The sequence below is a fragment of the Homo sapiens genome, chromosome 5 (assembly GCF_000001405.40).
Source record: "Homo sapiens chromosome 5, GRCh38.p14 Primary Assembly".
NCBI lineage: Eukaryota > Metazoa > Chordata > Mammalia > Primates > Hominidae > Homo > Homo sapiens.
This window is the reverse complement of record NC_000005.10, coordinates 161,045,784-161,117,872: the sequence shown is the minus strand read 5'-3', so window position 1 is coordinate 161,117,872 and position 72,089 is coordinate 161,045,784. Positions and strand designations below refer to the sequence as shown.

The following is a 72,089-nucleotide window of genomic DNA, read 5'->3' as shown; positions in this document are numbered from 1 at the left end:
TCTGGTTTGAAATAACTGCTAGTAGTATAAAGAAAATAGTTACATACAGAGAAATTGGAGGCAGAAAGACCAAAGTACTCAAATTACCAGAAGTACTATCCGTAAAACCTGATATAAGTGGTTAGGACAGCCAAATTTGTATACAGAATCCTTCTGTTTGAATTCGGTAAATAATTGTTGAGAATATTCTCAAACTCAATGGTTACCTGTCCCCATCAAGCATGTACTCACTGGGGACAATAGGCATTGAACTAATATTTAAAAGTGTGTCACTGAGCATTATGAAAGTCAAGTGCACAGTACTTACAGCACAGTTAACAGAGTCCTAACCTAACCTATCCTTGAAACTCAATAAATGGTGTTTCAGCTAAGCCCTGAAAAATAATTTATCAGAATGGACTCAGTGAATCAGGGAATGGGGAAGTGAATGTCAGGCTATGGAAACAACAGGTGCAAAAAAACATGATGTGAAAAACAGCAAAAAAAAAGCATGTTGCTTTCAAAGAACTTGGAGTCCAGCATGACTAACATATAAGAGAAAGCATGGGTGAAGATGAAATCCAGCACAGCCTATGTCATGAAAGAGGCTGTAATCCTTACATCATGGTAGAGACATGACAGAGACTGCATTCTGTATTCATAAAGAAGTGAGAAATCACTGAAGGATTTTATGCAGGAGTAGAAAGTGATTCAATATAAATTAAATATTGGAATGGGATGGTAAGTGGAGTCCACCCAAACCACATGGCTAAGAGGACAGGAGCAGAGGTGTGCTAGCGTGTATTAAAAATGCTGTGCCCAGTCAGGGAGTGGTGGCTCATGCCTGTAATCCCAGCACATTGGGAGGTTAAGGTGGGAGGATAACCTGGGAGTTTGAGGCCAGCCTGGCCAACATGACGAAACCCCGTCTCTACTAAAAATACAAAAATTAGCTGGGTATGATGGCTGGTGCCTGTAATCCCAGCTATTCAGGAAGCTGAGGCAGGAGAATTGCTTGAAGCCAGGAGGCAGAGATTGCAATGAGCGGAGATCACGCCACTGCACTGCAGCCTGGGTGACAACAGTGAAACTCGTTCTCAAACAAACAAACAAAAAAACACTGCCCAGATTTTTTTTTAATTGTTAGGCAGGCTGTTAAAGATATCCATTTGCTGAATAAATGAATGAATAATGAGTTGGAAGGGGGAAGAGAAGGGATAGAGATCTTTTAGGAGGCTGTTATCTACCATAAGAGGAAGATGGTGGTTACTTGAATTTTGGAAGTACCAGTGGGGATGGAAAAAAGCAAACGAATAAACAAAAGAGAGTGGAACTATTTAGGAAAGAACTGGAGGGGACTTGATGATTGATTAAATAAAAGGAGGTGATGGAGAAGGAAGAGCCAAGGACAGTATTCATGTTGCTGACTTGGGAGAAGATACCTTCCATACAGACAAAGAATAAGAAAAAGTGTAGAGGGGATTTAAAAACACCATGCATAGTATATCATCAACCACTTTAATCCTGCTGGATTCGATTTTTCAGCCTGTCTTTCTTTCTTTCTTTATTTCTTTCTCTTTCAGTCTGTCTTGTCTTTTTTTTTTCTTTCTTTCCTTCTTTCTTTTCTTTCTTTCTTTCTTTCTCTTTTGGCCTTTCTTTTTCTTTCTTTCCTTCTTTCTTTTCTTTCTTTCTCTTTCTTTCTTTCTTTCCTTCCTTCCTTTCTTCCTTCCTTCGTTCGTTCCTTCCTTCCTCCTTCCTTCCCTCTCTCCCTCCTTCCCTCCTTCCTTCCTTCCATTTCCCTTCCTTCTTTTCCCTCCCTCCCTTCCTTCCTCCCTCTTTCCCTTATTTCCTTCCTTCCTTCCTTCTTTCTTTCCTTCCTTCTTTCCCTCCTTCCCTCCTTCCCTCCTTCCTTCCTTCCTCTTTCTCTCTTTCTTTCATTTCTTTCTTTTTGGAAAATGGGGTCTTGTTATCTTGCCAAGGCTGGAGTGCAGTGGCTATTCACTATTAACAGACGTGATCGTAGTGCACTGCAGCCTTGAATTCTTGGCCTCAAGAAATCCTCCTGGCTGCTGGGCATGGTGGCTTACGCCTATAATCCTAGCACTTTGGGAGGCTGAGGTGGGTGGATCACGTGAGGCCAGGAGTTTGAGACCAGCCTGCCCAACATAGTGAAACCCTGTCTCTACTAAAAACACAAAAATTAGCCAGGTGTGGTGGTGGGCACCTGTAGTCCCAGCTATTCAGGATGCTGGGGCAGGAGAATTGTTTGAACTGGGGAGGTGGAGTTTGCAGTGAGCCGAGATCACACCACTGCACTTCAGCCTGGGCGAAAGAGTGAGACTCAGTCTCAAAAAGAAAGAAAGAAAGTAATCCTCCTGCCTCAGCCTCCTGAGTAGATGGAATTACAGGCACACGTCATCACTCCCAGTTCTTGTGTCAGGAATTTTGAGATGACTAAGTCCAGCCCCATCATCTTATACATGAGGAATATATTTAAGTGATATTGGTGAGGTCTCATGGCTAATTAGTGATGAAACTGGAACTAAAGCCAGACTTCTTGAATACTATATACCTTAGTTCTTTCTTCTATACTCTTGCTTCTTAAAGTGTGGCCAGTAGGCCCAAATGCATTAGCATCAATGGGGATCTTACCGGAAATGCAGATCTAAGGCCCTCCCTCAGATCTCCTAAGTCTGCATCTGCATTTCAACACAATATCCAGGTGACTTGTACACATTAGGATTTAGTCTTACTGTGCCACATCACACATCCCTCTTTTGTATGTAGAAGTCCAAAGCTAAATCTACAAGAAATCATTCTTTATAGTCACAAGACAAATACATTTATTTTCCTTTTTCTTTATATAACCCAGCACCATAAATCTCAATTTTGTGTTCAACAAAAGGCCCATTCCTGGTCATGCCAGGGAGCTGCCTTTACTCTTGAAAAAGAAAGGTTAAAAATCTTAGCCATTTTTTATGTGACAGAAGATGTAATTAAATATAGCTATGATCTGAAAATACAATCAATCTGCTATTTATAATAGTTTAAATTATTCATATGGATAAAAACACAGGATAAAGATAACACAGTTGATTTCTTAGATGTTGATGGTTTTGTAACTCACCCTTGACACCAATTGAATTAATTCCAGACAGACTTCTTGTTCCCAATTATTTGTTGGAGGAAAGAACATGTTCTGTACTTTTCAAGGCTGTGGGCAATCCCCAAATTCTCAGTTCTGCACAACAAGCCTTCTGGATGTTTAAGTGCTTTTCACAGAAACTGGTTTGATTTGCATTTAGATCAAAAGTTGCAGATTTTCAGATGACTTTTTGGTTTGTTGTTTCTCCTAGGCAGGCAGGTGGAACAATCTTTTGTTATCTGTTCCTATATCCGGGCCCCCTGACAAAATGTTTCTTCCTTTTCTTTCTTATAATTGTCCTTTTTAAAAATTGAATTCAGACGTTTTTTTTCTAGTACTTCAGTCTCTTACTTGCTCAGAGGTCATATTTGCATCACAAAGGAAGCCTCTTAAAAGCATAGGATAGTCTTAACTGTCTTAGTTCTAGAAACTGGCACAATGTTATTTTGACTCTGCAAAGATTCTTGAAAACAAATGACTCAAAAAACCTGAACCAAAAAGGCTTAACCAATAAAGAGGGTTTATTAACTCATGGAACTTAAAAGTCCAGAAGATGTTCTGATTTTGGTGAAGACTTAATTCAGTGGTTCAAACCCACCAAGGCCCAGGTGTCTTCTCTTGGCAGCATAATGGGTTTAGTTGTTCCAGGCTCCATATCTTCATATCACACCATCAAGGGAAGAAAGAAAATCTTCTACTTGCTACCATGGAAGAAAGAGGAAAATCCTATTTCCAGGAGGCTGAATAGCTGCTTCTTAAAGGGCACTGTTAGCATCAGGGGTGGTAGTGAAGCCCATCCATGCCACCTAATTATGTGTGCCAAAGAGAATATGTGTATTAAAGAAAAAACTTTGAGTTTTGCCCAGAAGAAGAGCAGCAAACTAAAGATTTCCATTTGGTGAATAAATGAATGAACAAGAAATGTATATTAGCTTTAGAGACCTTAAAACCCAACCAAGTCTTAAACTTCAGTCTAGAAAATAGTAAACATTATTTTTTTGGATAATTTCCAAGAGGAAAGAGTAGTATCAAAAGCTTCTTGTCATTCAAAGAAAAGGTATTGACATATCCTTAAACCAATTTATCTCCTCTTGGTCTCTGTTTCCCTCTACATGAAGATCTTTTTTCTTCAAGTAGATAGTTAACCCTTTTTCTTCTGTTTTGATCACAATGTGACTGAATCCACATAATGTGACTGAAATTTTGCTGTTATTCTGAGATTTGAAGTTTGTTCAAACTCTCAGCTCCAATCTAACCTTAAATGTCATTTGGGCTGGGGGGCAGTGGCTCATGCCTGTAATTCCTGCACTTTGGGAGGCTGAGGCGGTGGATTACTTAAGGTCAGGAGTTGGAGACCAGCCTGGCAAACATGGCGAAACCCTGTCTCTACTAAAAATACAAAAATTAGCTGGGTGTGATGGCCGGCACCTGTAATCCCAGCTACTCCGGAGGCTGAGGCAGGAGAATTGCTTGAACCCAGGGAGGTGAGGTTGCAGTGAGCCGAGATCATGCCATTGTACTCCAGCCTGGGCGACAGAGAGAGACTCCATCTCAAAAAATAAAAAATTTAAAAAATGTCATTTGTTAGTTTCTCTTCTTCTCCTTCAAAGGTCAAAGGGTAAATCTCAAAAGAGCACTCTGCTTTGTGCTTCATTTGCCTCAGACTCTGTGCCATGGCTGAGCTTAGCATCCAGCTAGAATTCATCATCGGCTCCCATTCTGGTTGCGCATCCCTTTGGTCTGGTGGTGCATCAATTCCACAGAAATGAAAGGCACCATCTGTCAGACATCAATAATAGTGGTTTGTCAGCTTAGATCTGTGGTCCTTCCTCTCTACTACCATCTTTTTTTAAGTCAGAGACTGCTTAAAACATGCTGTCATTTACGGTGTTCAAAACAGCTTCTTGTTTAGTTGGAAAATACATCTTTCTTACCATTCTCATGAACTTGTGTATCACAACTTGTAGATGAAGCTGAGTCTTCTTAAATTATAGAGCAGAACTCAGGCTTGTTTTTTTCTTAAATTTTTTTCCTTCTAATTAGCTGCTGTTTCAGTGACAGATGTCAGTCAACCACAGTAAATATATTCTCAGCATGGATATAAATGACTTAAATATCCATATATGAAGTTTCATGCTCTGCTTCATTCTTGGACCCATCTCAGTGAGCTAACTATGAAAATTCAATTTTAAAAATTACTATGGCATAACTAAGACTGTGTTTGACATGACAGCACCAACACATTTTAGATATTTTCAGAGTTGTGGATTTGGTCATTTATTCCAAACCACATTCAATATTATGACAGGGAAAAGAAGACACAATCTACTAAGACAACCACAGTCGTATTTTCTTCACTCCTGGTTTAGCCTCCATATATTGAAATATAATTTTCTATGCTGTAAAAGAAAATTGTTAGCTTTACAAATATACTACAGAGTATTTTGTGGTCCTAAAAGCTTATCTTTGGAGATGAATTTGGGTTTGAATTTTACTTCTGCCACACACATGCTGTGAAGATACAGGCAAGTTGCCTAGTCTCTCTAACCTCAGTTTGCCTCAGAATTAAGTGAGCTAATGCAGGAAGAGCACTTGGTACAAACCTGAGATGTAGTAGGCACTCAATAAATGCTATTATTAACCGATAGGTTCTCAGACATTTATCTCAATCCCTTCCTAGAGTCAGTGTAGTTCATCTGTATGAGTAGGGGTAAGAAGGCGTAGAAATACTTGGAAAAATATTTGGTTATTGTAAAAGTTTTGAGAAAAGCACCTTTAGAGGAAAAAGTTCAAATTAATAACTTTTAAAATAGATCCACCTGAAAAATATCTGAAGTTATATATCACATCTATACCACTAGCCTAAACCAGCCATACGTATTTGTAAATAAAGACTGACTAGAACACAGCCACATCCATTCCATTCATTTACATTGTTATCCTTGATTACTTTCATGCTACAAAGGTAGAGTTGAGTAATTGCAATAGAGGCCACCTGACTTGCAAAGCCTAATACAGTTACAATCTGGACAGAAAAAGTATGTCAACTTCTGGGTTAGAGTATCACTTAAGATCATTATAAAGGGGTCTAGAAACATTCAATAGATTGTTGCAAATTACCTTCAAGATCAATTTCAACAATCTTTCGATACAGTAAAAATTCCACAATGTGATTTGTGGGAGATACAACCTAAGAGACAAAATAACATTTTGTTTAGATGTATAGCCATACATTATGACATTCAGAGTTCTCTGAAAGCAGAGCTGGAGACAAGCACTTATTTGAAGGTAGTTTATTTGGGAAGAGATATCAGGAAACAGCAGTGGGGAATTAGAAATAGGGTATGAGGAAAAGGATGTGTTATTGAGCTGATCACTGCTGTGAGCAACTAAGGCTCAATCCTGTAAAGACTCCCTGAAGAGCTGTGTAAAGTGCAACTAGAATGGCCACTGAGGGCTGGAAGAAGGAAGCATTTATCCACCAGCTTTGATCTTTCATTGGGTAAGCCTCCCTTGGGCTGTTAACTAGGTTAACACTTCTAGGTTTGTACATGCACCAGTGCCAACTGGATTTCCCTACATATCCCTCAACTCAGCCACATAAAGGTCCAGACTCAGAAACTGAGAGACCCAATACAGCGGTGGCGAGGTGAGTGAGGTGCTATCAGGCCACTACAACATGAAGCTAGTTACTAGCAGTGGCTGGAGTAGAAGGCAGGTTGAGAGGACCTGAGGCCGGGCACAGGAGGTGTCCAGTATAGTATCTGATGTTTACTGAGTGCTCTGGATGTGTAAATTCCTGGGTGGGAAATGCTTTTTCTTCCTTATCCAATTAACTCTGATATCAACATAATGAGCTGAACAAGTTTCTTAAACCACATTTGATGGTTTTTAACCACTTGTGGTCTTTAACCACATTTGACAGTTAAAGAAATCAGGGGAATTTAAGTTAGAGATACTAAATAACCATAATAGGAGTTGATATTTATTTCTGGAAATTTTATAATATGCTAGCTATATTTGGTAATTGCTTTACTTCAATTGACTCATTAATCCCCACAATAAACATTCCAGGTAGGTAAAATTGTTAACTGTATTATATGGATGAGTAGCCTGAGGGTTAGGAGAGGTTAAGCAACTTGACTAAAGATATATAGCTAGTAAATGGCAGAACATAGTTGAGACCCAGACTCAGGTCTCACTGGCCCCACAGTTCATGCACTTAAACATTTTGTGATATGCTTTTTAAAATTCTTAGAATTTCCTCTTGGCCTAATTAAGAATCTATGATTGAATACATTTTCCAATAGAATTTTTGAGAGCATTTGAATAATTCCTATACCATGTCTAAGCTGTACACTCAATCTAGTCCAGTCAATAAAAAGATTGAAAACCCCAACATGTTTATCATTTAATTGGTCATTTTAATCACTTATTATTGATTAGGTGACTAGAGAATAGTGTACATCTGAACTAAATTATAATAAATAAATACGCTGGAGTCTTCAACAACTCCTTGTGGGCTCTCAGGCTTTCATTACTTAGCTTCTAAGTGGTAGAAAGATGATTCATGTCTGTAAATAGTATTTAAAAACACAGTAATACATTGTAAAATGATTTCCATGGCATAGCACACTACATCTTCACATCTAATGACAGGCGAAAGGCAGTGTTGCAAGGTGAAAAATACATTACATCTCACAGCAGCCTGAGGCAATGAGAATAGTTCTGAAACTAGAGTCAGAAGTCATGAGTTCACAAGGCAAGTCCTTTAACCCCTCAAAGAAAGTTTATTGATTTTCAAAATGAGGTACGGTATACCAGCCAGACCACTGTAAAGGTTCAGATGAGATGATATACGTGAGAACACTCATTAAACTTTAAATACGATATAAATGTAACGGTTACCTTTGGTATCTTTGAATACAATCAGCAGATTTTTGCTCTCAAAACGAATAATCCTATATTATGTTAAGTGAAATAAGCCAGGCACCGAAAGACAAATATCACATGTTCTCACTCATATGTGGGAGCTAAAAAAGTTCACTAGAATAGAATGACAGACATCAGAGGCAGGGAAGAGTGTGCAGGTGGGGAGTAGATAGTGGTTGGTTAATGAATACAAACATACAGTGAGATAGAAGGAATAAGTTCTAATGTTTTGTAGCAGAGTAGGGTGATTTTTGCCAAAAATCCATACTCCTACTTTGATGTTGGCACTTCAAAGTTTACGGCAGAATTTTTTTTATGTATTGTGTATTTCAGAATAGTTAGAAGAGAGGACTTGAAATGTTCTGAATATATAAAAATGACAAATACTCAAGGCGACGGACACCTCAGATACCCTGATTTGATCATTACACACTCGATGCACGTAACAAAATATCACATGTACCCCATAAATATGTACAAATATTTGTATTAATTTTAAAAATAATGCAACTACAGTATACATTTTAGAGCTGAAAAGCATTGAAGTTTGAAAACTGCCAGGAAATCTGTCAAGATTCTGGATAATTGTGGTTACTACTTACAACCACAGTTATAAGTAGTGGGATACTAGTCAATAAACTTGGTGCTTGAGAATATTAGCGTTTTTTTCTTTTTCTTTTTTATTGTGGTAAAAACAAAACACAAAATCTACCATCTTAACCATTTTTTAGTGTACAGTTCAGTATAATACAAGTACATTCATGCTGTTGTAAATAGATGTCCAAAACACTTTCATCTTGCAAATCTGTATCTCTATACCCGTTAAACAGCAACTTCTTTCCCCTCCCTTTCCAGTCCCTGGTAACCACAATTTTTATTAATTGCTGACCATTACTCAATGCTTACCATGTGTCAGACATTTAGCTAAGCACTTCCTATTCTTTCTCATCTTATTGAGAAATCCACCTTCTACTAAATACTCAAAAATGTCATAAAATAATTTACTTACTCAGTTTTTTTTTCTGTACTTACAAAGTCATACAAAGTCGTAGGGATGATATTTTTCCTTCTATTTCTAGGTAAAATGTCCTGCTAAATGATTCTAGAATTTGAATCTTCTTCATTTGGATTTAGATTCATCAATGGCTGGTGTAAGTAGGAAAGTAAGTCAAAGCATATCTAGATAATTGGAATGCCCCGATCCTGCAAGAGAACCAATTGACAGGTGGAGTTGAAGTTCATTTACTTAAAAAAAGAAAACTCCTCTGGGAAGCTTAGACTTTCTTTGTCCCCGCCTTTGAAGTTTCAAAGGAAAAGTTTTTCCCTGCCAAAGCTCTAGGACAAATAAGAAATGACCTACCTGTTCTCCATCTCAGAGCACAAAAGCCTGCAGGGAAGTGGCATTGGTTAAAATGAACCCTATGTGATGTTGTTGCAGCAAAGTACATGCTGACTCTGACATTTCTCCTGATTCTTTTGTCAAGCTCTCCTTGTATATTCCTCAGTCTGTGATTTCATCCCTATTTTTTTTTTTTAATAGGGCCTTTCATAAGGTTCCTGGCCTACTTCATTCTGTATCCTAGTAGGTTTGGAATAGAGGCCTTGGGTGATACGTTCCTCCTGTTCAATCACAGGACTCAGTGCTGGTATGTTTCTAATGTCTTTACACAGACACACACAAGCACACAATAAGACGCAACTAGTGGCATGTAGATAGGCTCTGACTCATAGATGTGTTTTATTATTGTTATTTTGCTAAGAGCACTTAATATGAGATCTACCCTCTTAGCAAATTTTTAAGTGTACAATCCAGTATTGTTAACTATAGAGGCAATTTTTTATAGCAGATCTCCAGGAATTATTTATTTTGTTAACAGAAACCTTAGACTCATGATTAGCAACTCCCCATTTCCCTCCTCCCAGATGCTGGCAAACGAAATTCTACTCTCTGATTCAATGAGTTTAACTATTTTAGATACCTCCCATAAGTGCAATCAGGCAGTATGTATTCTTCTGTTGACTGCCTTGTTTCATTTAGCATGATGTCCTCAAGGTTCATTCATATTGTCACATATTCCTGGATTTCCTTCTTTTAGAACTATCTTATGATCCAGCAGTCCAGCTCCTGGGTATTTATTCCAAAGAACTGACATCAGGATCTCAAAGAGATGTTAGCACTTCAAAGTTTATGTCAGCACTATTCATGATAGTCAAGTGTGAAAACAACCTAAATAACCAACAACAGATGAATAAGTTTTTAAAATGGGACACACACAATGGAATATTAGTCAGCTTTAAAATAGATGTGTATGTGTTTTTTTTAATTGACAGAGTTTTGAGTTTTATTTTTTGTTTTTACTTTGAACTAACCTTACATTATTTAAAAAATTGAATATTTCACACACATAAAAATGAGATTTCTTCCTTCTCTTGGAAGATTGTTAGTTTGACACTACTAGTCTACATTCTAATATTGCATAGCCATGAGAGCTGGGAAAATGCTGCTGTTTTAGACTAGGTTGATGCTCTTTAATACACCACCATCCCCTCTGGTCCATTTTCTGTTACATTTCCTGGCTGGCTTCAGTAATATGAAAGCTTGTATCTTTTAGTTAATAATCCTGATTTTCACCCCCAGAAGGTATGTGTCCCTTTGTCTGAGACATCAGTCCCCCAAAAGAAAGCAAATAATATCTGATTGTCCCTTGCCAGTGGTGAAAGCTTTTTTTACATTACCTAGGCTGACTTTGTTTCTTTTGATTAAATATGAGAAACTAGAATATAAGTTTTACGAGGAGGAGAATTTGTTTGTTTCCTCCTGTATGTGTCATGCCTAAAATAGTGTCTACGTATAGCAGGTACTCAATACACATTTGTTGAATGACTAAATGAACTGAATTCACATGATATATGTATATAGGTCTTCCAAATTCTTAAGGTAGAAGAAGGTTATGCTACTCAGTTTTATTTGAAAACCATCCTAAATCTTTACTATTATTTTTTAAGGGACAGAGTCTTGCTCTGTTGCCCAGGCTGGAGTGGAGTGCAGAGGCACAGTCATAGCTCACTGTAATCTTGAACTCCTGGGCACAAGTGATTCTCCCACCCCAGCCTCCCAAGGTGCTGGGATTACAGGCACAAAGGACAATGCCCAATCTAAATCTTTACTTTCAGTTGTGAATGTGATCCTGTATCTTGGCCAAAGAATACAATAAAAGGTTTAGACCATTTGATTTCTATAGACAGAGAATTGATAGTTAAAGCATTGGGGAGTTAAAATGCTTAAGTTCAAGTTCCAGTTTACCACTTACAGCTCTCTGACCTTGGAGAGGTTCCATATGGTCCCAATATCTCTACCTATAAAATGGTATTTACCTCATGGAGTCATGAGATCATCTATGTAAAGCATTTAGAAGACTATTTAACATATAGTACATGCATGATTAATGCTAAATGTTAATATTGCCATACGTGGAAGCTCATTTAAAAATAGCTAAATCATTTTATCTGGAGCAAATAATTCATGTTAGGATGGTTGCTGGGGGAGATAGTGCTAGAGCTAAGCAGAGAGCTCTACTAATTTGGTATACTAGGCATCAATAGTTACACAATGGGCTGAAGCATGGGTTTAATTTCACCCCCATTGCCCACACACATATACGCACTGTGCACTAAAAAGGTTATTCTGGTAGTAGCAGAGGGTGAGCTGAATTAAAGGAAGGCCCTACCTACAGTCTCTTTTATGTACTGACAAATGTATATTCTAGGTTTTCTTTTGCTTGATTTTGTGTCATGCATATGGAAATTATTCTCACTTTCTTTAGTTTGAGAAGTTTGATTTACTTTTAAAAGGTTAATTAGTTCCAAAATTTGTAAATTAGGCAAAGCTAGGGGTTCTAACTCCCCTCCTCTGGGTCAGGACAATCTGCATCAGCACTTCTCAGAATAATGCACCAATCAAGGAAGGAAATTTCACCCACTCCCTTTGCTCTCTCTATGGTACTTAAGCCTTTCAAAATAACAGGCGCTTGTGACCAAGAGGTCATCTGGAAAACTATCTTGGGAGCTCTTCAAAGTCAGCTCTCTCAGCGTCTTTCTCGATGACTCAGTAAGCGGAGGAAGCAAAGAAGAACACATTGTTTTGAGGTTATTTTCAATTCCTGTTCCACTTGGACTTTCTTCATCCTTGGATGGAAAATTCAGTAAGGCTCAATTTTTTGGCTATTTCTCTGCAACTAATAAAAAGTATTTCCTAGAATGGAAAATTATTGAACTAAAGGCATCTTAGAGATTTTTTTCCAGCCAAATATCTAAAGGAAGGAAACGACTTAATAAATAGCATCCTGAAGAGTAATCTGCTTTTCTGAAGAAAAATGAGTTGATTCAATTTTATGTTCATATTCATTAGTTATTCATTCATGTATATATTTATTCATTCAACAAACATATACACACAAAATACACACACACACACACACACACACACAAACACACACCCCTGGCCCTACCTATATAGCTAAATGTTTATCAAGACAAACAATGCCCCAGTCAACAGGGGACATATATACAGCTCACCTTATATATGTCATATGCCAGCTCATGGCTGATGCATTTTGGAGGCTATAGAGAATAATGAACAGTTTGAATTCTGGAGCCAAACAGACCTGAAATAGAATCTCATACAAGCTATCTTGGGAAAATTACTAAATTTATTTAAGTAGCAACTACTTCATCAGTAAACTGGAAAAAGTAATAGTATTGATCTCATATATTATAGAAGGATTAAGTGAGAAAATGCATGTGCACGGTGATTACTGTCATGCCGGTGACATAATGAGTGGTCAATAAATGTTAGCTATTATGACAAAAGTGATGCAATTGTAAAGATACACTACTCATTGATTCTCACTTTTTCGGAATAGCTCATTCCAGTAATAGTCTATCCTTGCTCCATTTATCTATAGATCTTTTGAATGTATCTGTCTATGAACAAAAGGAAGAAGGAAAGAGAGGGAGAAAGAAAAAAGAGAGTAGAAAATAATACCCATGCTTTTGGAATAGGTAGAAAAGCAGTAGATACAATTTATAAACTTGAATTCATCAATATTATCAAGACACCATCAAAATGTGAGCTAAAATATTTAAAAGATTGATTGCTCTAAGAGTTTTCCATTTTTGGTTTGTGATAGGTGGTGATAATAATCAAATCAAAAAACTACATAACATTTAATCAATTAGGAATTAGTAATCATTAGAAGGATAAAAATTGTTTGGTTCCAAGTAATTTTTGTCATTCTCAAATTGTTGAGTCAGTGAAATGATTTTATTCTAATTCAAAAACTAAAGAGTCAAGAAGCACCAGTTAGAAAGAATGAATAAGACAGTATTTGATAGCACAACAGGGTGACTATAGTCAATAATAATTTAATTTTACATTTAAAAATAAGTAAAAGGGTATAAATGGATTGTGTGTAACACAAAGAATAAATGCTTGAGAGGATGGGTACCCCATTTTCCATGATGTGATTATTACACATTGCATGCCTGCATCAAAACATCTCATGTATCCCACAAATATATACACCTACTATGTACCCACAAAAATTAAAAATTAATAAAGAAGCAGTAGAGGCTGGGCGCGGTGGCTCACTTCTGTAATCCCAGCACTTTGGGAGGCCAAGGTGGGTGGATCACAAGGTCAAAAGATCGAGAACATCCTGGCCAACATGGTGAAACCCCGTCTCTACTGAAAATACAAAAATTAGCTGAGTGTAGTGGCATGCATCTGTAGTCCCAGCTGCTTGGGAGGCTGAGGCAGGAGAATAGCTTGAACCCAGGAAGTGGAGGTTGCAGCGAGCCAAGACTGCACCACTGCACCCCAGCCTGGTGACAGAGCAAGACTCCGTCTCAAAGAAAAAAAACAAAGAAGCAGTAGAATAAGAGAATAATTTAGGGATTTAGGGAAAACCTCAACTTACGTATCTCTAACTTATCTTTAGGCAACTAATCAGAATTAATGGCATATAAGACTTTTAACTATTATGCTAATAATGTTTCCCTTTTCCCTGAAGATTCATCTTTCTTCCTTTTAATACCAAAGGGAAATGGTTTGCTTAAGAGAGAGCTAAAGAAGTCACTACCTATACTGTATGATTTTAGAGGCCAAAGAGGTTCCATATATATTTTTCTCCTGTTTACATGGAATTCCATTCCACTCCTTTAATTACTATCTGAAACTCAAATTCTCATGGGAAAGTTAAGCATTTAAGCTGCTATCAAGTGTTTATTTTTTTATGAATAAATTTATTTATGCAGCCTGTTTATATGTGAACATATTTGACCAAAATTCAAACAGTCCTGAGGATTAGAAAAATTGAAAACTTAGCCCTTTTCCCTGAAAAAAAAATTCTCAACGTTTCATATACAAACTTATGTACACACACAAACATTTTCACATAAATGTGGCCATATTATAGATATTGTTTTTTCATGTATTTTTTTTACATACAATGTATTTTGATGGTCTTTTTGGGTTTGTGCCTTTAGGGTCTCTCTTTTTTTATGGCTGCATAGTGATGATGATTTATTTAACCACTTTTCTTCATGGTCAACATTCATTTTATTTCAAATTGTTTATCATTACAGAGTACTGAAATCAATGTTCTTGTATACGTGTCTTTGTGTATGTGAGTGAATATTTCTTTAGGATAAATTTACATAATCCAAAATGAAGTTGCAGTGATACAACTTAGTGCATTCATAATTTGATAATTTTGTTCAATTCCCCTCCCAAAACATTTCATCAATTTAGAATCCCATTATGTTTGTTATGAATTTGGCAAGTAACAAAAAGTCCTAATGAAAAATAATCCAAATAAATTGAAGTTAATTTTTCTCACAAAACAGCGGGTTTGGAGGTACTTGTTCAATGGCATAAAAATATCATAGCTGCATATCTGTGAGTGTCTTGGCCTTTCCCCCATGATGACAAGATGACTGCCATTGCTTGTGGCATCATGTCTAAATTCAAAATACAATAAAGCAGAGAAGGGAGACAGCTACTACAACTCTTTCTTCTTATCTAACTTCTTAGTTTCTCATACATCCCCACAGTATGTTTATTACCTATTGTTTATTAGATCTCCAAAGCATTTTACTTATTATAATGGTGTCATATTACCACCACAATTGCAAACAAAGCTGGGAAAATGAGTATTTATATTTCTTGTCTCTAAAATTAGGCAGGAGCCGGGCGCAGTGGCTCATGCCTGTAATCCCAGCACTTTGGGAGGCTGAAGCAAGCAGATCACTTGATGTCAGGAGTTTGAAACTAGCCTGGCTGACATGGTGAAACCTCATCTCTGCTAAAAATACAAAAATTATCTGGGCATGGCGGCGGGCGACTGTAATCCCAGCTACTTGGGAGGCTAAGGCAGGAGAATCGCTTGAACAGAGGCAGAGGTTGCAGTGAGCCGAGATGGCTCCACCGCACTCCAGCCTGGGTGAGAATGAGACTCTGTCTCAAAAAAAAAAAAGTATATATACACACACACACACACACACACACATATATATTTAGAACAAACTTTAATTTAATCTCTGGTATAACTGAATCTCCAGGGAAATTTTCTGGTTTTAATAAATATAATTTTCACTTTATGTATTATCTTGAGGGAAATTCTGAATGATGTCAAAATTCAACAGGAATGTTGAGGGATTTACTGGCCTAATTTGCCAGCAAGTCACAAGGCCAGCTATGTTTAAGAACTGGGAAAACTAGGTCAGGCGCAGTGGCTCACGCCTGTAATCCTAGCACTTGGGGAGGCCGAGGTGGTGGATCACCTTAGGTTAGGAGTTCAAGACCAGCCTGACCAACATGTACTAAAAATACAAAAATTAGCCAGGCGCGGTGGTGGGGGCCTGTAATCTCAGCTACTCAGGAGGCTGAGGCAGGAGAATCACTTGAACCCAGGAGGTGGAGGTTGCAGGGAGCTGAGATCATGCCGTTGCTGTCCTGCCTGGGCCACAAAGTGAGACTCTGTCTAAAAAAAAAAAAAAAAAATTGGGGAAACTAGGCTCTACCTCTTGATGGGAATAGCTTCAAAGCCACATTGCAAAGTATGGAAGGAATTGGTGCAGCTATGTTTGAAAAGAATCTCCCTCATGCTGTAATATCACTTATTTTTATAAATGAGTGAAACCAAAAAGAGAAAGTTTGGTTTGGTCTATTCTGTTTTGTATATTATATGACCTTATTTATTTTTGATCCTATAACATTTCTGTGAAGAGATATTTTAGTTGTAAGTTTATATATATGGAAACTAAGGTATTGGAAAGTTAGTCTGTTACCACTCCCCACCACTTAATAGAAAATTCCCTCTCATATATCTGTCCTAAACTGTTGGGCATCATAGTAAAAGAATCTGAATTGCGTAAATGAGAGGTAACCAAAAAAAGTGTTTTGGAGGGCTCAGAAAGGAAAAGCAGATGGATAATTAAGAAAACAATCTTCCCATTTCAAGATTTGCCTAGAATCTGCCCTGTTTTTTAGCATAAAGTATTATTGATTGGGAGGAAACAAGGCCTTTACTATAACACAGAGAATAGGCTTTTGCAAACCAAAATTAATGCATCGATGTAGCACAGCCAAATTTACTGAGTAACTTGTTGAATACAAGTGATCAACAAGCAGGTGTCTGCCAGTGTCTTGACTTTGGACGCATAAAATATACAAATAACATATTGTTTTATTTATACTGTTTTATGTATAAATAAAACAATCTCTCTCTCTCTCTCTCTCTCTCTCTCTCTCTCTCTCTCTCAGAGAAAATCCATATATCCATCTCATCTCTTGGAGAGAGAAAGAGAGATGTCAGTTTTAGGTAAGTCAGGTGGGTATGTTTTTAAATATAGGCCTCAATAGTCCAGGAATGTAGACATAAGGATTGGCTTGCCTTGTGTAATTTATCTTCACTGGATGATTTTCACTCCTTCTACCCACCAATCATTTTCCCACCCCACCTCAACCACATATTAACTTTCTTACCTGTGTGTTCACCCTCATGGCCTGACATTATTCAATTTATCAAACCAGAGAAGAACTATATAAGAAAAAGTATCTCTCCTCAAAAAAGACAAAGTAATATATTAGAAACTTGAGTTATAAACCTGTTAGTAACAGCCTCAAAGGTTTGAAGGCTTGGATCTTATAAGGAAATTCAGAAAGAATATATTTTTGTTTATAAAAATTTTATGTCCAAATGAGAATTGGATTTTCTCAGAGCGTGCTCACTCTCGTGGACTCAGATGTTGAAACAAGTCCATCTGGGGAGGCGGGGGTCACAGAGAACTTAGCAGCTTACAAATGATAATGACACATAGTTTCACCAGAAGGTCTTTGCTGTGAAGTCACCTGGATATGTTGCTGAGAAAAATAAGTGGTTTGCTTTCAATTATTAAAATGGCTTGTCAACAATAACAAATGCCATGATTAGGATATAGTTCTCCAGAGTACATGGGCAGGGTAAAATATAAATCTTTTATTTACTATGCCAAAGAGGGAAATTAGTAATAGAAATTTTAGGTCTTGTCAGTAAGGCCAGAGTGATGTCTGAAGGGAAGAGATCATGGAGTTCCCTGCTGTGACAGTGCTGGGGACCAAAATCACATTGAACACATGGACACTTCAATACCACAGGGGCTTAACTATTGTAATTATTAGGCAGTGGAAGCAAATTAATAGAAACTACATTAGAAAGGAAAGAGAATTTATTTTTAGACGTGGGAACTGTCTAATGTCACTTGGGAATGGAATTACTTAGGGAAACAAATGAAATTGAATATGGTAGCTTTATGATATAAGTTTAATTTATGCCTATAATTTAATTGAGTTGACTGATAGCCAAGCGTATTCAGTCAGTTGGGCACACAACAGATTGAGTGGTAATTGGTCAATTTTTTCACATCACCCTTGTTCAAAACAGGATTCTATTTGGGATCCCTAAGTCTCCCTTTTACAACTCACCAAACTCATTTGGTGCTACATTTTGTGGATGCAATTAACTAGCATTAGAAAACCCTGATTAAAGCATTATGATTAATTCAGGCATATTCATCTCCACTTCATCAGTTCTGTTCATTTGAATCTGTGCTCGATGCCTCTTTTTAGCTACTGCTTCTTTATTTAAGTTAAAAAAATCAAAATATCTTTTCTATGCCAGTAGCAAAGAGGGTGAAAACTGGGGTGCTGTAGGGTTGTGTTTTGATCTATTTGCAGTTTCTTCCAGAACTGGTAGCCTATAAATTTATTTATGCTAAGAATATTTTTAGACCTCAGTTTTATATCCAATGTGGATTTCAAAGGAACTTTAAGCAGCACATTTCTCTCTCATTTAAGTATCAAGTATCAAAATGATATTTGATGTCCAAGGAACTTATAAAGCATCTTTTTCCTTTGAGCATAGGTCGTAATTTTCCACTATTAAAAAGGACTTAAAGTCTCAGTTGCTATATTTTCTTCACCAGTGCTCTCTCCTTCACTTTGACTGCTTTCCCCTCTAGCTTCTCCCCTCTTTCTTAATGTTTTTTTTTTCGGTTTCCATATTCCTTGGACTTCCTCAGTAAAATCATCCTGTGCCTGCTCACTGCCATCTATCCCTGATGAAGAAGAGGAACTTGTCTACTGAATAAAATGCTGAGGATTTCACTGAAAATGGCTTTAATGAGCTGACTTATAGGCAGATAAAGTAACAGAAAATGAGGTCATTCCCTCATAAATGCATGGGGATAGGGACATTTCAGCCACACATCCTCACATATATTAATGTCTTACAGGTTTTTCTACCTCAGTGTGCCCTGGTGAGCCACATTTAGGTTGGCACTTGTTTGTTCCATTCTTTGAAAATATGGCATTTTTAGAAGCCAGTAACTGACAATGTCATGAACATTATGCTCAGGGCATTTTCAGAATCAAAAAAATTATTCACTCATAATTTATTCCTCCTGATATTACCATTAAATCCCCCCTTCGGTCAGGAAGGCCTCTAATGATTAAGAGAGACAATTACATCAGAGAAATGGCTGACTTGAAAACTGCTTCAGTCATGACGACATGCCCTGGCATGTGTTACTAATCATCTAGAACATTTTTGTAAATAAATAACTATTATATTATATTGGCATTGTGCAAATTTCTCCTATTCCCAGAAATCCAAACAAAATATGAAGAGAAAACAGGTTGACACTATCGAAACCATAAAACTCAGTGAGATGAACCATCTGAAAGTGATTTCGTCAAGGGAAATTTAGATATATGTTTCAACAAAAGGCACGGATAGTACATGCTTGCATGAGTGTGGGCATGGGGGCAGGGCTTTTCCGAAGAGTTTAATTATGTAAAGGTCTATTGTCAAACATATTTTCCATAATTCACGCACCAATTTTTTTTAACTTTTATTTTAAGTTAAGGGGTACAAGTGTAGGTTTGTTACATAGGTAAACTTGTGTCATGGGGGTTTGTTATAAAGATTATTTCACCACCCAGGTATTAAGCCTAGTACCCATTAGTTATTTTTCCTGATCTTTCTCCTCCTCCCACCCTCCACCCTCTGAAAGGCACCAGTGTGTGTTGTCGCAAATGTCCAGGAGTACTATGCATCCATAAAAAAGAATGAGATCATGCTCTTTGCAGGGACATGGATGCAGCTGGAGGCCATTATCTTTAGCAAACTAACACAGAAACAGAAAACCAAATACCACATGTTCTCACTTATAAATGGGAGCTAAATACACCAATTTTATTATGCCACTGCATGCTTTCAGTGGGTGATAATCTACATGCTGAAATTTTAAGGTGTTCAGATGGGACTGTTGAATCTCTCAGTAGAAGGCTACCACATCCTACATCACCTGTGTTTAGGCTCTTGAAGAAAAGCAAACATTTTAACTATGTTAAGGCACAACATTATCAAAGAGGTAATATTATTATATAATTTTATTTTATAGTATTATAATGTATAGTATATATCACACATATAAATATATATATAAAGAATATATTCATCTGATTAACCAATTATTATTCATTCCCATGCAGGAGTGAGTTTGTGGAAGGGAGAACATTGGACTAAAAGATAGACAACTTAGATTTAAGTCCCAACCCCGCCTCTTAACTCTCCAAATGGTCTTGAGTTAACATGATTATCCTTTATGAATATCAACATCCCTATCTGGAAAATAGAGATGCATAAGATAAAATTTGAGTCCCTATGAAGATTGTTGTGGAGATCTAATGAGATGATGGCTATGGATGAATTTTATAAAAGTATAAATGGTTTTATCTCACATGAGGGTTACATTAAAAAATCAGAACATGAAATGGAAATCAGTTAATATCAAAAATACCCATGGAAAATTATTTAAATATCCCTTAAACTATAGGATTTAAGGTAGGGTTGTCAAATTTCACAAATCTAAACATACTGAAAAAGTATTTGTTGTTTATCTGCAACTCAAAGTTAACAGGATGTCATCATTTATTTGGGCTACTATAATAAAACACCATACAGTAGGCAGCATATAAACAACAGAAACTTATTTCTCAAAGCACTGGAGGCTAGAAAGTCCAAGATTAAGGCGCCAGTAGATTCGGTGTTTGGTGAGGGCTGTCTTCTGGCTATAGCTTCATATGGTGGAAAAGTGGAAAGCAGCTCCCTGGGTCCTCTTTTATAATGACGTTCGTCCTATTCATGAGGCTTGAGGTCTCATGATCTAATGCTCTTCCAAAAGCTTCACCTAATACCATCACATTGGTAATTAGTTTTTCAACATATAAATTATGAGGGACTCACACATTCTGACTGCAGCACTGGGCACCCTGCATTTTATCCGGCAACTCTACTCCACTCATGCCACGAGACAGCTAATGTGAGCAGCTCTCAGTAAGTTCAATACAGTCTATTTTTTCTCCAGTCTTGTCACTTGAAAACTGGCATAACATCCAGATTGTGCAAAAAAAAAAAAAGTGCACCTTCGACCAGCAGACTGACTCACACTCAGTGAGCTGAGGGTTTATACATAGAGAGGCACACAGAACCTGAAAGAAAGAAGAGCAGATTTATTTTTCTCTTCTCCTGCTCACTCTAGTTCATATGCTTAGTGAATGGAGGGGGAGAACGAACTGCAGTCTGTTTTTGCTTTTGTTTTGGCAAATCAGAACAAAGCAGCATAACTTAATGTACAACATAAGTGAAACAGGTCAGTGGTCACTGGTATCATCTAAGGCATTATCCGAGCTTGTTGTCTTATGACCAAGAGAATTAAGGAGCATGGACACAAAGGGTGAAGTTGGAGCGAAAGTTTAATAAGCAAAAGAAGAAAGTTCTCCACAGCAGAGAGGGGAGTCTGAGTGGGTTGCCACTTTTACAGTTGAATCCAAAAGCTTTCATGAGAAATTCCTCTCATCTCTGTAGCTGTCTGATTAAACTTTCTTATCTGAAAAGCTCTTTGTATAAGGCCTCCTGTATATGCAGGCGGGATGTCACCAGGTAAGCACAAAACACAGCTGCTCTTGTTTGTATAACTGTGGGTTTGTTTTAGGCAAGCCCCATTTCCCTTCCCTGTGCAAGTTCCCATGGATTCCACCATGTACGTGTCTGAAAAATGGAGGAAACTTTCCTGGGAGCCCATTAATCACACAAAGAACAAAAGGCTTCTGTGCTGGACCCTGCCTGCTTATCTGTGCAGATGCAGTGTGAGTTTTCCCCAGGCTGCTCTATTTTTGCCTGTAACCATGATTTTTCAGGCAGGATGCTTCTCTGAGGACCAGGTTTAACTGTCTACCTAATTGATTTTTCCTTTTCTTCTCCCTCATTAAGGGTTGTATGAGGTACATAAAATGTGAGAAAATATCATTGTGGTGACTACTAATCAAAACCCTGCATGTAATCTCTGAATGAAAAGAGAAACTGCTTCAAAACTTAAGACGCATCTTGGTAATCAGTGGTCAACATTGAAAGCAATATCACATTCAATATTTTCGCTCCAAGGCAGAGTGCAGTGGCTCATGCCTGTAATTCCAGCACTTTGGGAGGCCGAGGTGGGCAGACCGCTTGAGCTCACAAGTTCAAGAGCAGCTGGGCATCATCAGGAAACCCCACTTCAGAGGCAGAGGTTGCAGTGAACCAAGATTGTGCCATTGCACTGCAGCCTGGGTGATAGACCCAGACTTTGTCTCAAAAAAAAAAAAAAAAAAAAAAAAAGTTTTCACTTTAACAAAGTCACAATTACTGTTTGGAACCTTACTAGCTCTGCACTTCCTGCAACAGTTTCATGATGTAGAGAATACCCAGCATGAGCATGAAGATCTTCACACAATCTCATTATCATGAATCAGAAACTAAGGGTAGAAAAACATCAATCACATGTATTCATTGCTCTGACAGCCTGTTATAAAAAAATTAACCTTTTAAATAGAATTTTAATATATATATACACACATAAATATATATATATACACACACATATATATACACACACACACATATATATATGGAGATTACAAAATGTCTCTTCTTTAAAACCCGAATAGATTATTAGATATAATCTATTATGATCCACAAATAAGGCAAAATAGAATATCTTTCTTTATTTATTTTAAATGGCCAAATAAAAATTATATATAGTTATGGTTTATAGCATGATGTTTTGAAATGTATTCATTGTGAAGTGGCTAAATTTAACTATGAAATATCTTCATAAGAATATTCATTGTTATTGTCACTTGTTTAAAAGAAATCCCTGACTTTTGAAACCAAATTATTATAATTAAGAACTCATCAAGTGTAGATAAAGTGCTATTAAAATCATTGATAGAATAGCTCTTGAGGAAGGTGAGCTATCTAATCAGTAATTGTTTTAATCTAATTTATTTTAAATTCAAAATATTCATTATATATTGTTTTTAAAAATCTGCTCATGCAACTTACCAAACTAGAGAGTTAATGTGTATCTATGTCAGATTTGTTTTTTATTTGACTCACTTTAGCACAGTTTATTGTCAAAATATCCACAGTGGCTTCAGTGGTTTCCATGTAGGTGAATTCCCAAAACCTGAAAAGCTATCTTAATCTGAAAAGTGACTTACTATGATTTTCATGCTAAAGTTTGGTTCCTGTGTCATCCCTGACTTGTGAGTAAGATGGCAAATACTTGGAGCTATGCCCTGAGTATTGTGAATGAGGGAGTCACTTCCAGTAGCTGTAGACAGCATACAGTTGTGGCTTGATGCTTCCTGAAACTTAACTAAGTTAAGTGATTTACCCCCTAGTTACTGAGATTCTTTCAGGAACTAAATATACCCAGTAAATTCCCAAATGTCCTTCAAAAGAGTATTTCCTATAGCTGGCCCAGAAGGGGAGCAGGTAAGAACAATGGTGATTTAAAATATTCACTTTTTGTGTGTGTCAAGACTTATCTACACTACCCAAAGTTATGGTTGTTATGAGATCTTTAGGGTGTCACATTTTGGCCAGAAACCTCTGTGGCCAGTGGTGCCTTTGTTCAAGTTCTTGTCCTGTGTCCAGGAAGAATGAGGTATGCAGACAAGTGGAGGCTGAGCAAGACAAACAGGAGCTTTATTGAGTGTTAGTATAGCTCAGAGGAGACATGCAGTAGGCAGGTCCTCTCTGTAGGCAGGTCATCCCATCGAGTGTTTAACTCTCAGCAGAGAGGAGGCCCTGGAGAGGGTTGCTTCTCTCTGCAGTCAGGTTGTCCCATCATCTCCCCAGCTCCTAGCAGAGAGGAGGCCTTGCAGTGGGTTCCTCTCTGCAGCTGGTAGTCCCAACATTTCTGCAGGTCTCTGAAGCTTTCAGCAGAGAGGAGGCCCTAGAGTGAATAGCTCCTCTCTGCTGCTGGCCATCCCATCTTCTCCTCAGCTCTGGCTGAGCCCAGGGCTTTTATGGGCCTCAGAGGGGAGGAAGTGCCTGCTGGTCAGTCACAGGGTGGTGATGGGTGGCCAGAAAAGGCACAAGTTCCCACTCCTGTCAGTGGGACTGGCAGCCTGGCCCCCAGCCTGAAGGTGGGGCTTCACCAGGGACCTCTCCCTCCTGACCAGAAATCTGTCTGCCTCCTGCTGCCATTCATGTCACTGGGGCTCAGGACTCCTCTGGACTTTGCTCCAAGATGAGCAGGCACCGACAGCAGGGAGAAGCCAGGCAGTGGGAAGAGATACTTACCAGCCTGATGACAGGGAGGCCTTCCTGGATCCCCAAGGGTGCAGGGATGCCTGAGTCTTAAGCCACAGTTTGGGCAGCTGCAGCTGCACCCTGGAGGGCAGGGGTCCTGCCTGCTCCCTGCCCTCCAGAGCAGGGAGGAGGCTGCTATCTGCAACTTGGGTTCCTGCAGCCTTGCCTAGGAGGGCGGGGCTTCTGCCTGCTCTTTGGAGTGGGAGGCCTGGGTCCACAGCCAGGAAGTGGTGGGGATCCCACTTGTCTCCTGCTCCCACTGGCTCCAAGGAGCTTGCAGCCCTGGCTGCGCCTCCCTGCTGCAGCCAGCATGATGGCTTGACAGGCCATCTGGAGCAGCTGCTGCCATCATGGTGACCACAGAAATGAGTAATAATTTGGTAGATTCAGACTGGGAGCACCACATCAGAGCATCCAATATAAACAAATTTCCCTTGTGCAGACATCAAGGCTGGAAATGTAGGTGTAAGAGGTAAAGAATTTGTTACCAAAATGCCAGGCATTGGATCTAAGTCCTGCTGCTCACTGTATAGACAGCTGATCACTGAAACAACGAGGATTGCCAGGGAAAAAGGCCTTATGCGGGTGCCATAGCAGAGGAGATAGGTGTGAAATCCATCTCCCTGATGGACTAAAATTCAGTGTTTATGTAACAGGGAAGAAATGTAACTGTGTGTAGTAAAACAGGAATTAGGGAGGGGTAAAGAAGAGGAGTTGGTCAACAGGAAGCAGGTGGTCAGTTAGGCAGTCATGATGGGTGAGGGGTCTGATGTCTCATTGTCCAGACGTGGTGATTTGGTGAGTTTCAGCTCCTTGATACTATCTGGGAGGACTGATGGTTGGTTTCCTGAGAAAGAGACTCAGATAAGACAAATGTAACTTTCTCAAATTTTAGGACTGGGAGGATCAATTTCTATTCAAAAGAAACCAAAAACATTAGTTCTGTGAGACAATTGGGCCAGTTTCATAATCAGGATGGTGCCCATATGGTGTTTTCTCCTTACTTTTCCCCATCACCACGTGGGTACTCAAGTGCTCGGCTCTCAGAAGATGCTGAAGTCTTGAATTGTTTTGATATCCTATTTGTGCCTTGATAAAACTTTTGTGTGTTTAATGGTGGTTGGTAAACAAAACAGGGATGGATTGATCCACAAATCTTAAGAGTGTACTGCCTTGGACTCACCTCTTCACTTCTCTGGGAAGTGAAGTTTACTTTACATCTGTAAAATGGGAGAGAAGGGGAAGTGTTAGACTATTTCCTAACTAGGATTCCTCTAACATTCTCAAAGAAAGTTGTTAAAGTTGGTCGGTAATCATAAGCTATTTTCTCTGAAATGTTTGAGACTAGATGGTGTCAAGGCTAGACTTAGCAAACATTGTGGCAAATGCAAAAATAGGTCTGTGGATATAATGTCAAAACAGTGCTTTTACTCTGTCACTGTTATGCAAGTGAGAGCAGAATGCTGTGGAAGAATCAGTAAAATTCAATGAAAGTTTCCACAAGCACCTTCTTTTTTCATAGGCCAAATGTTATGGCCATATCATAGACCATAGTGGTTCATGTATGTTTTACTTTCGCAGCAGAATACCACGATAGGCTGTGTGGGGTGGGCGGGGAGGCAGGATTAAAGGTCACTGATGAGTTTTATGTCTTTGTTAATTGATTTTCATCACATCTTAATGAATCCATAGCCTCAAATGACTCGCAGTCTCCATCGTCGGTTTGTTTCTTCCATTGCTCATACTTGTTTTGCATTGCAGCGATCATTTTATGCTCAGTAAAAATACTTACAGTTTTTGCCTTTCAATTGTTGATTAAAAGTGTGTAACCTTGAGAAATTATCTACTACAAAAACCACTCTGTAAGGCTTTCTTGATTGTTAAACTGTATTTTACCCAACACGGTTTCATTCTCCTGGTATTGTGATCCATTTTATGAAGAAAGCAAATTCAGTCTCTAAATTTGTTTACACTAATCAGCCACTTCTGCTGGCTAAGGCAGAAATGATAGGGTGGAAAGTGAGGTATTTGATAATATGTTCCTATTTCCTTATACATTTTTCTAAAAGACGTGTATTCAAATACATTTTAAAACTATTTTTTTGTTGTTGTTTTTGTTTTTTGTTAGAGACAGGGTCTCACTCTGTCACCCGGGCTGGAGTGCAATGGTGTGAACCTAGATCACTGTAGCCTCAAACTCCTGGGCTTGGACGATCCTCCTTCCTCAGCTTCCTGAGTAATTTGAACAATAGGCATGTGCCACCAGGCCTGGCTAATTTTTTTTTTTTTTTTGGTACAAATGTGCTCTCGCTATGTTGTCTAGGCTGCTCTCAAACTCCTGGCATCAAGCAGTCCTCCCTCTTCGGCCTCCCAAAATGCTGGGATTACAGGTGTAAGCCACCATGTCCAGCCTAAAACTATTTTTAAATTGCCCCATTGTACTCACCAAAAAGTCAAAAGAAAAATTCAAATGACCATGTCCAGTGGTTAATCAAGGAAGCCTAGAAGCCATGATCAAGTTTCCCGTTCCCATTGTGTAGCTTGTTAATACCTGTGCCCTATCTACACATGTCCATGTAGCTTTCTCAATCATATGTGCACTAAAATACTTACACAATCTTGCAACACACAGGGACATTTGGGTCAATGATGGACCACATAGATAATGGAGATCATAATAGAGCTGAATAGATAAATAAGATCAGAATACAGCTGAAAAATTCCTATTACAGTGGTAATGTCGAAGAGCAATGCAGTGATTCTGTTGGAAACAAAACTACTGTGCTACCAGTCATATAAAAGTGGAGCACATACAATTATGCATAGTGCATGATACTTGATAACGATAATAAATGATTATATTTACTATACTAAACTTTTAGAATGTATTCCTACTTATAAAGAAGTTAACTGTAAAACAGCCTCAGGCAGGTCTTTCTGGAGGTATTCTAAAAGAAGGCATTGTTTATAATTGATATTCTGGTTAAAGTTTTAAAGAGTAATTTAATTCCCCTTGCTGGCAAGTTCAAGAGTTTAATGTGTGGTTCATTTGTCCATCTTAAAAATAATTACAGCTAATCAGTAGTTTCAATGTGTATAACAACTATCATTTGTATTTGGGTATCAGGGCAAACGAATGAGGTAAATGTGATTGTGAAAAGCAAGTCTACAGTTTTCAGCATGACTTTACTCTTCTAACTAATAATGTTTTACATCCAGAGACTGATGGTAACAATAACATTAATGTTTGAATAAGTTTAGAGGTCAAATGTGCAACATGAGGACTATAGTTAATAAAATTGTGGGATATTTGAGATTTTTGTTAAATATAGTAGATTCTTCACAAAATAGTTTAAAAAAAGAAGAGGCATTGTTATTATAGGAAATGATAGTGTCATGCATGTTATTGCCCCTGAAGACCTTCCAGTGAGACAATAATGAGGAGCGGGAAAGTCGTTGCAGTGGAACACAGTAATATTGATGATTCTGATCCCATGTAGGCCTAGGCTAATGTATGTGTGTGTATCTTACTTTTTAATCAAAAAGTTTAAAAATTAAAATAATAAATAAATAAGGGTCTTAAAACAAGCTATAGAATAAGGGTATAAAGAATAAAATTTTTGTAGAGCTGCACATTGTGTTTGATTTTAAGCTAAATGTTACTATAAAAAAGTCAAAAGATTAAAAAATTAAAGTTTATAAAGTAAAGCAATTACAGTAAGCTAAGGTTAATTTTTTATATAAATTCAACTTTTTTTTAGGTTCGGGGGAATATGTGCAGGTTTGCTACATGGGCATATTGCGTAATGCCAAAGTTTGAGGTACAAATGATCTTGTCACCCAGGTAGTGAACATAGTACCCAATAGATAGTTTTTCAGGCCTTCCTTTCCCCCTTCTCTCCCCTTTCTAGTAGGCCTCAGTGTTTATTGTTCCCATCTTTATGTCCATGTGTACACAGTGTTTAGCTCCTACTTATAAGTGAGAACATGCAGTATTGGTTTTCTGTTCCTGCACTAATATGCTTAGGATAATGGCCTCCAGCTACATTCATATGGCTGCAAAGTACCTGCTTTTGTTCCTTTTCCTTTTTATGGCTGCATAGTATTCCATGGTGTATATGTACTGCATTGTCTTTATCCAGTCCACCATTGATGGGCTCCTAGGTTGATTCTGTTTTTGCTATTGTGAAGAGTGTTGTGATGAACATATGAGCACATGTGTCTTTTTGGCAGAACAATTTATTTTCCTTTGGATATATACCTAGTAATGGGATTGCTGGGTTGAGTGGTAGTTTCAACCTCTTTGAGAAATCTGCAAACTGCTTTCCACAGTGGCTGAACTAATTATTTTATCACAAATTATTTTGCAAATTAACACAAGTCCGGAGTTCATCACTCTGTGTATCTTAGTTCTTTCAAGCTGCTATTAAAACATAGCATAGACTGGGTGACTTATAAACAACAGTACTTTATTTCTCGTATTTCTGGAGGCTGGGAAGTCCAAGGTCAAGGTGCCAACAAAATCAGTGACTGGTAAACGCCCATTACCTTCATAGATGGCACCTTCTCATTGTAACCTTACAAGGCAAAGAGGATAGGGGATCTTTTTCAGACCTCTTTGATACAAACACTAATCCCATTCATAAAGGCATAGGCTATTTCCCTAATCTCCTCCCAAAGGCCCCACTTCTTGATACCATCATCTCAAGAGTTTAGGATTTCAACATATGAAGTTGAGGGTTACACAAACATTCACACTATTGCTCTAAGAATACTTAAGAAACCTTTATAAAATGACAAAATTATGCTGGTGTTTATTTTCTTGTTTTAAACAATGGTTAAGGAAAATATTAGGTAGCCTTCCATTTTCCCAAGCAGCTGAGAAAATATATTGTATATTGTGCATATGCTGAAATACCCTCCTAGATTTTTTGTCTGCTCACTCTGTCAGTTACTAAAAATTGAGTACAAGGAGTTCTAATTGTCATTGGAATTGCTATCATGTTTTCCACTGTTCCACTATTAAGTTTAATGTAGTATCAGCATCAATATCTTTTTTGGCAAAAGCATTAGTGATTCAAAATTATTCAGAATTTCTCTCATTGCCTTAGTTTCACTGGTTTTAAGCATACACTTAAAATGTCCTATTTTATTTAACAATTTGTGTTTCTTGTTGCAAGTGAAATTATTGCAATTTGAGATAAAAGAAGAAACTAGAAACCTCAATACCCATAAATTTGGGGCTTCTTTTGTTACATGGGAACTGAATTGAGGATAGTCTCTTGTTTGTGAATAAAACATTTGAATGAATATATCGGAAGCTAAATTGATTTGTGGAAGCCTGTGCTTTTTTGTACAGGTAATCAGTACTGAGGGGGAAACAGGCACCTCCAATTTCCAAGGTAGCAAGTAAACTTTCCAGAAACAACAGTCTTAAAAAATAACAAATGCTGATGAGGATGCAGAGGAAAGGGGACTCTTATACACTGTTGGTGGAAATGTAAATTAGTACAGTCGTTATAGAAATGATTATGGAGGTTTCTCAGAAAAAAAAAGCTAAAGTTAAAACTACCATACAATCTAGCAATCCCAGTACTGGGTATGTATCCCAAGGAAAGAAAATCAGTATATCAAAGTTGTACTAACACCCCCATGTTTATTGTAACACTATTCACAATAGCCAAGATATGCAATTAATCTAAATGTCCATCAGTAGATAAATGGACAAAGAAAATGTTAATTTACAATGAATTACTATCCAGTCATAAAAAAGAATGAAGTCTTTTCATTTGCAGCAATATAGATGGAAGTCGAAGTCATTACGTTAAATGAAATAAGCTCTTCACAGAAAGACAAATATTGCATGTTCTCACTCATATGTGAGAGCTAACAATTTTTATCTCATGGAGCTAGAGAGTAGAATGATAGAGGCTGGAATGGGTAGGGTGAGGAGTAATAAGAGGTGGGTTAATGGGTACTAATATACAGGTGGCTAGAAGGAACAAGTTCTAGTGTTGTAGCACAGTAAGGTGGTGATAGTTAACAATAATATACTGTGTATTTCAAATAGCTAAAAGAGAAGGTTTGAAATGTTTCCAGCAAAAATAAATGAGAAATGTTTGAGGTGAATGAATATCCATTTTAAATACCCTGATTTAATCGTTACATAATGTATGCATGTATAAAAATATCACATACACCCCATAAATATGCACAAATATTATGTATCTAAACAAACACACATGAATAAATTAAATAAATAAATAATCAGCAGTTTTTGCTCATCTATTGCAGCTGATTAATGATATTAATGTGCTGTTTTATGATCAGAATTATGACCTCCTTCACTTTGATTCAATGCAGGACAAACACCACAATGTGTGTGAAGTCACACAAGTATAAAATCCTCTTGTTACTCAGACACGTAAAAGCATTCTGTTCCTTGGGCTTGCATAGAACCTAAGTGTGAAAACATGAAATTGATCAGTAGAAGAGACATTTTCTTAGTTTACTGGTGCATGTATGTGTTGCAAAACGCTATACGAGAGAAAAAAGAAAATGTTCCCTCCAAAAATTCTCCCAATAAAACGTGTAATATTCCTCTGCTTCTTGTGTTATGCAGTCTACCACCAAGTGCTTTGTTTCAGATAAGCCCTTCAGTGCAGGGAAAAGACAATTTTCTAAATGTCACCCAGAACAGAACTCTTTTGCATGATATTGTTTATAACCCCTCCTAGAAAGTATAGTAGTTCCCCCTTATCCTCTGGGGATAAGTTTCAATACCCCCAGTGGCAGTCTGAAACCTCAGATAATACTAAACCCAATGTATGGTATGTTTATTTGATCTGAAAACTCTGAGATGGTGATGAAGTGACTAATGGGAGAATAGCATATAAAACATGGATTTGCTGAAAAAAGGGATGATTCATGTCGTGGCCAGGATGGAGCAGGATGGTGCAAGACTTAATCATGATACTCAGAATGGCATGCAACTTAAAATTTATGAATGGTTTATTTCTAGAATTTTCTGTTTAATATTTTTAGTCCACAGTTTACCAAGGGCAACTGAAACCATGGAAAGCAAAACCATGGATAAAGGGAGAATACTGTAACTGGAATTCCTGATAAAATGTTTGAACAATTATCTGATAGCTTTTAATCACATTAACAACCTCCTAAAAAATGAAATCTACCTCATCCTCTCAATCCGTATTGTCTGGTAGTCATAAACCAGATGTTTAAAGATACAATGCCCTGAAGTCAGCCTGTGAGTCTCTCCTGACAATCTTTGATTGGACATTCATTTCTTTGCATTGTTTTCCTTATGCCTTTATTAAGAGAGAAATCTTTGTATTGACTTTCTCTGGAGTCTCTTCCCTTGAGACAAGCTAGATGTAAGAATTTTTTTCCTGTTTGTAATCGATTTATCTGATAAGTTAGCAGGGCTTCTGAAGAGGGGAAAATTACATGCATCTGGACAATTATAAGGCTATCAAGGAAAGGCATTTATAGGCACAACTTTAAAGATTTTACATGCAAAATTGAGAAAGGGCATTCCAAACTGAGGAAAATTGGAAATTAATATTGTGATTTTTGCAAGACTTTTGCTCACACCACTCCACATTTAAATTAAAATTGAACACTCTAAAAGAGTGCTTGAAATTCCTGCAAAAATTTGTGGGAAAAAACACCTATTTTAAATTATTCAAATCATTCTCACAAGCTAAATAAGTAGTTATTTTAAAGCATATCACTTACCTATTTAAATGCACATATTAATACCCTAATTTGCTGATAGATTATAATTACTAACTGGCTCAATCAATATTTGGTAATGTACACTAATTACAATGATGAGTTCCCAAATAATTCTGTATTAAATGTTTACTTATTATATGGAAGCTCCAAGTCTTGTTTCAAAAATATGATAAAGTATTATGTTATCTGTTAAGTTTTTTTAAATATTGGTATTATTAGAAAGTATCATTTCAAGATTAAGGCTTAGAAACAGAATAAGTATTTTTACATAGAAAAAAATCCACATGACAAAGGATTATTGAGGACTGTTTTTCAACAAAATTCATATTTAAAAAATCTATATCAGATCTCTAAACACACTCAATTCAGTTTGTATGTTCCCTTTTCAGTAAATGTGAACTCTAGTATTACAGTGAAGAAGTAGGAAAAAGCTGATAACACTGCAATGGTTTGAATATGTTCTCCAAAATCATGTGTTAGAAACATGATCCCCACTGCAGCAGTGTTGGAAGATGACGTCTTTGGCGAGTGTTTAGGTCGTGAAAGTGCTGAACTCGTAAGTGGATTAATACAGCTATAAAACAGGATTTCAGGGGTGGGTTCTCTCTCTTCCACTATTCTGCCACGTGAGGACAAAATGTTACTCCTCTCTGGAGGATGCAGCAACAAGACACCATCTTGGAACCAGAGACTGAACCTGCCAACCCCTTGATCATGGACTTCTCAGCCTCCAGAACTGTGAAAAATAAAAGTTTATAAATTACCCAGTCTGTGGTATTCTGTTATAACAGCACAAAAAGGACTAAAGCAAAAAAATACAAATAGCTCACTATTCCCAAGCATACTTTTCTCCCTCTCCTCTGTGGAAAACTTTAAAACAAATTATTATAAGCCTTAAAATAAATTATTAAGAAATCTAAGTAGACTGTAATCCTAACAGCTGCTTCTGCTGCCATCGTACAAGTCACATAGGTGAAGGGTTCTAGTTCCAACAACAGAAGCCTTTTAAACCATGAATCTCAAAGCTGTTTTAGTAAAGGAGACATTTTTTCAGGAGTAATGAGCATATTTGGGTTTAAATATTATCCTGGAAGCATTTTCTTGGCACTAAATACGCATCTGAACATTGAAACTCAAATATGTTAACAGATGTTTGTAAACAAGAGCATTTTAATACCAGATTTCACTTGAGTTAGGAACATGTTTTCCACCATTTAAAATAAATAATTTCTATATCTTACAATAGTTTTAGATTTACAGAAAAATTGGGAAGATCATACAAAAGCATCCATATATCCCACACCTGGTTTCCTCAATTATTAATATCGGTTACAAGTTAATATGACACACTGGTTGCCAATAATGATACCCTATGATTAACTAAAGCTTAAATATTTTTATTATTTTTCACTTAATGTTCTTTTTCTGATCTATTTTCTCATCAAAAATATCACATTTCATGGTTATTAGGCTTTTCTTGGCTGTGACAGTTTCCTTATTTTTGATGACCATGGCAGTTTTGAGGAATATTGGTTAGGTGTTTTATAGAACATTCCTCAAGTTTTTTAATGCTTAGACTGGGATTTTGAGTTTGGGGAGGATGACCACGAAAGGAAAGTCCCATTCTTATCATATTAGGGACATAACACTGTCAATATGATTTATCACTGTTGATGTTGACCTTGATTACCTGGCTGAGGTAGTGTTGTCAAGTTTCTCCACAGTGAAGTTTATCTTTTTCCCACTTTTCAGATTGTATTCTTTGAAAAGAAGAGACTGCACAGCCCACACTCAAGAAGTGGAGAGTTATGTTAGATCTCCTTAAGATTCAAGTATCTAAATAAATTATTTGGAACTATTCTGCCTAGGAGATTTTTCTCTTCTCTCCCATTATTTATTCAAGCACTTGTTTATAGGAGTATGGACTCATGAATATTCATTTTATAATTTGAGATATAATCTAATACTAATTTATTTTATTCCTCATATTGTTCCAGCTTTGGTCATTGGCAACTCTTTAAGTTGGTTTCTGTGCATTGGCAACTCTTTAAGTTGGTTTCTGTGTCCCTGTGACATTGACATACCTTCATAATTGTGGGGTCTTTTAGTCCTTCTTAACCTTCTGGCACTACAAAGTACTCAGGCCCAACTTGTATATTTCTTCTGCTATTGTAATATCAGCCACTTCTCCCAGGAGCTCTGGTTTCTTTTAATGGGGAATGTTGTTACAAGCCAATATCTATGCATAACATGTGCTGACTTCCACTGGGATGTCCTTTCTTATAGGCCCTTTCAGCTGACAGAACAAGGAAACACATGTACTAACCCATGTTTATATGCATGTCTATGAATATTTCTATGTGCATATCTATGAATATTTCTATGCGAAACCAGCCATATCTATATAAGCTAAAGATGAGTTAATGCTGATATCTCCAACTTTAATTTTTTATCCCATGGATCATTCTAGCCCTCTGATGTTGTTTATCCTTAACTTCCCTCTCCAACAGTGAGAAACCTGAATCCCACTGTCCACCATCCATTTACTTAATTGTTTAATGCCAGTGTACAAGCATAGTGGTATCAGAATTGTTCAACCACACCTTCATGGGAAACAACTGTATCAACCAGGGCATGGTGCTTATGGACAGTTTCTTTTATCTTTAGTCTTACAGACTCTATTTATTTCCAACATTATTTAGGTCAACACGTTTTTCCCCTGCCCAATTAAGTAGTTCACACATTTGTAACACAGTTAAACTATTTTGTCATATTCCACATTCCACCCCAAAATTTTGCAACCTCCTAAATTATTTTCTAAATTTGTTGTGCTGTAAAGTTCTATGTACTTAAACAAATTCAGAGTGTCATGCATCCACTATTATGGTATTATACAGAATAGTGTCACCACCCTAAAAATATCTCCTGTACTTCACCTATTGAACCCCTCCCCACCACCATGAGTTTTTTTAAATCAAATTATTTTGACTCATAACCATCTAATTTGAAACCAATTTTATGCATGGAAGGAATTTCTCAAACTACCATAGTTAAGACCCTAACAACATGGGTCCCTTTCTCTGAAAAGTCAGGGTCTGGATATGACAAGTCCTAGGACACTGGACAACTATAACAGAAGGAAGAGCAGAAAGAAAGCATGAGAGTATCAGCAATAAATGTCAATCATTTCATAATTTTGTCTTGAATAAGCTGCAATGTGTAATTGCTTTAATTTGTAAAACAAAGCAAAAAAAAAGGTTTATTCATTCATGCAATAAATATTAACTGAGCACTTGCTATGGGCTAGATATCACCCCATATGACTTAGCATAAATTGTTTTTTCTTCATATATAAAGTGACAGCATCCACATCATAGAAATGTTGGAGGGACTCTGCAAGTTGTGTCATGAAGAGTGCCTGGAACATCATGATTCTCCAGTGTATAATTCTCCAGTCCTCACTATTTTAGAGTAGAAAAGAGAGAGAAAGGGAAGAAGAATTCTCATTGTTTTTGCTCTTGCTTTTTGTCCCCCAAGTTTGATCATGGAATTGTTAAAGGGTGATGAGATAGCCTTGTGAGATGTGAGTCCCTGTCTAAGCAATCATTTAGGTCACTTATTAAAAACAGTATCCTGATCCCAACCCAGGACCTACTAAATCAGAATTTCTAGATGAGGGAGGGGATTTGGAGGCCCTGATGAACAAGGACAGAAAGTGATTGTTATCATCACAGAAGTTGAGAAAACCCTGGCAATGTCTTTCTAGATTGTACTCAGTGCTGAGAGCAGTTATGCCCATGACCTCACAAAAGGAAATGGTAAGAAAGCGTGGCATTGTGGTGAAAATGATAATATAATACTGATGATGTTTGTGACAGTTAATATTCATTGAGTACTCTATGCCTGGCTCTGAGCTGAGCAGTTTACAAGCATTACATGACTGTATCCTCACAATGTCTTTACGAGGTAGATATTATTTTCCCCCCTTTTTTTTTACAGATGAATAAATGAGCCTTAGACAAATTAATTAACTCATCCAAAGTCATCACTAGTGCATAGTGAACACTTGTTTTGTCTGACTTCAGAGCCATTTTTCTCAACCACGACACAAAAATAATGACAGGCAAAATGTTGGAGACTTGGGTATCAAGCCAAGCTTTTGTCTTGTCCATAAGCTCCACTAGACTATAGAATTCAGGTATTTGATATAAGAATAATTTTAGACCAGCCATTTTACATGCCTCAGCTTCCCCATGTGAAAAACAAATGGGAGTACCACATGCTCATCTAGTTCTAATATTTTGTGTTTCTCTTTCTTGTCCACTTTCCTCCCATTTTCTGTTTGTTTCAGCCTTGATTTGTATATTAGTTTTCTATCAGAGAAGAGAAAAATGAATCTGTAATCTTCACTTTGATTTTCGTAGTACAGCCTTTCTGATTACATTGTTTAGCTGTTCCATACTAGATAGAATACCAACTCTGAAGGTACACAAAGTTCAATCAAATAAGATGTTATGATTTTGACTATTTCACTAATTATTTTATTTAAACACCCTTAGAAATTGCTGAAACTCCAATTAGGAATTCTGTCTTTGAATTGAGTTTATATATATTTGGCAAAAGAAATATAGAGCTATTTTCCCAGCAGTTTCAGACATCTTTTCCTTACCTCATGTGCCACAATTGAGGCCTATAAACAAAGCCACCATATTAGTCCATTTTGCATTGCTATAAAGCAGTGGTCCCCAAGCTTTTTGGCACTAGGGACTGGTTTCATGGAAGACAATATTGCCATGGACCTGGGGGGGTTGGGGCGGGGTGGGTGGTGATGGTTTTGGGATGAAACTGTTCCACTTCAGATCAGGCATTAGGGTCGGGCACAGCGGCTCACGCCTGTAATCCCAGCACTTTTGGAGGTCTAGGCGGGTGATCACAAGGTCAAGAGATCAAGGCTGAAGGCTGGGAAGCTGAGATCCGTTTCCTTATTAGATAAGATTAACAAATATTATAAAGGAGTTAAAGACCTACTATCACCAAATTCTGATACTCTCTCATTCAGGTGATCAGAAGGAATTGAAGAGAATACAAGAGAGAATATGCATATCACTATGCTATTTCATACTACAAGTTCATTGATGGAAAATAATCATGTGTGCACCTAGCATGAAAATACCTGTGTCGGCCGGGCGCAGTGGCTCACGCCTGTAAACCCAGCACTTTGGGAGGCTGAGGTGGGCAGATCACGAGGTCAAGAGATGGAGACAGCCTGGCTAACATGGTGAAACCCCATCTCTACTAAAAATACAAAAAATTAGCCAGGCGTGGTGGTGGACACCTGGAGTCCCAGCTACTTGGGAGGCTGAGGCAGGAGAATGGTGTGAACCTGGGAGGCGGAGCTTGCAGTGAGCTGAGATCGTGCCACTGCCCTCCAGCCTGGGCGACAGAGACTCCGTCTCAAAAAAAAAAAAAAAAAAAAAAAAAAAAAAAAAAAAAACAGATCAGGCATTAGATTATCATAAGAAGCATGCAACCTAGATCCCTTGCATGTGCAGGTCAAAAAAGGATTCCTGCTCCTATGATAATCTAATGCCGCCACTGATCTTACAAGAGGTGGAGCTCAGGCAGTAATGCAGTAATGCTCACTTGCCCTCTGCTCACCTCCTGCTGTGCGACCTGATTCCTAACAGGTCATGAAACAGTCGAAGTCTGTGGCCCTGAGGTTGGGGACCCTTCCTATAAAGGAATATCTGAATATATAAAGGAATATCTGAATTATCATACGTAATTTAAAAAGTAAAGAGGTTTATTTAGCTCATGGCTGGGCAGACGGTACAAGAATCATGGCACCAGCATCTACTTCAGGTGGAGTCCCAGGAGGCTTCCAATCATGACAGAAGGGGAATGGGGAGCAGGGTGAGCAAGAGAGAGGCCAGGCTGCTTTTAAACAGTCAGATCATAAGGTAATGAATAGAGCAAGAACTCACTCATTACTGCAGGGACGGCACCAAGACATTCATAAGGGATCCACCCCCATGACCCAAACACCAGTCCACATCTCCAACACTGAGGAACAATTTTCAACACAAAATTTGGAAGGGACAAATATCCAAACTATATCACCACCTCCTAAGATGAAATGCATCTACCACATGGTCCCTTTATGGCTCAGATCTTCAGCCCCTGCGAAATCTTAGACAAGTCCCACTGCCTCTCTGAATTAGAAATTCACATCAAGAAAATGATTTAAAACAGTGACAGATTTTCAAGATAAATCTTAATACAAAGGTTCATAATTTGAGAAATATAAGGCATTTGGAAAGCATTATCTAGAGGCTTTTTAGCTAGATTTGGGATGTCTTCATAACAAACTCTATTTCTGAAACTTGACTGCACTAACAGAAAATGTTAGTATAATCAGAACGGCTACACATATGAGCTATGGTTTAAAAAAACTAGATTAGAGACTTACTCAAGGTCAGGAAGTTAATGGGAGAGCAAGCACTAGAACCCAATATTTTTTTATTCTTATTTTAGAACCTGAGTTGCCACTTTGCTTTCCTTTTCCTCCAAATTCTATAATAACCACATTTAGTAAATAGTCAGTGCTTCAGAAAATCTGAGCATACAGCAGTGTATATAGAGGATAACTCTGATTAAGAACTGACTGGAGACAGGGGAGTGAGTTGGGAGGTTGTTACTAAAGTCCCTAAGATTAGTAAGAATGGCACACAGGAAAGCACGGAACGGTGACTGACGGGAAGGTCATAGGTGGGTTACCCAGCTGGCCTACCCAGTAACCACGTGGGACAGAGTCCCAGTTCTGAGAGCTCCTGAGGAAGATAGGCAGTAAGCCTCAGACTGTGCTCAGCAATGATGCATCACTGGATTAGGTCTGTGTCTTCACTTCTCCCAATAACCACTGAATAAATAAACATGCCTTTAGCAGAAAGAGGATGAGATTTCAACTCAGCAAACTTGGATTTTAATCTAAGTTCACCCATTTACAGCTATTTGAACTTATTGTGACATTTAACCCCTCTGAGACACAGTTTCCTATTTTACTGGGTTGTTGGGAGGAAGAAAAAGCCAGTGTGTGGCTTATTGCAGGTACTCAAAAGAAGGACTGTTACTATTATTTACTGCAGGTGTTCCCTTGGAACAGAAAGAGTGGTAGAGAACTTGGAGGGTAATATCAAAAAGCTTGTCTATGACACAGTTTCATCTTGTCTCCTTTTACCCTCAACTAAAATGGAACTTAAAACAATTTTTCCCTTCTTGCTTACACATATATAGCATATTTGTCAAATGTCCTGTTGATAAGAAATCAATTTTTTGTACCTTATATCCTTTTCCAAATGAGAGAAGAGTCTCATAGACATTTGGATAAGAGTTAAAATTAAATAAAACGTGCTCTGTTTACTTCAAGGCTTTCTTTACCATGACAACCAGTACTTTCCATTACACATTCAGCACACCTCTTCTAACCTCCATTTGGCATTGTACTTTTTGAAACAAACTTGATAATACAGCACCATATATTTTTAACAGTTACATATTTGTAGAAAATTAAGCTTCTGAGCCACTGCTTGCCATTTCCAGAAGAAGGAACAACACAAACTGAGAAATCATAAAAATACATAACATTTATTGAACGTTTGCTGTGTGCTCTGAATTTTGCTGAAGTCTTACATGATTATCTCACTTAATCATCAAGAAAACCCTAATAATAAGTAACCAATAAATGTTAGTGGGTAGTAATATTATTGTTGCTACCCTTTGTAGTTTTTAACTATTAACAATAGCTAATTTATTAGGGATTTTTGTTTCCCTGAGCCTCTCCTTTTTCCAAGAATTTTTCTTTCATTCTTCAGCTCTCCCTCTTCTCTTTGTCTCCCATCCCAAATAATATGGAGGGACCAGGCCAAAACATTTCCTTCTGTATAGACTGAATTACGTCTTTTCAAAATGTGTATGTTGAACTTTTAATCCCCAATACCTCAGAATGTGACTGCATTTGGAGACAGAACCTGAGAGAGATGATTAATATTAAATGAGGCAAGAGGGGCAGGCCCCTAACCTGATTGAACCACTGTCCTTATTAAACCAAAAAAAGAGGCGGGGGGAGAGAAAGCCCAGAGATGCAGGCAAAGACAGGAAATGAATGTGAAGACACAGTGAGAAAGGAGCTATTTGCAAGCCAAGGAGTTCTCTGGAGAAACCAGCCTACACATACCTTGAACCTGGACTTACAGCCTCCAGAACTGTGAGGAAACAAATTCTGATGTTTAAGGCACCCAGACTGTGATGCTTTGTTATAGAAGCTCTAATAAATTAGTAATACCATCTGAAAACATAATCTTTCAATTTTACTTTTATTTTTAACAGTTGTTAACTATAATGGTCTAAGTTACAAAGTAATTTTTTATTTTTTTTTTTGTATGTCTACATTTTTTTTTGTACTTTAAGTTCTAGGGTACATGTGCACAACGTGCAGGTTTGTTACATAGGTATACATGTGCCATGTTGGTTTGCTGCACCCATTAACTCGTCATTTACATTAGGTATTTCTCCTAATGCTATCCCTCCCCCTGCCCCCCACCCCACGACACGCCCCAGGGTGTGATGTTACCCGTCCTGTGTCCAAGTGTTCTCACTGTTCAGTTCCCACCTACGAGTGAGAATATGTGGTGTTTGGTTTTCTGTCCTTGTGATAGTTTGCTGAGAATGATGGTTTCCAGCTGCATCCATGTCCCTGCAAAGGACATGAACTCATCCTTTTTTATGGCTGCATAATATTCCATGCTGTATATGTGCCACATTTTCTTAATCCAGTCTATCATTGATGGCATTTGGGATGGTTCCAAGTCTTTGCCATTGTGAATAGCTCCACAGTAAACATATGTGTGCATGTGTCTTTATAGCAGCATGACTTATAATCCTTTGGGTTATAACCCAGTAATGGGATCGCTGGGTCAAATGGTATTTCTAGTTCTAGATCCTTGAGGAATTGCCACACTGTCTTCCGCAATGGTTGGACTAGTTTACAGTCCCACCAACAGTGTAAAAGTGTTCCTATTTCTCCACATCCTCTCCAGCACCTGTTGTTTCCTGACTTTTTAATGATTGCCATTCTAACTGGTGTGAGATGGTATCTCATTGTAGTTTTGATTTGCATTTCTCTGATGGCCAGTGATGGTGAGCATTTTTTCATGTGTTTTTTGGCTGCATAAATGTCTTCTTTTGAGAAGTGTCTGTTCATGTCTTTTGCCCACTTTTTGATGGGGTTATTTGTTTTTTTCTCATACATTTGTTTGAGTTCATTGTAGATTCTGGATATTAGCCCTTTGTCAGATGAGTAGGTTGCGAAAATTTTCTCCCATTTTGTAGGTTGCCTGTTCACTCTGATGGTAGTTTCTTTTGCTGTGCAGAAGCTCTTTAGTTTAATTAGATCCCATTTGTCAATTTTGGCTTTTTTTGTTGCCATTGCTTTTGGTGTTTTAGACATGAAGTCCTTGCCCATGCCTATGTCCTGAATGGTAATACCTAGGTTTTCTTCTAGGGTTTTTATGGTTTTAGGTCTAATGTTTAAGTCTTTAATCCATCTTGAATTAATTTTTGTATAAGGAGTAAGGAAGGGATCCAGTTTCAGCTTTCTACATATGGCTAGCCAGTTTTCCCAGCACCATTTATTAAATAGGGAATCCTTTCCCCATTGCTTGTTTTTCTCAGGTTTGTCAAAGATCAGATAGTTGCAGATATGCGGCATTATTTCTGAGGGCTCCGTTCTGTTCCATTGATCTATATCTCTGTTTTGGTACCAGTACCATGCTGTTTTGGTTACTGTAGCCTTGTAGTATAGTTTGAAGTCAGGTAGCATGATGCCTCCAGCTTTGTTCTTTTGGCTTAGGATTGACTTGGCAATGCGGGCTCTGTTTTGGTTCCATACGAACTTTAAAGTAGTTTTTGCCAATTCTGTGAAGAAAATCATTGGTAGCTTGATGGGGATGGCATTGAATCTATAAATTACCTTGGGCAGTATGGCCATTTTCACGATATTGATTCTTCCTACCCATGAGCATGAAATGTTCTTCCATTTCTTTGTATCCTCTTTTATTTCATTGAGCAGTGGTTTGTAGTTCTTCTTGAAGAGGTCCTTCACGTCCCTTGTAAGTTGGATTCCTAGGTATTTTATTCTCTTTGAAGCAATTGTGAATGGGAGTTCACTCATGATTTGGCTCTCTGTTTGTCTGTTATTGGTGTATAAGAATGCTTGTGATTTTTGTACATTGATTTTGTATCCTGAGACTTTGCTGAAGTTGCTTATCAGCTTAAGGAGATTTTGGGCTGAGACAATGGGGTTTTCTAGATATACAATCATGTCATCTGCAAACAGGGACAATTTGACTTCCTCTTTTCCTAATTGAATACCCTTTATTTCCTTCTCCTGCCTAATTGCCCTGGCCAGAACTTCCAACACTATGTTGAATAGGAGTTGTGAGAGAGGGCATCCCTGTCTTGTGCCAGTTTTCAAAGGGAATGCTTCCAGTTTTTGCCCATTCAGTATGATATTGGCTGTGGGTTTGTCATAGATAGCTCTTATTATTTTGAGATACGTCCCATCAATATCTAATTTATTGAGAGTTTTTAGCATGAAGTGTTGTTGAATTTTGTCAAGGCCTTTTCTGCATCTATTGAGATAATCATGTGGTTTTTGTCTTTGGTTCTGTTTATATGCTGGATTACATTTATTGATTTGAGTACATTGAACCAGCCTTGCATCCCAGGGATGAAGCCCACTTGATCATGGTGGATAAGCTTTTTGATGTGCTGCTGGATTCGGCTTGCCAGTATTTTATTGAGGATTTTTGCATCAATGTTCATCAAGGATATTGGTCTAAAATTCTCTTTTTTTGTTGTGTCTCTGCCCGGCTTTGGTATCAGGATGATGCTGGCCTCATAAAATGAGTTAGGGAGGATTCCCTCTTTTTCTATTGATTGGAATAGTTTCAGAAGGAATGGTACCAGTTCCTCCTTGTACCTCTGGTAGAATTCGGCTGTGAATCCATCTGGTCCTGGACTCTTTTTGGTTGGTAAGCTGTTGATTATTGCCACAATTTCAGATCCTGTTATTGGTCTATTCAGAGATTCAACTTCTTCCTGGTTTAGTCTTGGGAGAGTGTATGTGTTGAGGAATTTTTCCATTTCTTCTAGATTTTCTAGTTGTATTTGCATAGAGGTGTTTGTAGTATTTTCTGGTGGTAGTTTGCATTTCTGTGGGATCGGTGGTGATATCCCCCTTATCATTTTTTATTGCGTCTATTTGATTCTTCTCTCTTTTCTTCTTTATTGGTCTTGCGAGTGGTCTATCAATTTTGTTGATCCTTTCCAAAAACCAGCTCCTGGATTCATTAATTTTTTGAAGGGTTTTTTGTGTCTCTATTTCCTTCTGTTCTGCTCTGATTTAGTTATTTCTTGCCTTCTGCTAGCTTTTGAATGTGTTTGCTCTTGCTTTTCTAGTTCTTTTAATTGTGATGTTAGGGTGTCAATTTTGGATGTTTCCTGCTTTCTCTTGTGGGCATTTAGTGCTATAAATTTCCCTCTACACACTGCTTTGAATGTGTCCCAGAGATCCTGGTATGTTGTGTCTTTGTTCTCGTTGTTTTCAAAGAACATCTTTATTTCTGCCTTCATTTCGTGATGTACCCAGTAGTCATTCAGGAGCACGTTGTTCAGTTTCCATGTAGTTGAGCGGTTTTGAGTGAGATTCTTAATCCTGAGTTCTAGTTTGATTGCACTGTGGTCTGAGAGATAGTTTGTTATAATCTCTGTTCTTTTACATTTGCTGAGGAGAGCTTTACTTCCAAGTATGTGGTCAATTTTGGAATAGGTGTGGTGTGGTGCTGAAAAAAATGTATATTCTGTTGATTTGGGGTGGAGAGTTCTGGAGATGTCTATTAGGTCTGCTTGGTACAGAGCTGAGTTCAATTCCTGGATATCCTTGTTGACTTTCTGTCTCATTGATCTGTCTAATGTTGACAGTGGGGTGTTAAAGTCTCCCATTATTAATGTGTGGGAGTCTAAGTCTCTTTGTAGGTCACTCAGGACTTGCTTTATGAATCTGGGTGCTCCTGTATTGGGTGCATATATATTTAGGATAGTTAGCTCTTCTTGTTGAATTGATCCCTTTACCATTAGGTAATGGCCTTCTTTGTCTCTTTTGATCTTTGTTGGTTTAAAGTCTGTTTTATCCAAGACTAGGATTGCAACCCCTGCCTTTTTTTGTTTTCCATTTGCTTGGTAGATCTTCCTCCATCCTTTTATTTTGAGCCTATGTGTGTCTCTGCACGTGAGATGGGTTTCCTGAATACAGCACACTGATGGGTCTTGACTCTTTATCCAATTTGCCAGTCTGTGTCTTTTAATTGGAGCATTTAGTCCATTTACCTTTAAAGTTAATATTGTTATGTGTGAATTTGATCCTGTCATTATGATGTTAGCTGGTGATTTTGCTCGTTAGTTGATGCAGTTTCTTCCTAGTCTCGATGGTCATTACATTTTGGCATGATTTTGCAGTGGCTGGTACCGGTTGTTCCTTTCCATGTTTAGCGCTTCCTTCAGGAGCTCTTTTAGGGCAGGCCTGGTGGTGACAAAATCTCTCAGCATTTGCTTGTCTGTAAAGTATTTTATTTCTCCTTCACTTATGAAGCTTAGTTTGGCTGGATATGAAATTCTGGGTTGAAAATTCTTTTCTTTAAGAATGTTGAATATTGGCCCCCACTCTCTTCTGGCTTGTAGGGTTTCTGCCAAGAGATCCGCTGTTAGTCTGATGGGCTTCCCTTTGAGGGTAACCCGATCTTTCTCTCTGGCTGCCCTTAACATTTTTTCCTTCATTTCAACTTTGGTGAATCTGACAATTATGTGTCTTGGAGTTGCTCTTCTGGAGGAGTATCTTTGTGGCATTCTCTGTATTTCCTGAATCTGAACGTTGGCCTGCCTTGCTAGATTGGGGAAGTTCTCCTGGATAATATCCTGCAGAGTGTTTTCCAACTTGGTTCCATTCTCCCCATCACTTTCAGGTACACCAATCAGACGTAGATTTGGTCTTTTCACATAGTCCCATATTTCTTGGAGGCTTTGCTCATTTCTTTTTGTTCTTTTTTCTCTAAACTTCCCTTCTCGCTTCATTTCATTCATTTCATCTTCCATTGCTGATACCCTTTCTTCCAGTTGATCGCATCGGCTCCTGAGGCTTCTGCATTCTTCACGTAGTTCTCGAGCCTTGGTTTTCAGCTCCATCAGCTCCTTTAAGCACTTTTCTGTATTGGTTATTCTAGTTATACATTCTTCTACATTTTTTTCAAAGTTTTCAACTTCTTTGCCTTTGGTTTGAATGTCCTCCTGTAGCTCAGAGTAATTTGATCATCTGAAGCCTTCTCTCAGCTCGTCAAAGTCATTCTCCATCCAGCTTTGTTCCGTTGCTGGTGAGGAACTGTGTTCCTTTGGAGGAGGAGAGGCACTCTGCGTTTTAGAGTTTCCAGTTTTTCTGTTCTGTTTTTTCCCCATCTTTGTGGTTTTATCTACTTTTGGTCTTTGACGATGGTGATGTACAGATGGGTTTTTGGTGTGGATGTCCTTTCTGTTTGTTAGTTTTCCTTCTAACAGACAGGACCCTCAGCTGCAGGTCTGTTGGAATACCCTGCCGTGTGAGGTGTCAGTGTACCCCTCCTGGGGGGTGCCTCCCAGTTAGCCTGCTCGGGGGTCATGGGTCAGGGACCCACTTGAGGAGGCAGTCTGCCCGTTCTCAGATCTCCAGCTGCATGCTGGGAGAACCACTGCTCTCTTCAAAGCTGTCAGACAGGGACATTTAAGTCTGCAGAGGTTACTGCTGTCATTTTGTTTGTCTGTGCCCTGCCCCTAGAGGTGGAGCCTACAGAGGCAGGCAGGCCTCCTTGAACTGTGGTGAGCTCCACCCAGTTCGAGCTTCCCGGCTGCTTTGTTTACCTAAGCAAGCCTGGGCAATGGCCGGTGCCCCTCTGGCCTCGCTGCCACCTTGCAGTTTGATCTCAGACTGCTGTGCTAGCAATCAGCGAGACTCCGTGGGCGTAGGACCCTCCAAGCCAGGTGCGGGATATAATCTCGTGGTGTGCCGTTTTTTAAGCCCGTCGGAAAAGCACAGTATTTGAGTGGGAGTGACCCGATTTTCCAGGTGCCATCTGTCACCCCTTTCTTTGACTAGGAAAGGGAACACCCTGATCCCTTGCGCTTCCCGAGTGAGGCAATGCCTCGCCCTGCTTTGGCTCACGCACAGTGCACTGCACCCACTGTCCTGCACCCACTGTCTGGGACTCCCCAGTGAGATGAACCCGGTACCTCAGATGGAAATGCAGAAGTCACCCATCTTCTGCATCGCTCATGCTTGGCACTGCAGACCGGAGCTGTTCCTATTCGGCCATCTTGGCTGCCAGCTGAAACTTGACTTTTATGTGAAAAGTCAAATAATTTGCATGAGTAATAGCATTAGAACTAATATTTTCCTGACTTCATGTAAGTGGAAACACTGGAGTAGAGATGTTACAAAAGGTTATCTCCAGTTCCAGGAAGATGACCCCATACTCATGGGTCACCCACTTCCGCTCCTGTAGCCCATGAAAAAGGGAGTCTCCATGTTTGATAGTGTTTGAATCGATCTTGTTTATCCTTTCAAATAATAAATTTTTAATTTGGTTCATCTTTTGTATGGATTTTGTGGTCTCAATTTTGTCACTTCTGCTCTGATTTCAGTTACTTCTTTTCTTCTGCTAGGTTGGGTTTAATTCATTCCTGTTTTTCTGGTTCTTTATGTATGATGTTAGATTGCTAATTTGAGATCTTTCTAAGTTCCTGATATAGGCATTTAGTGCTATAAAGTTTCTTCTTAATGCTGATTTTGCTCCATCCCAGAGATTTTCATATATTATGTGTCTATTTTCATTTATTTCAACTTTTTTAAACTTATGCCTTAATTTGGTTGTTTATCCAAAAGTCATTCAGGAGCAATTTGTTTAATTTCCATATAATTTTGTGGTTTTTGAGAGATCTTGGTATTGATTTCACTGTGGTCTAAGTGTATGCTTGATATCATTTATATACTTTTCAATTTATTGAGACTTGCTTCATGACCAAGTATGTGATCAATCTTAGAGTATGTTCCATGTACAGATGAGAAGAATATATATTCTGTGATTGTTAGATGGAGTATTCTGTAGATGTCTTGGGTCCAATTGGCTAAAGGTTGAATTTAAGTCTAGAATTTCTTTGTTCATTTTTTTGCCTCAATAATCTGACTAATGTTGTCAGCGAGGTGCTAAAGTCCCCTGGTATCATGGTGTGGCTAAGTCTTTTCACAGGTTTAGACTCTAGAAGTACTTGTTTTATGAATTTTGTGCTTAAATGTTGGGTGCATATATTTAGTATAGTTGTCTTCTTATTGCATTAAATCTTTTATCATTATGTAATGCCCTATTTTTGAAAGATATTTTTATAGTAAAGCTTTTTGTTCTTTCTGCGTTGTAAAATTAATCTATTTTTTCTTGACTTCCATAGTTCTCATAGAAATCTCTCAATATTGTTTAGTTTTGTTTTATTTCTGTTTCTGGCTGCTCATTTTCCTTTGTTCTTGGTTTTCAGCATTTGACTTTGTACCAAGGTGCAGTTTATTTTTATCTTGCATGGGATTTGCTACTTGAATGTGTAGGCTGATGTTTTTAACCAGTGTGGATTTTTCGTCATGATTTTTCCTATACCTTTGTTTCTTTACTTGTGTTTCTGGAACTCTGACATGAATGCTTGGACCTGTGTCCCACATGTCTCTTATACTCTGTGCTTGCTTCTTTCACACTTTTTTTTTCTCAAAGCTTCAGTGATATGTTTTCAGTTGGCCTATTTTGAGTTTACTAATTCCGTCTCCTGCTCCTAATGTCTACTGTTTAACTCATTCAATGAGTTCTTAGTTTCAAATGTGTCTTTTCATCTTAGAATGTTCATTTCTTTATAGATTAGAAATCTCTGAGGAAAAAATTTCTCCTTCATCTCTATTGTCCATCTATGTTCTTTGACTCATTTATAGTACTTAAGTTATTTTTCTGCCTTCCCTGTCATCTTGCTTGATCTGTGTCTCTGCTTATATTGATAACTTTTTCTCTTATCTGTTACATTTCCTTATCTGTTCCCTGTTTCTAGTATTTTTCTGAATACCACTTACTGTGTATTAAAAAGTTGTACAGACTAAGGTTGATGTCATTTTCTCCCAAGGAAAGTTTCCCTTTCCTCTGTCAGAAACAGGCTGAAAGGCTGATCACTTCAATCCAAGTGAGCATTGAGCAGGGTCTGAACTGGTTGTAGCTTTGGTTGAATTCAATCTATCTCCACTTTCAACATCTCCAGCCCTCTTGTGTGCTCATTCTAAATACCTCCCATGAGTGGGATTTTTCTATCAAGTACAAAATTCTATTACTTGTTTCCTGCCCAGTACCACAGCCTCCCATATCACTTCAGTCTGCTTCAAAATACCATTCCAGACATAGGCATGGGCAAGGACTTCATGACTAAAACACCAAAAGCAATGGTAACAAAAGCCAAAATTGACAAATGGGATCTAATTAAACTAAAGAGCTTCTGCACAGCAAAAGAAACTACCATCAGAGTAAACAGGCAACTTACAGAATGGGAGAAAATTTTTGCAATCTTCTCATCTTACAAAGGGCTAATATCCAGAATCTACAATGAACTCAAACTTACAAGAAAAAACAAACAACCCCATCAAAAAGTGGGCAAAGGATATGAACAGACACTTCTCAAAAGAAGACATTTTATGCAGCCAACAGACACATGAAAAAATGCTCATCATCACTGGCCATCAGAGAAATACAAATCAAAACCACAATGACATACCATCTCACACCAGTTAGAATGGTGATCATTAAAAAGTCAGGAAACAACAGGTGCTGGAGAGGATGTGGAGAAATAGGAACACTTTTACACTGTTGGTGGGACTGTAAAGTAGTTCAACCATTGTGGAAGACAGTGTGGCAATTTCTCAAGGATCTAGAACTAGAAATACCATTTGACCCAGTGATCCCATTATTGGATTATAACCCAAAGGATTGTAAATCATGCTGCTATAAAGACACATGCACACGTATGTTTATTGCAGCACTATTCACAATACCAAAGACTTGGAACCGACCAAAATGTCCATCAATGATAGACTGGATTAAGAAAATGTGGCACATATACACCATGGAATACTATGCAGCCATAAAAAGGATGACTTCACGTCCTTTGTAGGGACATGGATGCAGCTGGAAACCATCATTCTCAGCAAACTATCGCAAGGACAAAAAATCAAACACTGCATGTTCTCACTCATAGGTGGGAATTGAACAATGAGAACACTTGGACACAGGAAGGGGAACATCACACACCAGGGCCTGTCCTGGGGTGGGGGGCAGGGGGAGGGATAGCATTAGGAGATATACCTAATATAAATGACGAGTTAATGGGTGCAGCACACCAACATGGCACATGTATACATATGTAACAAACAAACCTGCAAGTTGTGCACATGTACCCTAAAACTTAAAGTATAATAATAAAAAAAAAAATTCTGGTGGAAAAAAACAATCATTCAATAGGAAATCGTCTAGGTTTCAGATTGCCATAGCAGGAACCGTGATCATAACATGTTTTACAGGTTTCCTTTTCTCCTAGAAATGCCCCCACCCTGGCAATAGCAAACCAGACTAACAGCCTACTTTCAGACTTAGCAAGTGCCTTCAGAAAAAAATAAAAAGGACATATACCTCATGTTACCTGGAAAGAGCTCTTTTCTCTCAGGAATTTAATTCATCTATCTCTTTTGCTTCCATATGTTTCCAATACATTTTAAAATAAATTTCCAATTATTAATTTAGTTATATCTGGTTATTACATAGAAGCCATGGCTTCTTATTACTTATTTTATGCTACTTGAAAACAGAATTTTCATAATGAATTTGAAATGGGAAATTTCTCCATAACCTCCCTCTTCAACTCCTCATCAGGTCTTCCATCTTGAAAAATCACAAATTTATTTACCCATTTATTCAACCGACACTTATTGGGTGCTTATTAAATACCAGGCCCTATGCTAGGTTCAAGGAATACAATCCTGTTCAACACATTATATGTATCTTGCCATTACAGAGTTTACAACTGAGTGGGAGAGTAAAATATCTTTTTGAAAAAAAAATCAGCACACAATTAAAAGTGTTAAATGCCATGAAAGAAAAGCATGAGTTAATAGAGGGCAAGAGGCCACTGATTTAGATTGCAGGGTGAGGCAACTGCTCTCTCAAGTGACAATTTAATGAGACCTGAAAAATAAGGAGAAAATTATTTAAGCAAAGAGTGGAGGTAAGATTATTTCAGGCAGAAAAAATATTGTATGCAATAAGCTGAAGTAGAAAATAGATGGTTTTTATCAAGGATTTGAATACATACAAGCTCGCGTGAGAGGGAGCATGCTGGTAGATGAGGTTAACAAGAGATTCGGGGCCAAGTCATATAAAGCCTAATGATAGCGCTGTGGTTTTATATTTTATATTGGATTGTTCTGAGCAAGGAAGTGCCAATTTGCTTTGTAAAAAATGAGTTGAAAGAAAGGAAGAGTTAACACAGGGAGATGTATTAGGAGGCTACTGAATGTGTCTAGGTGAAAAATGGCAATGGCTTACATTAAGATGGTGGCAGTGGAGGTGAATGTCTGGTTGGATTTGAAATACATTTTTAAAAGTATAATCAATAGGACTTCATGATGGAACAAATAGTGAAATGACAGAAAGTAGATATCAAAAGTAGTGGCTTTAAAAAGTACCAAAGTTTCCACCTTTCCATGCCTTATAGTGCATTTCTTTTTAGTGCTGAAAAGTATTCTATTGTCTGAATATACTGCAGTTACCTACTGATGGACACCTTAGTTGTTTTCAAGTTTCAGCAGTTATGAATGTAGCTGCTATAAAAATCCATGTACAATTTTTTCTGTGTACATTTTCTGTATGTTTCCACTCCTTTGGGTAAATACCAAGGAAACCTATTGCTGGATCATATAATGAGCATGTTCAGTTTAGATGTGGAGGTACCTTAAAGGCATATTACTAATTGAAAGAAGCCAATCTGAAAGGCTACATGCTATATGATTCCAGTTATATGACATTCTAGAAAAGGCAAATCTACGGAGATAGTAAAATAATCAGTGGTTGCCAGGGGTTTGGGACAAGGAGGGATAAATAATTGAGCACATAAGATTTTTATAGCAATAAAACTATTCTCTATAATTTTGTAATGTTAGATAAATGTTATTACACATTTATCCAAATTCATAGAATGTACAACACTAAGAGTGAATTCCAGTGTAAACTATGGACTCTTGGTGACTATGATGTGTCATTGTAGGTTCATTGATTGCAACAAATGTGCCACTCTGGTGAGGGATGCTGATAATGAAGGAGGCTATGCACATGTGCGGGCAGAGGGTAAATGGGAAATCTTTGTATCATTCAGTTTTGGTGTGAACCTAAAACTGCTCTAAAAACCCTATTAATAATATACATAACACCTGTATATATATATGTATATGTGTGTGTGTGGTGTGTGTATATATATAATATATATATAGGATTATGTTTTGTTTACATAGATTTTATGAAATATTTTACATGTGTTATCTGGTTTGATGCTCTCAATAGCACAATAAAATCTACATTATTATTCCTTTTACAGGTAAGGAAAAGGAAGCTCAAAAAAGTCAAATGTACTGTCTGTGGTTAATCTAATAATTAATTCACAGCTAAGGTCAGAACCAAATTCTCTAATACTGGTCCAGGGCTCTTTTTCTCTGTATAGCTTTATTTGCTTACAGTGTGTTTGAGAAATACAAGAGAGACTTCTTATGGCAATTGTCAGAGAGTTGATGTTTCTGCCATATCCTCAGTTACTACCAAAGTCTCAGCCAAACTCATCATCAAGTAATTCAAAGCCAATAATCTAGAATAATAATAATAATAATAATAGCAATATTTGATGAATTTTATTGAAACCTTCACAATATGTCAAACATTTAACATGCATTATCTCATTTAATTGTCATGATAATTGTCTGGAATAGATACTAATATTATAACTACTTATAAAGTAAGGAACCTGAGGTACAGAAAAATTAAATGACATCCTAGGATGACAGAACTAGTAACTGGCAAAACCAAAATATGCCAAAGTCTACACCATGCAGTCTATAAGTTCCAGAGGAAAAATTTTAATAGTAAAATCAAGAACAAGGTTATGTGATTGTTAGAAAACTTAACTCAGATTTAAAGGATTGAGATTTCACTCCTGTCTTTGTCACTGATAAATTCTGTAGCCTTTCATGCATTCCTCACATCTCAACCCCTACCTCACTCCTGACCTCAGTTTCTCCTCCTGTAAAATAGAAGGCTTTTATCACATTATTTCTTGGGCTCCTTCTAATTCTGATCTTTTTGGGTTTCATCTGCTTCTAGGTAATTATATTTTTGAGAGTTGGTTAATATAGTTTGTGTTACTGATAGTCAATCCCCTCACTGGTAACCATCACTCATTTTTCTCTTTCTACCTGAAAACCTCCCTTCACCCTAGAGTCCCAGAGTTTGCTAGATAATTCTCAGCTGGTTTAGAGAGTGCTCAAGAAACATCAGCTCAGCTCAGTTGATAGCCTGGCAATTAACTCATCCTGCAGCTCACTCCCTGTGCTCAAGTGCTAAATTGCAGAGGGTGTTTATCATATGTCAGGCTGACAGCCTCCTGCTGTCGGCTTTGATTTGTTAAATATCTGCAAAAGATTTGGTGACTGAAACACCTGGTCCGCAGAACATGCTGCACCATAAAGCTACAGGCAGCATGTCAAGAAATCCCTGCATGTCTTTCTTCAGCTGCTCCCTATCCTTTCCTTTTCAAAGAGAAATAAAGAGAAAGGGACAGCACCTTGAATGAACCAAGATACATCTTAGACTGGACTGAAATTGGTAAGGAAAATGGGAACCTCCACCCTCAGCTCTCTGCCCTGGAAGATGCTGTAATAAGTCAATAAGCAATTCTGGAATTCTTATTGCTATGTGCCAGGATTTACACCAATATATCACCTGCCTAAACTTCTTTGATCTTTACAATGCCCACAGGGATTTAAATAACTTGTCCATATTCACCCACAGGTAAGGTAGTATGGCAGAATCAGATTTGCCTTGTTCGCATCCCAGCTCAGCCTAAGGCAAGCTTGTCTAAGCCCCGCCCCTCAGGCTGCAGGTAGCCCAGGACAGCTTTGAATGTGGCTGAACACAAATTCATAAGCTTTCTTAAAATATTATGAGACTTTTGTGTTATTTTTTTTTTTGGCTTATCAGCTGTTGTTATCATTAGTGTTAGTATATTTTATATGGCCCAAGACAATTCTTCTTCTTCCAGTGTGGCCCAGGGAAGCCAAAAGATTGGACACCCCTGCTAAGGATTTGACATTAGGTTTCCCAGTCTTTCCCTGCTGCCTTGTTCTAGGCAGCATTTCTCCCTGTTCTCCACACCCCAGGCATTGCTATGCTTTTTGGAAGGTAGTAATGGGTTAGCAAGCAAAATACTTTCTGCTGTGTTTTTCTTGTCAGTTATATAATCTCACTGCTCAATACAAGCCCAATTGCCCTTAATTACATTTTGAATAATCAGTATTGTCAATAACTTCTCAACCCCTAGGTTAGACAGGAGAAAGAAGTTAGGTTTCATGTATGGCTAATCATACTGTAATTTTGAGTCTACTCTTTCCTCTATTCATATATAATGCTGACTCTGATTGGGTGCCATCCCAGTCTACTAATTTGGAAGTTGCAAGTCAATGGTCAATTGGCTCAACTGGACAGTATTTTACTCTTTAAAAAAAATAGAGATCATGAAAACCAGGTATGATTGCTAATATTTATCTGTTGGAGTCAAACGTATCTGAATGAGAATTTTGTTTTTTGCATATGTAAACTATGCCATTTTGGGCAGTTTACTTAATTTCTCTGAGCCTCAGAGTCCTCATCTGTAAGATAAAGATAACAGTACTTACTCAAAAGCTTGTATGAGGATTAAAATGTAAGCTTTACAGAGATGAGGAAGCGTGGTATTGTGAAAATGCATGTGCATTTCAACCTAGTCTTTGGGGCTTCAAGACATTGTGCAAGCCATCCAGTGTCTGTGAGTCCATGTTCTTTGCCTGTAAATGGGAATAATAATACTGTGTTAGGGTTGTGTTAAGAAGTAACTCAGGTAATCTAAGTCAAATACCTAGAACAGTAGTTGGTACAGAATACTTGCTCAGTTAGTGTACTTCCCTCTGTTTACATGCATTTACATTTAATTACTTATTTTCTTATATTCACATATAAACTAGATGACTCTGCCAAGTCAGTAAGGAAGGGAATATTAATTGGGTTGATAAACATGAACATCACTAGGAAATTTTGTAGATTTAATATCTTTGTGAACCAATTAGTTTTTTGGGTTTATTGTGTGTGTGTGTGTGTGTGTGTGTGTGTGTGTGTGTGTGTGTGTTTTCTTTTCTTTCCTTTTTTGAGATGGAGTCTCTCTCTGTCACCCAGGCTGGAGTGCAGTGGCCTGATCTTGGCTCACTGCAACCTCTGCCTCCCAGGTTCAAGCAATTCACTTGCCTCAGCCTCCCAAGTAATTGGGATTACAGGCACGCACCAACATACCCAGCTAATTTTTGTATTTTTGGTGGAGATGGGATTTCACCATGTTGGCCAGGCTGGTCTCGAACTCCTGACCTGAGGTGATCTGCCCGCCTCAGCCTCCCAAAGTGCTGGAATTACAGTTGTGAGCCACTGCACCTGGCCCCAATTAGTTTATTCCAACTTTATAAGCATGAGTTATGGATTCTAACCACAAAAGCACATAGGTCTGTCTTCATCCATTTGTGCTGCTATAACAAACTACCACAGTCTAGGTGGTTTATATACAACATTAAATGTATTTCTCACAGCTCCAGAATCTAAGAAGTCTAAGATAAAGGTGTCTGCAGATTTGGTGTCTGCTGAGGTTCCAATTCTTGGTGTATAGATGGTGCCTTCCTGCTGTGACCTCACATGGCGGAAGGGGCAAGGGAGTTTTCTAACATCTCTTTTATAGGGGCACTGTGATGGTTAATTTTCGGTGTCAACTGAATTAAGAAATACCTGGGGAATGGGTAAAGCATGACTTCTTAGTGTGTCTGTGAGGGTGTTTCCAGAGGAGGTTGACAGGTGAGTCTGTGGACTGAGAGGGGAAGGTCCACCCTCAGGGTGGGCAAACACCATGCAATCAGCTGGGGGCCCAGAAGGAATGAACAAGGAGAGCAAAGGATTTCTTCTCTCTCTTTCTTAATGCTGGGACTCTCCTTGTCCTGCCCTTGGATATCAGAACTTCAGGCTAAGTAGCCTGGGCACTCCAGGACTTATACCAGCAGGGCCCCTACCTCCCAAGGTCTCCCACATTTGGCCTAGGACTGAGAATTATGCCATCACCTTCCCTGGTTCTGGGGCTTTAAAACTTGGACCAAGCCATGCTACCAGTATCCCAGGGTTTTCAGCTTGGAGATGGCTTGTCATGGGACCTCTCAGTCCCATGTGTAGGCCAATTCCCCTAACAAATAACTCCTCATCTATATCTATATCTATATATAAGTATCCATATCTATGTATATCTATATATAGCTTGTCATCCTATATAACAGGGAGGAAGATTCTCTAAAATAAAATGATAATTATTCAAGAATGGGCATTGCAATGGGAATACTTGTGCCATAGTAAACTATGTGTGTATTCAGTGAAGAAAGAGAAGACAAATATTTTTGAAGGAAAAATGAATAGTATTACATAATTATTCTGTGATAATTATCCGTGGCTACCAGGATCAATAACCAGAATGATGCCAATCTAAGACTGGACAGGCAGTTGCTGGGAAGGTATCCTCACAGAAGTATTTTTTTATATAAGGTTGCAGCAGACTTTGTGCAAGGCTGCATTCTTCGCAGAATTGTTTGTGATCGTTTTTGTTATCAGGCACTTGCGCATGAGAACTCTCCTTTCATAGTCTTTTCTGGCTCTGTTGTTTGTTTTTTCCAAAATATGTGACTGTATTTTGATTCTGACAACTTTCCCAATATATTTCCTGTTGGTTCTCTCTGAACCCTGCCTAATACAAATTTTGGTATTAAGAGTAGTTTTGGAGGAACAGACTTCTAAGGATGTTTCCTTAATTGGTTTTGGAGTTTTGGGAATTAACTGTTTAATCTAATTAGACCTAAAAAGTCTAAGGACTCCACCTGTAACAGTAGAGAGAGCCCTAATCAATAACCCATGGCATGAACTTCTTATAGAAATATGCACAATATCTGCATTTGATAATCCTAGTCAATCATTTATAAGAGGGAAGAAACTTGGTGGCTCTGTGTATGGTACTTTTGAACATTTTTGGAAAACAGACTATGATGACCATTAGTTGGTTGCTTCTAATGTTGCTGGACAAGGATCAATGACCAGGATGGTGCCAATCTAAGATTGGACAGAGAGTTGCTGAGCAAATATCATCACAGAAGGATTTTTCTTTTTTATGTAAGGTTGCAGCAGACTTTCCTTCATCCTGATTAAAGAAAAGGTTGAGGTCAGGGATGCAAATTTTTACCTCCAGCTCCAGTAATAGCCTATGAGCTTCTAAGTGCACCCGGAGCCAGAATCTTCTGTTCTATAGCCACAGGGCTGAAATTGCCAAATCAAATACATGCACTTATCGTGTGATTGGCTGAATTACATGAAAACTATACTCTTAGCCTCACAGGGTGTCTACTAAGGGCATTGGCTAGGAAATAATGGGATTCTGTAAATTGGGATGGAGAAGTGATGGGAAAACGCTTATGAAGCTGGGGACATTGAGCTTCTAAATTCTGATGAGTCTTGTTTGCCAGCAGAAGTGGCCTCCCTACACCCATCCCAGTGGCAGAAGCATCCCCACCCACAACGTATAGGCCTTTCCACCTCTGTTTCAGGGATTCACTCTGCATTGCCTGAGGAAACAATAATCGCCTCCCTTGAGACAGTTGCCAGGCAAGACACTGCTTATTCTCCTCCGGGCTCACCCCCACCACCCCTTTTTGCTTCTTGACCTATAATTAGATGAAAATCCCAGCAGACCCCTAAAGGTGAGGAATGAGTATGACCCATGAGGAGATGTATTACATTCCAAAAGAACTACTTCAGTATTCTAACTTATGCAAGCAGAAATCTGGGAAATATATGAGAATAAACGTTAAGGGTGTGGAATAATGGTGGAAGGAACATAAAGTTAAGTCTGGCTGAATTTATTGCTACGTGTCCACTAAACAGAGATTCTGCACTTAATGTTACAGTTCAGGGAGTTAAGAAAGGTGCTAACAGTTTGGTTGTCTAAAAATGGGTCCAAATTTGGCCCACACAGCTGAGCATGGTGGCACGTGCCTGTAGTTCCAGCTACTTGAGAGGCTGAGGTGAGAGAATCACTTGAGCTTGGGAGGTTGAGACTGCAGTGAGCCATAATTGTGCCAATGCACTCCAGCCTGGGTGCATTAAAAAAAAAATTAAAAAAAAAAAAAGATGGGCCACCATGAGCAAGCTAGAGATTCCAGATCTCCCTTGGTTTATTACAGAGGGAGGGATTCAAAGGCTTAGGGAGATTGGAATGCTGGAGTGTATTTGTCACTTAAACCTACTCACCCACACTGGAAGAATCCAGAAGACACACCTCTCATGAACACATTGAGAAACAGATTTGTTAGGGGAGCCCCAGCATCCCTGAAGAGCTCCGTAGTTACTCTTCTGTTTAAGCTGGACTTTACAGTGGGAACCTCAGTCACTCAACTGAAAAAGGTACATGTAATGGAAATAACTGTATTCTGAGGTGGCAAGGGCCAGGTGCTAGCACTTAATCATCAAAGGCAAGGTGAGCACAGTTGCCATAATGGATAATAGAGACAAAGCAACAATTAGAATAGACTGTTTCATGGAGTTCTATGGTGTTGGCTAGTTAACCATGGTGTTCTAGAAGTGAACTAGGTAGGAAACCTACTAAGATCTCATTTGATCTCTATAGCAGAAAATTTTCGGTAAAAGTCTAATTTGAATTATAAAAACAGAGAATCATGGCCCCTCAATCAATTCCCAGACTTAAGCCAGTTTACAGAAGCAGATTCCCTTTAATGAAGGGAAGGCTGGGTCCCCTCCAGGAAGGACCTTGGTACATTACCAAAAATTTATACTGTTAATCTTTTTGCCATCTTTCCCCAAAGAAACTTAACAGCCTTTTACCAGGGTAATTATGCACTGAGGAGAGAGAAATAATCAGACCTTTCGGGAACTACTGGACACTGGCTGTGAACTGACAGGGATCCCAGGAGACCCAAAATATTACTGTAGCCCTCTAGTTAGAGTAGGGCCTTATGTAGGTCAGATAATCAATTGAGTTTTAGCTCAGATCCAACTTACAGTAAGCCCAGTGGGTCCCTAAACCCTTTCTGTGGTCATTTTCCAGTTCCAGTTGCATAATTGGAACAGACATTCTCAGCATCTGGCAGAATCCTCACCATGGTTCCCTGACTCATGAAGTGAGAGCCATTATGGTAGAAAAAGGCAAATGGAAGCCATTAGAGCTGCCTCTACCTAGAAACATAGTAAATCAATTACCTCATCCCCAGAGGTATTTCAGAGATTACTGCCACCATCAAGGACTTGAAAAATTTTCACCACATCCCCATTCAACTTTCCTATTTGGCCTGTGCAGAAGACAGATGGAGCCTGAGTAATGACAGTGTATTATTGTAAGCTTAACCAAGTGATGACTCCAAGTGCAGCTGCTGTACCAGATGTGATTTTATTGCTTGAGCAAATTCACACATCTCCTGGTACCAGCTGTTGTGGTAAATTCCTTTTCCTTCATACCTGTCCTTAAGTTCCACCAAAAGCAGTTTGCTTTCAGTGGGTAAGGCCAGCAATACACCTTTACTGTCCTACTTCAGTAGTATATCAAACTCTTTAGCTCTAAGCCACAATTTAGCTTTCAGGGATCTTAATCATCTTCTTCTTCCACAAGATATTACAGGAGTCCATTACAATGGGGCTCATTGAAACTAGTGAGCATGAAGTAGAAACTACTCTGGACTTATTGTTAAGATGTTTGCATGTCAGAGGGTGGGAAATAAATTCAGCTAAAATTCAGGAGCTTTATAACCTGGTGAAATTTCCAGGGGTCCAGTGTTGTGGGACATGTGAATCAGATATCCTTCCTAAAGTGAAGGATAAGTTGCTGCATCTGGCCCTCCTACAACCAAGAAAGAAGCACAATGTCTGGTGGGCCTATTGGGAATTTGGAGGCAACACATTCCTCATTTGGGCATGTTACCCTGATCCGTCTACTGAGTGACTTGAAAGGCTGCTAGTTTTGAGTAGGACCCAGACCAGGAGAAGGCTCTGTAACTCTTCCAGGCAGCCCTGCCTCTTGGACCACAGAATCCAACAGATCTAATGGTACTTAGGGTGACTGACAGATAGGAATGCTGTTTGAAGGCTTTTGCAGTCTCCTATAGGTGAATTGCAGGGGATGCTCTTATGAATTGGAGGCAAGGCCTGCCATCATCTGCAAAGTTAGTTAACTACTCTCCTTTTGAGAGAGCTCTTGGCCTGCTACTGGACCTCAGTAGAAACTGAATGTTTGCCCATGGGCCATAGAGTTACTATGCGACCTGAGCTGCCTATCATTTTTTTTTTTTGATATGGAGTCTCACTCTGTCACCCAGGCTGCAGTGCAGTGGCATGATCTTGGCTCACTGCAACCTCCACCTCCTGGGCTCAAGCAATTCTCGTGCCTTAGCCTCCCAAGCAGCTGGGACTACAGGTGCATGCCACCACACCCAGCTATTTTTTGTATTTTAGTAGAGACGGAGTTTCATGTTGCCCAGGGTGGTCTTGAACTCCTGTGAGCTGCCTGTCATTAAACTTAGTGTTGTCTTACCCACTTGGGTATGTGTTGCAACACTATGTCATCAAATGGAAGTGGTATTTATGTGATCAGGCAAGAGCAGGTCCTGAAGGCACAAATAAGCTACATGAATAAGTGGTGTAATTGCTCTTGGTTTCTACTTCTGCTAACCTACCTTCTCTCTCCCAGCTTGCATCAGTTGACAGAGGCAGAGAAAACTAGGGCCTGGTTTACAGATGGTCAGGAATAATATTCAAGCACCACCCAAAAATGGACAGTTGCAGAACTATAGCTCCTTTCTGGGACATCCCTGAAGGATGGTGGTGAAGGATAATCTTCTCAATGCATAGAGACTTTGGGCTCTGCACCCAGTTGTGCTTGGAGGGAGAAATGGGCAGATGGGCAACTATATGTTAATTCATGAGCTGTACCCAATGATTTGGTCAGATGCTCAGGGACTTGAAAGGAATATGACTGGAAAATTTCTGACTAAGACATATGAGGAAGAGACATCTGGATAGAGCTCTCTGAGTGGGAAAAAATATCTGTGTCCCATGTGAATGCTTACCAAAAGGTGACCTCAGGAGAAGAGGACTTTAACAATCAAGTGGAAAGAATGACCCATTCTCTGGATATCAGTCAGCCTCTCTCCCCAGCTACCTCATCATTGTCCAATGTACTCATAAACAAAGTGGCCATAGTGGCAGGAATGGAAGTTCACAATGGGCTCAGGAATGTGGACTTCAACTCACCAAGGCTGACCTGGCTATGGCCACTGCTGGGTGCTCAGTCTACCAGCAGCAGAGACCAACACTGAGCCCCTGATATGGAACCATTCTCTAGGGTACTTAGTGGCAGTTTGATTAGATTAAACCACTTCCATCATGGAAGAGGCAGTGTTTTGTTTTTATTGGAACAAATACGTGAATATATATTTGCCTTGCATGCACAAAATGCTCTGACAAAACCAGCATCCGTGGAGTTACAGAATGCCTTATCTACCATCATGTTATTCCATACAGCATTACTTTTAACCAAGGAACTCACTTCACAGCCAAAGAACTACAGCAGCATTCTCATGCTCACGAAATTTGCTGGTCTTACTAAATTCCCCATCATCCTGAATCAGCTGGCTTGATATAATGGAATCACCTTTTTAAGTCACAGTTACAGAGCCAGTTAGGTGATAATACTTTGTAGGGCTTGGACAAGGTCCTCCAGAAGGCTATCTATGCTCTGAATTAGTGTCTGTATATAGTATTGTTTCCCTTACAGCCAGAATTCATGGGTCCAGGAATCAAGGGGTGGAAATAGGAGTGGCACCAGTCACCATCACCCATGGTGGCCCACTAGCAAAATTTTTGCTTCTTGTTCCTCTGACTTAATGCTCTGCTAGCCTAGAGGTCTTAGTTATGAGAGGAATGCTTCCACCAAGAAACACAATAATGACTACATTGAACTGGAAGTTAAGACTGCTACCCAGCCACTTCTGTCTCCTCATGTCTCTGAGTTAGCAGGCTAAGACAGGTGTTACAGTGTTGGCCAGGTTGATTGATTCAGACCACCAAGGGGAAATTGGGCTACTACTCCAAAATGGAGGTAAAGAAAAGTATATCTTCTGGAATACAAGTGACCCATTAGAGTGTCACTTAGTGTCACCATGCCCTGTGATTAGGTCAATTGAAAATGTAACAACCCAATCCCAGCAGGATTACAAATGTCCCAGACCCTTCAGGAATGAAAGTTTGAGCTACCCCAACAGATATATTGATGACCAGCTGAGTTGCTTGCTGAAGGCAAAGGGAATACAGAATGGGTAGAAGCAGCAGCTAGTTATTAATACAAGTTATGACTATCTAACCAGTTATAGAAACAGGTCACTAATCGTCATGAGTATTTCCTCCATTTTTTAAAGAATGTTTTTGTGTATGTATACATATATTAAGGCAATATCTTCATTTTCATTCATCTCTTATTTATCATGTAAAATAAGATACATTAACTTTATATCAGTATTTAAGTATTATTAACTTTACACCATAGTATTTAATCTATGGGATATCAGAATGATATAGTTTAGATGTCCATCCCCTCCAAATCTCATGTTGAACTGTAATCCCCAATGTTGGAGGTGAGGCCGGGTGGGAGGTGTTTGGATCATGGGGGTGGATCCCTCATTAAATGCTTGGTGCCATCCTCATGGTAATGAGTAGTAATGAGTGAGTTCTTGCTCTGTGAGTTCACATGAGACCTGATTGTTTGAAAGATGCTGGAATCTCCTCTCTTGCTCCTACTCTCCCACGTGACGTGCCTGCTCCCCCTTTGCCTTTTGCCATGGTTGAAAACTTTCTGAGGCCTCAACAGAAGCTGAGCCAATGTCAGTGCCATGCTTCCTATACAGCCTGCAGAACTATCAGCCAATTAAACCTTCTTTCTTTATATGTTACCCAGCCTCAGGTGTTCCTTTATAGCAACACAAAATGGACTAACACACAGAAGAAGAGTAAACATCACCCAAGGACTTTACCTCCTCTTCTGGGGAAGAGATTAGTGTGTTTTCAGTTTTATGCAGAATTATGTTAGGCAAAATTACTCTCTTGTTATGGACTTTATTTGGAGATTATGAAAGGTTTAAGGAGATACATATGGGTGCCAAGTTGACATGAAGTAAACTTATGATGGTTAATTTTAGGTGTCAGCTGAACTGGATTAAGGAATAGCTAGTGAACTGGTAAAGCATTATTTCTGGTCTGTGGGGATGCTTCCAGTGGATATTGGTGTGTGAGTCAGTGGACTGAGTGGAAAAGATCCTCCCTTAACATGAGCAGGCACCATCTACTCAGTTGGTGGCCTGAACATAACAGAAAATGAGAGAAAACTATTTTCTCTCTCTCTTGAAGTTAGGACACTCTCCTCCTCCTATTCTTAGATGCCAGAACTCCAGACTTGGGACTCCAGGATTTACCCCAGCAACTCCTCCAAATTCTTAGACCTTCAGTCTCAAATTGAAAATTCACCCCAGTTGAGGCGAATATCATAGGTTCCCTGGTTCTGAGGCCTTCTGACTTGTATAAAGCTATGCTACTGGAATCCTGGGGTCTCCAGCTTGCAGCCTGCTGTGAGACTTCTCAGTAATTTTGCGAGCCAAGTCCCCTAATAAATATCCTCTCATATATCATATATCTCTAGCATCTATGTATCTAGTGTTTATCTATCTATCTATCATCTATCTATTATCTATCTATGTATCTATCTTCTCTGGAGAATCCTAATACTGTAGCCCCTTTTATGAGTGTTCTGCCAAATTCCAATTATTATGGCTCTACCTTCATGATCTAATGACCTCCCAAAGATTCTGCCTCCCCAAATCATCACAGTAGGTTTCAATATATGAATTTTAGAGGGACACAAGCATTCAGTCTATATAGCTTGGTTGAAAGTGGGATAGTTGGAATGTGTCAGTCTACAGTCAAAGTGACAACTTAGGCTTAGGAATGCAATAAGTGGATGTCATCACAGCATTCAAAACCTAAGGAAGTGTAATTTCCTCTCAAATTTGTTAAGCTAGAGTAATAAACACGCTGAGGCCAAGTATGTCACGGGAAGTCCGGACATTTGCTGGGGGCAAGGAGTTCCATACTGCCTCTCCCCTTCCCAGATTAGGACTCTTGTACCAGAATCTCGAGGTCCTACACTTGACAAAATACCTCCCAATGTTTCTCAGTTTTTCCTCACACAAAAATTATCCTTAAGTGTAGAGTTATTTGACTGAATTATTCAGTTGGGAATAGGTAATTATAGCTCTTGGGAAGTATCAAAAAATGTTTCTATAAAGGTTTATATAAAAACATGATCATAATTATCTTTGAGAGAAGGGGGCTAGAATTTGAAGAACACATATGCAGAATCTTTCTGTAGCCCTCTGTAGGAAACCTATGCTTAGGAGATACATGAGCAACTATTTCCTCCAGGAGATGTCTGCACATACAAAGGAAGTAAAAGTTGGCAGATTTCTTGCTCTCCAAAGCTAACTTCTAAGCCAACAAAGGAATGTGGTGACCACAGAGCCCTGGTATAAAAAAAGTCTAGCAGATCAGAAGCCAATCCCAAATTATATAGGTGTGATATACCATTTGGATTTGTGTTCCCACCCAAATCTCATATCGAATTGTAATCCCCAGGGTTGGAGGAGGGGCCTGGTGGGAGGTGATTGGATCATGCAGGTGGACTTCCCCCTCGCTGTTCTCATGATAGTGAGTGAGTTCTCACAAGACCTGGTTGTTTAAAAGTGTGTAGCACCTCCACCTTTGCTCTCTTTCTCCTGCACCAGCCATGTAAAATGGGCCAGCTTCTTTGCCTTCCACCATAATTCTAGTTTTCCCAAGGCCTCCACAGCCATGCTTCTTGTGTGTACAGCCTGCCAAACTGTGAGCTAATTAAACCTCTTTTCTTTATAAATTACCAGTCTCGGATAGTTCTTTATAGCAACGCAAGAATGGACTAATACAAGGTGAAATCATGTACGTGTAATGTGAACCACTGAAACACTGTAGCTAAACAAAGAATTTGTTGAAAAAGAGACAAATTAGTGAGCTGAAGACAGTACTGGGTTTGGAGTCGGAGAGACCTTGTTTAAACTCCTAGCTGTATGACCCAGAATGAGTTATCCATTCTCTCTCAACATCAACATATTTTCTTTTAAAAAGGAAGAGAGATACCAATGTTCACTTAAGTGGGGTTTTAAGAGGATTACATGAAATAATGTACACAAAATCCCTAGACCAATTTCTGGTGCCAAGCAAGTGCAAATGATTGGCAGCTTCTTCCATTCTCAATTTCTTGTGAGGAAAAGGGGACTCTTTCAAAGCATTGCAAATTTTAAAGCTTGTCCAGACTTTAAATTTCCATGTTTCAAAGGAGCACTCAGTCTTAGGCATTTAGTGATAGAAAGGGCCCTTTGTTGAACATTTACTACATAGATTCATGAAGCCAAGTAATTGATATGTATTCAGACATTAACATGTAATTTTATCATCACTTCCATTTGACAGATGAGAAAACTGAGGCTTTAGCTTGAAGCAACCCCATCAGTAACCTAGCTAGGAAGTAGTAGAATCAGGATGGACTCCCAGTCTACCAGAATTCAGGGCCAGTATATTTAACTGCTGTACTTTTTAGCCACAATAAATTCTTGGTTGAATGGCCTCATTTATCCCTATGCCCTATTTTTTTTTTCTCTCCTGACTTCTTTTAAGTATCTTTCTCTACGGTAAAGTCATAACTCATTTGGGATTTGTGAGCATTTTGATGGTGAACCTGCTGTTACACATTGTTCAGCAAACACTTTCCTGGTATCTACTGTAAATGAATGATGCTGTACATGTGTTTGAACTACTTAAGGAAGGAAACTGTCCTCAAGTATGCTCAAGAACATTAGAAGTACTCAATTACACACAAGGGATGATTAACAATTCTTCTTATTTATTCATTAAATCAAGCTACCTCAACTGGGCAAACATGAATCAGTCTTACTCATTTCCTACTATTTGTGATGCAGAACTAGAAGTAGCCCTTGAGTTGATCTTTTCCATCTTTCTCATTTTACACCAATTGACACTGAGGCACAAGAGGTTCATGGTACGGTACAGTAGGGGTAGCAGCAGCAGCACAAGAGGTAGCAACAGCCGTAATCGTAGTAGTCACAGTAGCAGCTTACTATGAACTACATACAGTGCTATGCACTTTATCTGCATTATTTCACTTATTCTTCACAAACATTTATGAAAAATTGACATTATTTTTATCACCTTTTTTACATGAAGAAACCTTTATCACCTTTTTTTACATGAAGAAACCTTTATCACCTTTTTTTACATGAAGAAACCTTTATCACCTTTTTTACATGAAGGAGGTTACATAATTTGTTTAAAAAAAAAGCAGTGACACTAACATATCTGTGCAATAAGTACCAAAGAACTATATAATATCATTATATAATACACAATTGAAATATAAAATATCAAATGCATCTTAAAAGTATTGCCACATTGGAACCCCACATACCAGCCCAGATGAATTTGGTGAGTGAATATTTACTGAAATGTGCAAAACCATATAAGTAATGTTGATATACATTATAAAGTTTAAAAATGCAGAGAAAACTGTGAACTGTCTGTGCAGAATTAGAACAATAATCAGCAAACTGTGACCCATGAGCAACATCCAGTCCGTTGTCTGTTTTTATAAATAAAGTTTCATTGAAACTCAGTCATACCCATTCATTTATTTATTGTCAGTGGCTGCTTTCATGTGACAATGGCACAGATGAGGTGTTACAACAGAGACCTTGTAGCCTGCAAAACAAAAATATTTACTATCTGGCTTGTCACAGGAAAAAAAAAAAGTTGTCGACCCGGACTAGAACATCACCAGTTCTAATGATGTACCTTCACTCTTCCCAGCTCATATTCCAACCTCTCTGCTGATCTGCAGAGACAACTTCTATTTCAAATTTTGGTTTTACTTTTACCTTGCTCATTTGAAAAAAAAAAAAGAGTTTCAGCACATATGAATTCATTTACAATATTTTATATGGTTTTGCTTGCTTTGCTATTGAAGTATATACATAAAATGTACAAACCATAAATTTGCAGCATGCTGAACTTTTATAAAATGAAACTAGTGCTAGTAGTGGTGGTGGTGGTAGCAAAAGTGTTACCCCATGTAACCATTACCCAGATCCATGTACAGCACAGAATCAGGACCCCAGAACTCCCCCATGTTCCTTCCCAGTCACTAGCTGCTCCCCAAAATAACTAATATTCTGACATCTATTACCATAGTTATTTTTGCCTCTTTTTTTGATCTGTATAAAGATGAAACCATTGTGTATATTCAAATTTCTGAATCATACTAATTTTTCATATGACTTAAAATTTAAAAAGGTGTATTGAAAACTTCCACTACAATGGTGGATCGATGAATGTGTATATGTATTTCTATTATATGCACACCCCATACACACATATAGATACATACATGTATGTGTACATATGAGATATTTTATGAGATATATACAGTTTTATAACTATTATATCTTTTTTGGTAAATTGAACCTACCATCATCATCTAATAATTTTTATATTACTAATCAAGCTCTTTATCTTAAAAGACAATTTGTCTCATAACTCAGTTTTCTTTTGTTTAGTTCTAGCCTGATATGCCTGCTTCCATCATTTTTGTTTCAAACTGCCCATGGTCTTATGTTTTAAATGTGTGTTCTTTAAACATTATATAATTTAATATAAAAAATTATTATCTGACTCTCTGTCTTAAAATTGGCAGCATAATCCATTTTAATTGTGATTGCTAACATATTTGAACTGATTTCTACCCTCTTACTTTGTACTTTCTACATTTTAGATTTTTTCATTCTTTTTTATTCTATCTCCTTTACTGTCTTTTTGTTTGATTGACTGAGATATTTGTTTTCCAACTCCATTTTTACCTTTTAGTCTTTTGATAGTTATGTACTCTATTATTTTACCCTTAACATCTTACTTATACTAGGATTTAAAATTAATCAAAATTAAAAAAACTCTCAGCTATAAAACTTCACCCTATTTTAAAAGCAAGTGGGTTATAAATGATGTTCTGTTATTCTATAGTGTAATATTTTAGAGTCCACTTCCAAAGGGAATCCCTATCTTGCTCACTTTCAGGGACCAGTAATAACCAAGATACAGACATTTATATTCCTTCTTTTTTTCATTTTCAAATTCTCAACCATCCTTACAGTTATTGGAACTTAAAAGCATTCAAGGCTGGGCACGGTAGCTCATGCCTGTAATCCCAGCACTTTGGGAGGCCGAGGCTGCAGATCACCTGAGGTCGGGAGATCAAGACCAGCCTGACCAACATGGACAAACACCGTCTCTACTAAAATTAGCAAGGCTTGGTGGCACATGCCTGTAATCCCAGCTACACGGGAAGCTGAGGCAGGAGAGTCGTTTGAACCCAGTAGGCAGAGGTTGCGGTGAGCCAAGATCGTGCCATTGTACTCCAGCCTGGGTAACAAGAGTGAAACTCTGTCTCAAAAAAAAAAAAAAAAACAAAACAAACAAACAAAAAAAACACTCAAAGGAATGCTTTGAAAATGTGAAAAAAAAAAAAAAAGAGGGGCTTTTTGCATCCAGACTGTGAGATTTCACAGAATATGAATAAGGCTCAGAGAAGATAAGGTATTATGACCATGTTTGGAGCAAGGCAGACGTGAGGCCACAATCTGCAGCCACCAATAACTACATTCTGCCTCCTTTGACTGACATCAGTGATTGGTGCTTCTTTACCAGTGATAACTCTAGGCCCCTGTGATTTTCCTGCCTTCTGGATAAAATGCATTAAGATACCCAGTCACTAAACTACTCCTGTTTTTTGAAGAGCCTCCAATGGAGAAGGAGCCCCTGCTTCCTTAATCTCACCTGTAAATTAACCAGTTCAAATAGAAATCCTATGAGAAGCCTGTACTAACCTTCTACCCTTTTAATAAGATGTTCCCATGGTTGCTGTAAAAGGTGTTCTCCCCTGCTGCAGAAAGCTAAACAAATAACATTTTTGCCTGGTATTTCTAGTGGCTTTTGACCAAGGTGCTTCAATCACCTTGACCTTTTTTTTTAATTTGTAAAATTGTTATTTATTTATGAAAAACATAAGAAAAAAGAATAAGCCCTAGCTTTCCTACCACTTCATAGTCTTTCTCCTCAGAGGAAAGCAACTACTGTTAGAACTTTCTTTTCTATATTTTGTCATACAAGCATTAAATATATTTATACACACACACACACTGCTTGATTTTTAATTACAAAATGTAAAACATTCATAAATATGCACAAAACAAAATGTACAGCTCAATGGTTTACTATCAAGCAAACATTCATGTAATCACTACCTAGGTCAAGAACTCTGCCAGCTCCCCAGATGATCTTTATTTTTTAAAAGAACGAATATATAAAGTGCATAAGTAATAATGAGATTATATTGGTATTTCTCTTATTCTAATTTAACAAGACTTCTAGAATAGCCTATATTAAAAAAAAGTTGTTTTAATAAAACATGCTTTGGGTGATAGGGTTTAAAAAAGCATGCATGCAATAGATATAGTCTAAGTTTTGAATATAGTAATTTATGCCTTACTAATGAAAGAGGCAATGTGGCAGCATAGAAAAAACATCGGCAGAAGAACAACGTTGGCTGGGCGCGGTGGCTCATGCCTGTAATCCCAGCGCTTTGGGAGGCTGAGGTGAGTGGATCTCCTGAGGTCAGGAGTTAGAGACCAGCCTGGCCAACATGGCGAAACCCCATCTCTACTAAAAATACAAAAATTAGCCAGGCGTGGTGGCAGGCGCTTGTAATCCCAGCTACTCGGGAGGCTGAGGCAGGGGAATCGCTTGAACCAGGAAGGCAGAGGTTGCAATGAGCTGAGATCGCACCACTGCACTCCAGCCTGGGCGACAAGAGCAAAACTCCATCTCAAAAATAATAATAATAAAATAAAATAAATAAAAATAAAAAATAAGAGCAATGTTGTAGGGTAAACTTGATCATAATTACCTCTTCTATGTAACTTGTCCTCTCTAAATTTTATTGTGTCCATTTGTGAAATGGGTATATTAATCATCTACCTGCTGATATCACAGTTTTACTGATAAAAGAACATAGGCACATCACTTACAGTTTATTTACAGAGATCTATCCATGTATATCTGTAAATGTAACATATGTGTGACAGTGGTAGTTCTCAAACTTTGCTTCACATAAAAATCAGCTGGGGAGGCCGAGAGCAGTGGCTCATGCCTGTAATCCCAGCACTTTGGGAGGCCGAGGTGCGCGGATCATGAAGTCAGGAGATCGAGACCATCCTGGCTAACACGGTGAAACCCCATCTCAACTGAAAATACAAAAATATTAGCCGGGCATGGTGGTAGGCGCCTATAGTCCCAGCTACTTGGGAGGCTCAGGCAGGAGAATGGCGTGAACCTGGGAGGCGGAGCTTGCAGTGAACCAAGATCTGGCCACTGCACTCCAGCCTGGGTGACAGAGCGAGACTCCGTCTCAAAAAATAAAAACAACAACAACAACAACAACAAATCACCTGGGGAATTAAAAAAAAAAAAAAAAACTCAATGTCCATGCCAACTTAATCAGAGTTCTGACAGTGAAACCTAATATTGATATTTTTGAAAATATCTCAGATGATTCCAGACTGCAGTCAAATTTGAGAACCAGTGGATTAGAATAGTGCTTTCCAAACCTTAATCCTCATACAAATCGCTTTCAATCTTGTTAAAGTGTAGACTCTTATCCAATAGGTCTTGAGTAGGGCCTGGCATTCTAAGTTTCTAACAAGCTCCCAGGTGATGTTGATGCTGCCCATCCGTGGACCATTATGGATTAGGGAATAGAGACTCAAAACAATATATTTAATAGACCGAAAGAGAAAGAAAAAGTGTCAACACTTTCATAACTCAGTCAAGTTGATAGCAAAGCTGACATAAATTCTTAGTGTCAGAGATAGTCTCTACCGAAGAACCTGGCAAGGAAACAAAAACACTTTAGTTGTGTACAAAAGAATGTTTTGTGCTTATAATTTCTTCCACCTACCCCCTCACTTTCCCACTGGACTAGGAGAAAAACAAGCTGGAAAGGTTAAGCATACAACTGAAAAGAAAACAGAAAAAGGCAAAAGATCAAAAAAATTTAATGAACTTGGTTTATAAGGAATTAGGAAGTGTTTAGAAATTATTTTCAATTTATTTGTCAACTTAGAAAAAATATTAATATGTACATTAAGTGTTGCTACACTTATAAATAATGTGCTATTTAAAAAAAATGAGCCAATATATGTTAATGCATTGTGAAATGTTTCTGAGTTTACTACAAACAGATGCTTCATTAGGAGAATCATAAAAGAAACTGGAAAGGCTCTGAGCGTTAAAGAATCCTCAGTATCCAGTGAGGCTAAGTAAATGTGTATTTTAGGCAGTTCCACAGCTCTAACCAATACTTCCCAGAGACCAATTAATTGGCTTGAATCACAGGCCCAATTATAATCTCCCAAGAGAGATACTCTGCAAATAAAGTTTCAATATTGAGTGTCTGCCATACACTAATGTTAAAAGATACAAGCTAAATAAGTTGTGGCCCTTGCTCTTCACTAACTCAAACATTTGGTAAGAATATTGTAATATCCCTGCTGGAAATTAGACCCTTTTTATTCTCCTCTGAGCAGGGAGATTGGTCTTGGGCTTGCCATTTCTTTTCTTTCTACCTCCCAGAGTTTTGCCAACAGCAGGAGACCCTCTTTGATTCCTGCTAACGTAATACCCTTTGAGGATAAAGGGAGTAAGAAGACTAGAGTAGAAAGTTCTTCAGTTGTCTTGATTTGCCCAGCTTAAGATCTATTTCAGGTACCATAAGCCCATTGTTAATGAGATATTGGCAGATAAACTAATGCAAACCTTTATGCTTTCCCAGAGATTGTCATGTGGGCTGCAAATTCACAGTGAAAAAAGTTGTGTTTTCCCAAGAAATTAGAGGAATAGTACAGAGAATGTGTGGCACTGAAGATGGAGTTGTATTATTCCTGAGCACTTCATGCTTAGATTTGAGCAGTCAGTTCTCAAAAGTGTGATTAGAAATTTCTGCATAAAGAAGTCAACCTAAATTGGGTGACTGTCTGGGAGTGAGAATGGATAATCCTGGAGCTTGGGGAGAGAGAGACTAGGCATCAACAGCTGGGCCTAATGAACTACTGCTAATTATGTCAGTCTATTTACTAAGAGTTTCCCGTATGCCCTCCCCCAGATGTAATGTCTCTGTCACCATTATCAGAAGTGGGAAATCCTTACCATCTCTCTGGGAAGTCCAATGTGCCTGAAATGCTCACAGCAACTGACATA

At 38.4% G+C, this 72,089-nt stretch overlaps 1 long non-coding RNA gene across 2 annotated transcripts, besides 1 other annotated feature; it reads right to left on the bottom strand.

The window, feature by feature from the left end:
- Positions 9,064 to 9,600: an enhancer, noted in NCBI's record as "NANOG hESC enhancer chr5:160535280-160535816 (GRCh37/hg19 assembly coordinates)". NCBI's record gives its function as "activates a minimal SCP1, AML or CMV promoter by ChIP-STARR-seq in primed H9 embryonic stem cells {active_cell/tissue: H9 hESC(primed)}" and the evidence as "EXISTENCE:reporter gene assay evidence [ECO:0000049][PMID:30033119]".
- Positions 34,146 to 58,101, bottom strand: LOC105377693 (uncharacterized). 2 transcript variants are annotated; one of them, XR_001742536.1, is made up of 3 exons: positions 57,876 to 58,101; positions 54,200 to 54,346; positions 34,146 to 34,351 (listed from the first exon to the last, which is right to left on the bottom strand). It is a non-coding gene; the product is annotated as an uncharacterized LOC105377693 (long non-coding RNA). The 2 variants fall into 2 exon arrangements; XR_941154.1 differs by lacking the exon at positions 34,146 to 34,351 and adding an exon at positions 35,364 to 35,516.
- Between the last annotated feature and the right edge of the window lie 13,988 nt (positions 58,102 to 72,089).